Raw genomic sequence first — 72089 nt, forward strand, 5'->3', positions numbered from 1 at the left:
CATAACATGGCCAAAAGGCAGAAGGGAGAGAGAGAAAGAGAGAGAGAGAGAGAGAGAGAGAGAGAGAGAGAGAGAGAGAGAGAGAGAGAGAGGAGATATTAAGAGATCATTTTTATAACCAAGCCATTCCTGAGATAACTAAACCACTTCCTTGATAATGGCATTAATCTATTCATGAAGGTGGAGCTCCCAGAGCTAATCACTTCTTTTAAAGACCCCACCTCTTAACACCATCATATCAGCAATTAAATTTCAACATGAGTTTTGGAAGGGACAGTTAAACCATAGCCATAGGACCTGTGACATTTGGCTAGAAATTTTGAAATAATGTACAGCGTGTATGTGGGTATAGCATCCTGTTTATAAGTTCCACGTCCTTATTCAAATAATTTACTACTAACAAAGAGGTAGGTGTTATGTAATCATATTGTTTCTAGAACAAGGTATAAGTTACATTGGAACAGTATTTTCTCTAAGGCAGGCTGGCTACACAGCAGTCAGCACAAGCAACCTTACCTAATTAAGACTTTAGAAAAACCATAAACATTTAAATGTAATGGGATTATACCTGGGTTGAGGCATTAAGGATATTTATCTCCCCCAGTGACTCTCAGAGTTAGAGAGGGTGGTTAAGATTCAATTTTCATTTCTTCAAAAAGAGATCAAGCGAATCTTTCCAAGAAGGAACAAGAGAATTCATGTGCATCCAGCCTTCCCACTGCCCCACTCAACTATTAATAGTTAAGCAGACAATGCACAAAAAATATCCCTCTGTCTTATGTTTAAATTGTGTCAGAAACACTAACAGAATTTTTGTTACGTGCTGTCTTTTAAAGAATGGACCAATATTATTAATGTGAATCCTGTTGGGTAAAAGTTTGGTTTCCCTCCCTCTAAACAACAAAAACAATAAAGCAAAAAATATAAAGCAAATAACATAATTAATTCTACAAAACATAGTGTGGTCATAATCCCACATTGAGGCTGCTATTCTAGTTCCTTCTTTTTCCAAGTTTCAGTGCCGCTACAACTCATTGTAGGAAAATTAGGCAGAAGAAAAACATCTTTTCTTCCCCTGAGAAGATTAAAGGGAGGGAAAAGGAGAGGGGAAAATAAGTGAGTAAATATGGTCAGCCTAAGAGTTAATATAGCTCCATATTTAAAATTACCTACCCAGACTGCTTTTTTGATGAGAAACTTCAATAATTATCAGTATTTGGCAACAAGGATTACAGATTGCTTTGTGTGAGGTTAATATTTAATTTTAATTTTCCTTAGAATTGACTTTCAAACAGAAAATTTCTATTTGTGTGTTTTTTTGTGGGTGCTGTGCTGGCTCATCTCTTTGTTATAAACTCTTTGAGGGGGGAGGGCTGGAATTTTCATATTTACTTTCCTTTCTTTGCTTGGTGAAGTTGATTGTGCTGGATTTTGTAATTCCATTGTTTTGTTACAATAACAATAATAATGAGCAGATTTTTCCCTATGGAAACCCTTCTGAATTCAGTGGGAGGCATTGTTTGGGCTAATTCTCTTTACTTGGAGGGATATTCTGAAAGCCAGCTATGGTGAACACAAAAATAAGGGATATACAGGTCATGGAAATGTATCAAACTCCAGTGACTTGGGGACAATAGAATTTAACAGATTTAATAATCTTTATAATCAAGTTCTAGTGGTTAATTTCAATCTCTTGACAATATGTGTTGACCAATTAAATAATTTCAGGTTTTTCATAGTGAAATGGATTTGCATTTTTAAGACAGTGGGGTGCTTGGGTTAATAACAAAAATGTTTTCTTACCTTCTACCCTATTATCTGATTCTTACCTGAGAGACAGTGTTTTCAAGCTCCATTTTTTCTCATTCATTCTACCCCCAGCTCCCTGGGATCATAGCAGTTACGGTAATTCTTCTTTCTGTCGTTTGTTCACAAGACCTTTGGCATTTATGAGGCCGGTCTCATCAGCTCTCAAAGTTATCTGGGATTTCCTGATCATAATCTCAGATCCTACACGGCTCTGTCTCTGTCTTGGTTCTTTGAGGGATTGCCAACTTTCACCAAGACATCAAGAAATGGATTGGTACATGGCAGATGTGTTGTTTAACTTTTTAAAGTAATTAATACATTTACATGGTTTAGAAATAAAAAGGTATAAAAAGATTTACAATGAAAAGTCCCCTTCCTGTTCTTCTGTTCCAGCATCCTCATCTGTTGCTCTTCCATTTCTCACAGATAATCCCTGGTCCAATTTTTTTTTTCCTGGAGCTTCTTTATGTATATTCAAGTACCATCATAGATCAATTGAGAGGTTTCCAACTTTTAACACTCAAATTTCATATAATTCTATATATGTTTACTATTTCCACCTTGTATCTCATTACTTTTTTAAAAAACTTTATTTTTTAGAATATTTTAAGTTCACAGCAAAATTAAGCAAAAAGTACAGAGATTTCCCATATATCCCCTACCCACCCACTTCTGTATAGCCTTCTTCACTACCAAATCCTGCACCAGAGTGGTACATTTGTTACAATTAATGAACCTACATTAACATATCATTATCACCCCAACTCCATATGGTTCATTCTTGCTGTTGTACATTCTATGGGTTTTGACAAATGTATGACATATATCCACCATTATAGTATCGTACAGAATAGTCTCACTGCCCTAAAACTCCTCTGGGCTCTGCCTATTCATCCCTTTCCACCCCCTCACCCCAGGTAGCCACTGATTTTTTTTTTCTATTTCCATAGTTTTTGCTTTTTCCAGAGTGTCATATGCTTGGAATCATACAGTATGTAGCCTTTTCAGATTGGCTTCTTTCACTTAGAAACATGCTATTAAGGTTTCTCCATTTCCTTTTACGGCTTGATAGCTCGTTTCTTTTTAGTGCAGAATACTATTTCATTGTCTGTATGTACCACAGTTTATCTATTTGTTCACCTACCAAAGGACATCTTGGATCTTGGTTGCTTCCAAGTTTTGATGATTATAAATAAAGCTGTTATACACATTCATATGCAGGTTTTTATGTAGACATAAATTTTAAATTCATTTGTGCAAAATAAAAAAAAGCACAAAAAAAAAAAGCAAAAAAAAGCATGATTACTGGATTGTATGGTAAGAGCAAGTTTCGTGCCCTAAGAAATTGGCAAACTATCTTCCAAAGTGGCTGTACCAGTTGGTACCCCACCAGTAATGAATGAGACTTTCCTGTGTACTGTTTTAACAAACTGCTGGCACTTTCTGGCTTTCACCACCCACCAAAATTTCTCTTACTAAGATCATCAATGGCTTCCTGGTTGCTGTCAATGTGTCCTTTTTAGCTCTGATTTTTCCAGACCTCTGTGTTGACCACTCACATCCACTTACCTCTCTCATCTCTTGACCTCTGATGCTGGCCTTTCTTGGTTTCCCCCTTCCCGTTTAGATGGTTCCTTCTCCTTTTCTGTCTCTTTTGTGGGCTTCTTTTGTCTCAGTTTATCCCTCAATTGTTGGCATTTTCGAATTTTCTCCTTCACTTGCTTCTTTTCTAACTCTGCACTCTCTTCAGGGATAATTTCCACAGTCTCTAACAGCAATCCAAAGAATCTTAACTGAATTTCAGATACTCATTCCATCTGCTTGTTGGTAATCTCTACCTGGTTGTCTCTTAGACCACTATAATTCAGCATGTTACTCCATTCCTGGCCACTGAAGATAAGCACATCTCTGCTCCTCTTCCTTTATTTTTGATCCTAGTTCACAGCACTGCTGTCGGTCTTAAACTGCTCACACTTGAAACCTGAAGTCTTCTTAGATGCCTCATCCTTGCCTGAATCTCCACGTTCACATTTAAGGAAATTGATTTTAGTTCCTAGACATCTTTCCAGTCTGCCTGTCTTTACATTGTCGCAGCCACTGCCCTGGATTAAACCCGCTTCATTCTTTTTCTGTACAGATGCAATAGCATCGTGACTGTCTTCCTTCTTCCGGTCTCACTCTATGCCCTTCCATCATCCACACCAGTGTCTGGGCGATCTTTTTCTAAAGTAACCTTCGACTGTGTCATTCCTCCGCGGGTCTCATGGCCTTGACGAAGAAGTCTGCGCTCCTGAGTGTGGTGTGCAAGGTCCTTCAGGATCTGACCCTGCCTGTTCCTTTGACTCCATTTCCCACCGAAGTTCCCAAGACCTTCCCACGTTCTCAGGCCTCCAGTCCCCCTCTCTTGTCTGCGTAGGTGCAGTCTTTATCCAAGGGACCTTTTTATTTGGAACTTCTCCCGCTTCTAGTCCAACCCCCACTCCAGCTAAGTTCTTTCTTTTTGTACCTTCATCCCTTATAAACATCTCAGCAACACTGCCAGTCACCCATTTCATGTCTCTCTTCTTTCTTTCTTTCTTTCTTTCTTTCTTTCTTTCTTTCTTTCTTTCTTTCTTTCTTTCTTTCTTTCTTTCTTTCTTTCTTTCTTTCTTTCTTTCTTTCTTTCTTTCTTTCTTTCTTTCTTTCTTTCTTTCTTTCTTTCTTTCTTTCTTTCTTTCTTTCTTTCTTTCTTTCTTTCTTTCTTTCTTTCTTTCTTTCTTTCTTTCTTTCTTTCTTTCCTTTTTTTTTTTTTTTTGAGACAGAGTCTTACTCTGCTGCCAGGCTAAGAGTGCCGTGGCATCAGCCTAGCTCACAGCAACCTCCAACTCCTGGGCTTAAGCAATCCTCCTGCCTCAGCCTCCTGAGTAGCTGGGACTACAGGCATGCGCCACCATGCCCGGCTAATTTTTTTTTCTATGTATTTTTAGTTGTCCAATTAATTTCTTTCTGTTTTTAGTAGAGACAGGCTCTCACTCTTGCTCAGGCTGCTTTCAAACTCCTGTCCTTGAGTGATCCTCCTGCCTCGGCCTCCCCGAGTGCTAGGATTACAGGCGTGAGCCACCGTGCCCTGGCCTTTCTCTCCTTTCTTGTTCAAGATCCCGTGGACTTTTTATGAGCGTAACGTTTACCTTAACACTTACAAATGGCATTCTTGCACTCTGTTCCATGTGATCTTCATGGCGCTCTTTTGTCTTTGAATTTTGTAAAAAACACAGAGCCTGAGACAAAGTTTATGTGTGAATGCTTCATCTGGAGTGGAATTCCAGGGTACCAGAGTGAGGGAAGAAGGGAAGTCAAGTAGGGAGGGAGGGAGGGCAGGCAAATATTAATACAAAGTGGCCACACTTCAGAGAGGGACGTAGCTAGTTGTTCACCCTGTGGGGCTTCACCTGAGAGGCGTGCAGATGCCCCGTGCCTCAGAACAGACTGCCAGGTGTGGGAAGGAGGAAGAGTAAGCCATTTGTTTGTCAGAGGCTAATTTCTTATTTTTCTTTTTTCTTTCTTTTTTCCCCCCTAGATCAAAAGCTGTGATGGAGATTCCCTGCTTTTCATTGGCAAAATCCATTCAATTATTTTTATTTATTTATTTATTTATTTTTTGAGACAGAGTCTCACTCTGTTGCCCAGGCTAGAGTGAGTGTCGTGGCATCAGCCTAGCTCACAGCAACCTCACACTCCTGGGCTCAAGCAATCCTCCTGCCTCAGCCTTCCGAGTAGCTGGGACTACAGGCATGCGCCACCATGCCCGGCTAATTTTTTCTATATATATATTAGTTGGCCAATTAATTTCTTTCTATTTATAGTAGAGACGGGGTCTCGCTCTTGCTCAGGCTGGTTTTGAACTCCTGACCTTGAGCAATCCGCCTGCCTCGGCCTCCCCGAGTGCTAGGATTACAGGCGTGAGCCACCGTGCCCGACCTGTTCAGTTATTTTTAAATTCCCCTAACTTCCAGGGCCTTACCTGGGCCCTCTGGGCAGCTGTTGGGGAGCGGACAGCTGAGTCTGATCAGGAAGGGCGTGGGCGCTGGAGCTGCTGAGGCTTCTGCTGGGGCAGATGTGAGGGCAGCTGTGCGCAAGCGCAGGCCTCGTAGGAAGCTGGGCTCCCACTGTGGCAAGCAGCCAGGCGATGGCGCAGGTTGCATCAAGCAAACGTGATGCAGCACATGAACTGGGTGGAATTCATCTGTGACGTTAGGAAAACCCACTTTCCCTCACATTGCAGATGAGGAAACTGAGATTAAAGAAACAAAGTAAATCGTCCAGAGTTACACAGCCATTACAGTCGAGCTAGAAGGTATTTCAATGTGCTTTTCCCTGTACTACATTCTATGATGCTTTGCATTGAACAAATGTACTTGTCAAGTCTCTATCCTGTCTCCTCCTTTCTCTCCTTCCTCAAATGCTGATGACTTTTGAATTAGCCAGCTAATTACCTGCCCAGCCTGATCTGTCCCTTTTCAAAACTCTTGCTTGTACCCTAATTTCCTGAGCCCACCTGTTTTCTGCAGAGGCCTCTGGAGGGGAACTTACGGTAGAGGAGGTTCCTCCAGACTTTGGGTCATTCTTGCCTAACCCACCTGGGAAGCAGCTGCAGGTTTAGGCAGTGATGATACGCCCAGAGACATCAAATTCTGGACTGGTTTGTGGCCTATTTGGTTAGTAATCATCACCTAGTCTACAAGTCCTCACTTAGGTCTGTAAAAAGTCCATTTAGGGCCGGGCGCAGTGGCTCACGCCTGTAATCCTAGCACTCTGGGAGGCTGAGGCAGGTGGATCGCTTAAGGTCAGGAATTCGAAAACAGCCTGAGCAAGAGCGAGACCCTGCCTCTACTAAAAATAGAAATAAATTAATTGGCCAACTAAAAATATATAGAAAAAATTAGCCGGGCACGGTGGCTCATGCCTTTAGTCCCAGCTACTCGGGAGGCTGAGGCAGGAGGATTGCTTGACCCCAGGAGTTTGAGGTTGCTGTGAGCCAGGCTGATGCCACGGCACTCTAGCCCGGACAACAGAGTGAGAGTTTGTCAAAAAATAAAAAGTCCATTTAGGGCAAAAAGGATGCTATTGCTTCATCTTGACTTGCTGTTTTTTTTTTTTTTTTTTTTTTTTTTTTACGTAATACTGATATATTTTTATTACCAATGTTAATTTAATGTTAGAAACTATGGTAATTTCTGACACCATCTGTAACAGCAATATGATACTGTGTAATCTCATAGACTCCATGAGTTCAGCATGCCTAAACTACTGCGCACCGTGCAAGGATCCAGTCCCTGCCCTAGTGTTTTCTTTCTTTTTCCATCACGTCAGTTAGCCTTCACCCAGCATTATTTTACTATGCACCATTTCTGTATCGTATTCATTTTTTTCTGTTCTCAATAGTTCATCACAATGACAGCAGTAATTTGTAGTGCCAACATGATTTGACTTGCTCTTTGGACGTGATTCCGTTTTACAGGTGGAAAGGAGGCTCTGTCAAAGGAAAGTTGGACAAAGGTCAGGTGAATTCTATTCTAACTGAGGGCAAGAGCTCACGTTAATCGGCAACAGCTGAACAAGACCAAGTCCATAGACCCTATTACCTTTGTGACTGCCCTGTCTTTGTTTTCTCCCTTCACAAAGGATCTGCTGCTTGTGTTTATGGGTAGACAGAGGGGGCTATCTGCAGCAGCTGTGTCTCTCATGAGCATGGAGGTTCCAAGTGGTGGCAGCTGTGAAGTGGTACAAAAACCCAGAACCCTGGCGTCGGAGGTGAAGAAAGAAGGGCAGCAAGGGGAGCTAGCTGTCCTGAAAGGGGGTGAGCAATGGTTGGTCTCCTGCAGGGTTTCTTGATGCCACTCTACCCTCTTCATTGTTCCCCTCTTTTCTTCTTTCCCCCAAAGTAACAGCGCTAAATATAAATACTATTCCATTAAACCAGGTCTAGTTCTAAGCCCTGGAGAGTTGGAACCTTCCCCCATTCTATTACACATGTTTTTCTTACTTACTCCCTTTTCCTTGAGGCCAGAAAGCCTATATACTACCAAGAATGAAATAATAGAAACCAGTCTTGGCCGCTGCCTCCTTGCACGTGGCCAGGTGATTATTTGCAAGAGCGCTGTTAGGATGCTGGTGGGGGACCCTGAAGGCGTCTGCCAATAACATAATTTTACAGGGTGAATTAGGGAGACTGTAACAATGCAAGGCTCTCCCCAGTGCGGAAAGCAATTCCACTCCTCTTTGGGGCTGACCTTCTTGTCTTACCTTCTTCTCACCTGAGTCCTGACATCCCACTTCGTGTTTTCATAAAGAAACACTTTTAGGCCAGGCGAGGTGGCTCACGCCTGTAATCCTAGCACTCTGGGAGGCCAAGGCGGGCGGATTGCTACAAGTTAGGAGTTCGAAACCAGCCTGAGCAAGAGCGAGAATCCGTCTCTACTATAAATAGAAAGAAATTAATTGGCCAACTAATATATATAGAAAAAATTAGCCGGGCATGGTGGCGCATGCCTGTAGTCCCAGCTACTTGGGAGGCTGAGGCAGGAGGATCGCTTGAGCCCAGGAGATTGAGGTTGCTGTGAGCTAGGCTGACGCCACGGCACTCACTCTAGCCTGGGCAACAAAGTGAGACTCGGTCTCAAAAAAAAAAAAAAAAAAAAAGAAAGAAATACTTTTAGATAATGACATATAGAGATGACCTGCTTGGCCGATTAACACATGTGGGTACCAGAGAGCCACCCTGGAAGGGGCAGGAACTCTGTGGGACTCTCATGCCTTTTAAAAGCTGAACTCCATCTTTTGACATGGTCTGGTTGAAGCGTTTGAAACTTTTACAATTTGATAGTTATTTTATATCTGCTGAATCGAATAAAAAACTTAGGCTTGCATTCCTTGTCTTATTTGTTTTTAATTTCCTTTTCCTGTTGACTTATTTTTAGTGTATTTTGTTAGGGTACTAGGGCTGATTGGAAAAAAACAACAATAAAAAGCGTGGTGCACGGGCATTTCGAGAAGCAACGCTGCCTGTCACGCTGGTGCCTGCCCCACCCCCCCATGTAGGGCAGGGTGCCCCCGCTGAGGTCTCCTCCCAGAGGCCCACGTAAGGGGTGGAGTGAGGACCCTGCAGTGTGCAGTGTTCCTCTCAGCCTACCCTATCACTCTGGGGAAGCTGGGGACATGCTGGGGGCCGCCAGGCCACCTCGGCCTCCTCTCTTCCTCTCTTTCTGCGTCCCACCCTCCCTTGCACCAGGAAAGGGAGGATGTTTCTGTAGCTTCCAACCTACCTAAATAGGATGTAGTCCAGCAGGTCTAGCCCTCGATCTATTTCAATACGTATTAGAAATTTAGAGAATCCTTTCTTTCTTGACTGTGCCCGCTCTCTAATCTATTGTTCACGCCGTACCTTTCTCGTGAGTGTTATTCAGTTGTAATAACAGCTCCTCTCTTCTTTCACAGTCCTGATCTAATCCACACCTCCTTCTCCCCCCGGGATACTTTGGGTGTTGACAAAGACTCTTTGCTTGGCCAAACTTTAGTCAGCCTTCTGAGTCTTTTGCTAGGCCTATCTGTGCACTTTCTTGTAAAATCCAGTTTAGCAAAGAACCACTCCCTCTCATATCTGATCACCTCCAGTATCTGATCAGTTTCCTTGTCCTTCACCATCTCCCAGGTGATGTCTGGTCACCTGGCCTGTCTTCAGCCAGAATCCCCCTCAGCATTGGTGTTTCCTCTTAGTAATTTTCCACCCACTGGCCCTCCCCTCCCCCCTACCTGCTCCTTCCCTATAAATTCCTGCTTGCCCACACTGTGTTTGGAGTTGGCCCAATTTCTCTCCCCAACTGCAAGACCTTGTTGTCCTGGTCCCTATAGCTGTTGCAATGGTCCTGAATGGCCAATGGTCCTTACCATGCTTTAACAAGTTAGCATTGAATGATTTTTCTTTAGCAGTTAACTAGGGAGAAAGTCCTGTTTCCAAAAAGGCAAAAGAGGAAATCACATTTGTAGTTTCTCAAAATATTGTCTTCCTTTGCACAGCTTTATGCATTAAATTATGGCAACAGCGTCCCTACTGCCATTGCCCCTGCGCCATGCCCTAATAAAATGCGGAGATCCAAACGTACAGCATGCTTGTTTCTACTGGGTCACATGTGGTGAGCACACGGCAGGCCCATTTTCACCCTTTAAGGCTCGGCCTAAATGCCATCTCCTCAGAATTGTCTCTTTTGGTGAGTGTCCTCTCCTAGTTAATTTCTCCTTTTCTTTTCTTTTCTCTTTTCTTTTCTTTTCTTTTCTTTTCTTTTCTTTTCTTTTCTTTTCTTTTCTTTTCTTTTCTTTTCTTTTCTTTTTTTTGAGACAGAGTCTCACTCTGTTGCCTGGGCTAGAGTGCCATGGCATCAGCTTAGCTCACAGCAACCTCAAACTCCTGCCTCAGTCTTCCAAGTAGCTGGGACTACAGGCACGCACCACAATACCTGGCTAATTTTTTCTATATGTTTTTAGTTGTCCAGCTAATTTCTTTCTACTTTTAGTAGAGACGGGTTCTTGCTCTTGTTCAGGCTGGTCTCAAACTCCTGAGCTCAAACGATCCACCCACCTAGGCCTCCCAGAGTGTTAGGTTTACAGGCGTGAGCCACCATGCCCTGCCCTCCTAGTTAGTGTCTGTTTCATCATTCATCATTCTATTTTATTCATAATTTTATCACAGTGCATTATGTTGCTTATTCATTTGTTTACTTATTTACTTATTATCCTCCCTATAGAAACGTAAGATCCACAAGGCCAACACCTTTTATTTTTATTCATTATTGTACCTGACTAGCATAAATGCTGGCACATAGGTGGTTTCAAACCTTTGCTGAGCAAGTGAAAAGGCAGCAGAGATCTCCTCCCCATGGACGCTTGCTCGGCTGGAGCTGCAACATTACTCCTGCCCTTGGCTTTTTGCATTTGGAAGGTGTGGAGTCCTGTACAGGTGACTGCATTTTATTGTTCAGGAAGGGTGGCCAGTTTCAGCTTGAGATGTGCAAGTTTCATAAAAAGAAGCTGACAGGTGGTGGGGTGTAAGAGAAATGCATTTGTGTAGGCAACAGGTTTCTCAGGCCAAACTAAAATGATTGCCAGCGTGTCTTTCTGGGGAGGCGTGAGTCAGCACGCTTATGCAACCAAGGTGTTATCTCCTGTGTGAACCCATGTGATCATGCTTTCCCATGGCGTGTTGCCACTATTGTTCTGAGACATATAAAAGCACTTGTTCTTCCTGCTGCTGCGAGCCCCCCGACCCCCGACAGTAAAGAGCACGTCTCATCTGCCCATGGTCTCACATCTCTTCTTTCAACTCGCTGGCCACAGAGCCCACTACCCACGTCGGTTTCCTCGGGAGAATTCAGAGAACTAATGGGGCCCTGGGAGAAGACAGGGGAAGGGAAAACGGGCATGGCTCAGACAGAGGTCCTCATTGTCTCTATCGTGTCAGTTGCCTAATTCGAGGCTGATTTTTGCGGCCCAGGAGGTGTCTGGGCAAGCGATCAAGGGAGACCGATTGTTGCAAATGAGCACGATGCCGGTGCCCAGGGCAGTGGCTGGAGAGGAGGACACAGTGAGCGCCACATTCCAGGGTCAACTGGCCCAGGCAGGTTGCCACTCTGCACAGCATGCCACTTAATGGTCACAGCTGAAGATGACACCTGCTCTTTCCCTGGGGTATGTTGTGAGTCAGAGACGCAAGTTGGCACAGCTGCTCCTCTGCAGGGCGTTATCATTCCCCGCTGCAGCCAGATATATCCCCCCTGCCCCTCCACACTTGTCAATAGCCAAAGGTATTAATATTAATTCCGTCTCCAAACTCTCTTTCGACTGCGGCTTTCTTTTCTCCTTCTCTTTTGCTCGAGACCAGGCTCTCATCTTTTTTTGCCTAAATGATTGCAAGAGCCTCCTGAGGGTTTATTCCAAATCAGATTTGATTGCTTCTATCTTATTTTTCACGTTTCAGTCAGCGTGATCTCAATCAAATCCGTCCCCAGATTAAATTCTTCAGTGGATATTCCACCACAGTGCCATTGTTCAAAGAGCCCCATCTTTCTCTTTCCTTAACCCCATCTTATTACGAATACTTTCTCCCCTTCTCTCAACTCTTAAGATTTTTCCTTATTTTTTCCAGTTCCTAGAACTTATAGTGCTTTGTTTTTTTACATTAGTGCTTTTGCATTGCAGTTCAATTTGCCTAGAACACAATTAATTTATGTATATTGTTTTTCTATTTTGAGAGCTTGTTAAGCTCACTTTTATTTCTATTAGCTTTTTCTAATTTTTATTTATTTTTTATTTTTTTGAGACAGAGTCTCACTCTGTTGTCTGGGCTAGAGTGCCGTGGCATCAGCCTAGCTCACAGCAACCTCAAACTCCTGGGTTCAAACGATCCTGCTGACTCAGCCTCCCGAGTAGCTGGGACTACAGGCATGCACCACCAGGCCTGGCTAATTTTTTCTATATATTTTTAGTTGTCCAGCTAATTTCTTTCTATTTTTAGTAGAGGCGGGTTCTCACTCTTGCTCAGGCTGGTTTCGAACTCCCGACCTTGAGTGATCCACCCGCCTCAGCCTTCCAGAGTGCTAGGGTTACAGGTGTGAGTCAACACGCCCGGCTCTATTAGCTTTTTTAAAAAAAGATTCAACAGTAATTTCCATATAGTTAACCATGTTGCCTGCAAAAAAGGACAGTTTTACTTCTTGCTTTCTAAACTGTATGTCTTTACTTCTTTTCCTTGCCTTGTTGTTCTAGGTAGAATCTCCAGGGCATTGCTTAATAAAGGTGGGGAGGGTAGACATTCTTCCTGATCTTAGGGGAAAAGGATTCAGTCTTTCACCTTTAAGTGATATTTGACTGTATGTTTTTTATAGATGCCCTTTATTAGGTTGAGAAAATTGCATTCTATTCTTAGCTTGTTAAAAATTGTTATCCTGAGTGGATATTGAATTTTTTCAAATTTTTTTAATGCAACTATTAGGATAATCATATGATTCTACCTTTTACATGGACTGATTTTTCAAAGGCTGAACGAACTTTAGATTCCAGGATAAACTTTACTTGGTTATTCTTTTCATACATTTCCAGATTTGATTTATTAATATATGAGTAAGGATTTTGCATCTGTGTTGATGACGGATAATGATATGTACTTTTACTGTAATATCTTTGTCTGGTTTTACTATCAGGTTAATTTTGGCTTGATAAATTAAGTTGTGAAGTGTTTCATCTTCTATCTTCTGTAAAATTTTGTGTAGAATTGATATTATTTCTTGTTTAAATGTTTCATTGCTTTTACCATTGAAGTCATCTGGGCCTAGACATTTTTCTTTGGGAAGGTTTGCAGCTATAAATTTAATATCTTTAGTGGGTATAGGGACATTCAGGTTATCAACTTCTTTTTTTTTTTTTTTTTTTATGTAACCAAGATGTTTGTAAGGTTATCAACTTCTTGAATGAGTTTTGGCAGTTTTAATTTTTAAAGGAATTTGTCCATTTCAAGTAAGTTATTAAATTTATTAGAATAAAGTTATTCCCAATATTTCTTTATCATGTCACTAGGATCTATAGTGATGTCTCCCTCTTTCATTTCTGATATTTGTAAGGTGTGTAATTTTGTCCCTCTCTTAAGTCTGACTAGATGTCTATAGATTTTATTAAACTTGAAAGAAACAGCTTTTGGTTTTATTAGTTTTCTGTATTGTTTTTATGTTTTCTATTTCATTGATTTCTACACTATTATTATTTCCTTTCTTCTATTTGCCTTGGGTTTAATTTCCTCTTCTTTTCCTATGTAGTTTTTTTTTTTTTTTTTTTTTGAGACAGAGTCTTGCTCTGTTGTGTGGACTCGAGTGCCGTGGCATCAGCCTAGCTCACAGCAACCTCAAACTCCTGGGCTCAAGCAATCCTACTGCCTCAGCCTCCTGAGTAGCTGGGACTACGAGCATGTGCCACCATGCCTGGCTAATATTTTCTTTATATTTTTAGTTGGCCAATTAATTTGTTTCTATTTTTAGTAGAGACGAGGTCCTGCTCTTGCTCAGGCTAGTTTTATTTTTTTTATTTATTTTTTTTTTTTTTTTGGCTATCCCTACGCATTGTATCAGGCTAGTTTTAAACTCCTGACCTTGAGCGATCCACCTGACTCGACCTCCCAGAGTGCTAGGGTTACAGGCGTGAGCTACCTCGCCCGGCCTCTGTGTAGTTTCTTATAGTCAAAATTTGGACTCTTCTTTGTTCATATAAGCGTTTAATGCTACATACTTTTTTTTCTAAGAACTGCTTTAGCTGTATTCCATAATTTTGGAATGTTGTGTTTTCATTTTTATTTACTTCAAAATATTTTCTGATTTCTTTTGTGATTTATTCTTTGATCATTGGATTATTTAAAATTATGTTGTTTAATATCCCAGTATTTGGAAATTTTCCAGATATCATTTTGACATTGATATTAGTTTTATTGAGTTGTGGCCAAAGAACATACTGTGTATGATTTAATTTCCCCTAAATTTATTAAAATTTGTTTTATAGCTAAAAATATAGTCCATCTTGGTGAATGTTCCATGTGTACTTGAAAGGAATGTGCTTTCTGCTGTTGTTGAATGTTGTGTTCCACAGAAAGCGATAGGTCAATCTGGCTACTAGTGTTGTTTATATCTATATCTATTTCTGTTGACTTGTGCTACTTCTTACTAAAAGAGGAACATTTAAATCTCCAGTATGTAGGTTTTTCAATTTCTTATATCGATCAGGCTCTGTAATTAGGTACATATATATTTAGAATTTGTATTTTCTTAATGAATTGGCTTCTCTATCTTTACGAAATGTTCCTTTTTATTCCCGATATTTCTTGTTCTAAAATGTACTTAATCTGATATTAATCAACTTTCTTTTTATTAGCATTTGCATTTTATATCTCTTTTTTCTCTGTTTTATTTTAACCTTCTATGTCTTTATTTTATTTATTATTTAGTTTTTTTTTTTTTTTTTTTGAGACAGAGTCTCGCTTTGTTGCCCAGGCTAGGGTGAGTGCCATGGCATCAGCCTAGCTCACAGCAACCTCAAACTCCTGGGCTCAAGTGATCCTACTGCCTCAGCCTCCTGAGTACCTGGGACTACAGGCATGTGCCACCATGCCTGGCTCATTTTTTCTATATATATTAGTTGGCCAATTAATTTCTTTCTATTTATAGTAGAGATGGGGTCTTGCTTTTGCTTAGGCTGGTTTTGAACTCCTGACCTCGAGCTATCTGCCTGCCTCAGCCTCCCAGAGTGCTAAGATTACAGGTGTGAGCCACCGTGCCTGGCCTCAAAGATCTTTTACTTATACTAATTTATTATATTCACCATAACTCTGTAGGGTAGGATAGGATAGGCCTAACCTTCTGTGTCTTTATATTTAAAGTGAGTTTCTTCTTGTAGACAGTATGTAGTGAATTGTTTTAAAAATTCAATCTGACAATCTCTACCTTTTAACCATTTAAACCATTTACATTTAACATAATTATATCATTTGACTTGAATGCATTGTCTTGCTACTTGTTTTCTATTTGTGTCAACTGCTCATTTTTCCTTTTTTTCTTTTCTGACTTCCTTTGCATTGAGTATTTTTTCTGGTTTCATTTTGTCTTCATTAGGCTTATAGTACTTAATTTTCCTTTTTATTTTAGTGATTACTCTAGGGTGATTTTCTTTTTATCTTTTAACAGTCTTTTTTCAAATATTATACTATTTCATATACTGTATGAAAATGTTACAATAATATATTCACTTTAACTCCCTTTCCTTTGTGCTACTGTTATATATTTTATATGTTTTATATTTGCTTCTATATATGCTATAAATTCCACAATAATTTTTATTATCAATAGTCAATTATGTTTTTTAAAACAACTTTGTTGAAATATAATTGACACAAAATAAAATACTGATATTTAAAGCATATGATTTACCTACTAAGTTTTGACATAAATATATACCTGTGAAACCAACACCACTTAAGATAATGAACACATTCATCCCTCCTATAAGTTTTCTTTTGCTCCTTTGTAATCTCTTCCTTCTCCCCTGGGAACCCCCATTGAGATCATATGATTTTTTTAATAGCCTGTTTATATGATGAATGACAACTTAAATTCTCTAGTTTTTTGTTGTGGTTATTTCCCTGGCCTTGGGTAGTTTTCTCACATGCTTGTGCCTATCAGTATTCAACCGAATACTTGATAGGATCTTCTAGAGATATATGGAATTCTTTTTTTACTTTGGTTATTTTTTGCTGTCCAGGATTCTGCCCTGCAAACTCTAACGACCTTGGCCTTCCTGGACACCCGGCACCATCTCCCCATTTCAGCGACATTACTAGGCTCTGCTTGGATTTTCCCTCCCTACACTGTAACCTGTGAACTGAAGGTTCTCAGTGTACCGGTAGCAAGGTTCACATTCACATAAAGTTGGGAGAGTTTTCTGGTAGACGCGATGAGGATAGCTGGGACACACAGGCATCCGAGAGAGGTGGGACAGTGGATTGGGAAGGGGCGGTTGTTACAAGGTCATATGATAGTTATTTGGGAAAGGGAGATCAAGTCATATGTATAAACTTTAGTGAAGCAGGCAAATAATGAGAAGCTGAATTAAGGAAAGGAAATTAACATTTATTGAGTATGATCCTGGCTGCACAGGCTGACACACGAGCAGTCCTTCAGCCAGCCCTAAATCCACTCTAGGCAATTTGTGAACTTGGTGTCTTCAATATTCTTTCTCCTCATGAAACTAAGTGCAACTGTTAGAAGTCCCGTAAATATCACTATACTATTGTCTAGGAGGGAGACAAGTGTTAAGGCTTCCATGGGGCCCAGATCCATTTTGGATTGAAGCTCCTTTAAGAATCCCAGGACCCTCTGGACTGATTAGGATCTCACACTCCACATCTTTGGCCACCATATGTCATTAGCCTGGCTCCTTTTTGCTTTGACTTCTCTAGGGAACCCTGCTTTTGTACTAGAATATTGACAGTCTGCTTTTCTCCTAGCAGAGCGGGCACTTGAGGGCAGATTCCATTACTGGGGAGAGGAAAAAGGCTAACCTGATAAGCAAAGCAGTCTCTGGTAGATGGTGCAGATGGGGTGTAGGAGGTTTGCAGGTGGCCGTGCCATGGAGGTCCAACAAGAAGTAACAAGTGGAACACTGGCAACAGGTGGGGCTCCAGAGGGCAATCGGGAAGCCTGACAGATCCGGGCAGGCAGGCAGCAGCCTGCATCAAGGATTGCTGACAACACAGAGGAAATAAAGATTAATCACACTCCTGGGCACCACATTATCTGTCCCAGGTGCTTTGCCCATCATTGGCTCCTGGGATCCAGAGTTTTGGAACACAGGATCATTGGCAGTTGGTGGAGTCTAAATTATGCATGCATTCTTTGACTTATAGCTTGTAGACATCACAATCCCATTCTTTACACTTTTTACAGGAGCTTTGTTTACATTTGAATGGGAGATCTCACTGATTAAGGTGAAAGCTAGGAATAGTGAGAAGAATTTAGAGAGAGGACATAGGGAGTCTTCTCCCTTATGCATTATAAATCTTAAAACATTATGTTCAGGGATAAATAATGAGGCAAGAAATAGATACCTAAACAGATTGGTTTTTCTTGAGTAAGCATGTGTGTCTTCTAGTGTCAGCATTTGATTGCTTTGGGGGTTGTGCAGAATGCTCCGTGTACATCATCATCACTGTCTTTCCACATTATCTAATAATCGTCTATTCATGGATCTGTCCCCCACACCAGACTGAACTCTTTGTGGATAGAAACTGAGTCTTATTAATCTTCGTCACTTAGCAGTGATGAATAGTAAAGGTTCATCCTTTCTCTAACAAGCATGTGCTATTCTAGAAGTTCTTTGAATTAGAAATTTCTCTGTAGCAAACATTATGTCTTTCTTTTCTAGTGTAAGTAGGAAGTAACTCAAAACGGTACTAACAGGCATTTAGTGACTGTTGATGATGCTAATAATGACATCTAGTTTCTATGGCAACATGCACTTATCCTTACAGTGTTTCCTGGATTATGTGAAATTTGGGGAAAAAATACACACATCTTCCCACATTGTGAGAAGATCTTTTGTATTACAGTATTTTTGTTCACCTCATCTTTTTTCTAAATATGTTTATTCTAAGTAGTTGAATCAATTATCTATATACTGTAGACTATAATGATGTCAAGGTTAAGAATGGTACTGGGGTTTAAGAATGGCACTGAAGCAGAGAATAAGAGAGGTGACTTGGTAAAAACATATGGATGAAAACCCTATTTTTAGCACATATTTCCTTTTTTTTTTCCATCTTCTTCCTCTGATTCTCACCAACTCAACTAAATCCAACTTTCTTTAAACCTTGAAATCACTTCAATTTCTGTATGGACCATCCTGAAAACTGCGAAAGGGAGATCTAAGCTATTTCTAGAATGTGTCCGTCCAGGATGGCTTCTCAGCTGGTATGTACCAATGCAGCTGCACTGGTTGTTAAATACTGAAATACTCCCGAACTGGTTGGTCACTCTCACTTCCATTCCTCAGCCAGCCACTGCTCTTCTCTGGGGACAGTCTCAGCTAACAAACTTTTATACATTCTTCTAAGGACAGAAAGACAGTCTAACATTATTTAGACAAACAAAGAAATATATGTTCTTTTTCTTCCCCACACCTGAGAGCATATTATGCATACTGCTCTGCACCTTGCTATTTTTACTTAACAGTATATCCTAGAACTCCTTCTATAGCAATTCACGGAGATCTGCCACATTTAATAGCTAGAGAATATTCCATTATATGGATGACTCATGTATCAGTCAGCTTTTGCTGGGTAACAAACAATCACAAAATATCAGCAGCATATAAAAATAAGCATCTATTTGTCTCTCATGCATCTTACAGGCAGACTGGGGGTTCTCTGCTTCAGATTGCAAGTTGATAGATCAGCCGAGACAGTGTTGCCCCACATGGAGGGCAGTAGGTACGAGGGTATGTTAATCTCATGGTGATGACAGGTGCATAAATAAATTAGGTTAATCATTTAAGCTCATTTCAAGCCTCTGCTCACATTACACATGCTAACATCTCATTAGCCAAAGCAATTTACATGGCTAAGAGCGTAGTTAAGAAGTGAGGAAGTTTACCTTGCCCACCTTGAGGCCATGGCAAGGACATGGATATGTGATATTACTACAGGTGAAAGAATTGGAACAGATAGTCCTGTCCATCATAAATCCTATTTTATTTTACCAGCTCTCTATTGATTGACATTTCATTTGTTTCCACCTTTTGCTTCTTTAAATGCCAACTCTGAGCTCCCATTCCACCAAGACGATGAGGATTTACTCTACCTTTATTAAGACTTACCCTAGCCTCAGCATGGTTCCCTGGCACCAGGATCATGTGCAAGTCAGAATTTGGAGAAGTCCCTCTGACTCTCCATTACTGGTCCCTACTGGTTACCAATGGAGGTACGGTCCAGGGAACATCTTTTTAGGACCTATGCCATTATTTTGTGTCATAGGACTCTTTGGCAAGGCTTGGACCCTGTGCTTCAAGTTCAATATCCAATAGCAGTCACTTTTCCCACAAATGCTTTGATATTAATAGATGTGAGTTAGCAAAAGTGGAATCTTTTTGAACACATGTTTTTCAGAAAAGAAAATACAATCAAATATTTGAGTTCCTTTTTCCGTTTTGCAACAGAGCATGTTAGGTAGTTTTAGGGCTGCAAAGATATTCAGATAGGATCATAGGAAAAGAAAGTAAGGTCTTATAAGTTTGCTGTGGGTATACAAGCATCTGTACACTGGGTGAGTTTCTCCGTGTCTGAGAGAGAGATTACTGCAGAGCATACGTCCATCCATGCATTTCCAAGACTGTACAGTCTCTATAAAAGAGAAATTGGGAGGCAGAATATAAAGAAATTGTTACTGTAGCAGAATGCTATAACCAAACATAACTTCAGACTTTTTCAAGTACATGGCTACCTGCTTAGAGTTCAGGAAATTATTCTGCAATAACAGAATAATTTCTCTAAGAAGGAACGTTCACTCATTGATTTAACCCTTTACTAATTCTTTCTTTTTTTTAATTATTTAAGACCTTTATTAACAGGTGCTTGCAGCTTGTTGACTTTTTTGAAAAATTCAAGTTGTAAACTTTTATTACACATTAAAAATGAAGTTCTTAAAAATCTCAGCTTGACCAGATATGAAACAATTTTAAAACCTTTAAAGGCGCATTGAGAGAAAGCAGGCTTTAAAAAAAAAAAAAACAACACGTTTATTATTACCAAAAAAGACATCTTTTTTTTTTTTTTTTTTTGAGACAGAGTCTCACTTTGTTGTCCAGGCTAGAGTGAGTGCCGTGACGTCAGCCTAGCTCACTGCAACCTCAAACTCCTGGGCTCGAGCGATCCTTCTGCCTCAGCCTCCCGGGTAGCTGGGACTACAGGCATGCGCCACCATGCCCGGCTAATTTTATATATATATATCAGTTGGCCAATTAATTTCTTTCTATTTATAGTAGAGACGGGGTCTCGCTCTTGCTCAGGCTGGTTTTGAACTCCTGACCTTGAGCAATCCGCCCGCCTCGGCCTCCCAAGAGCTAGGATTACAGGCGTGAGCCACAGCGCCCGGCCCAAAAAAGACATCTTTAGGCAAAAATAATAAAAACCCCATGCTGCTCAGGTAATGCAAATAGTTCTAGTTATCTGGCCAACGGGCAAAAAACAACCAAACACTTACCCTCTTCAGCTCCGATCTTTTCTTCGTTTCTTGTTGCTGGCATTTCACATTCATTTCTTCTTCTTGGACAAACTAAACCAGACAGGGGTAGCAATGGGTAAGCCGGAGTTTGCTCAGCCCTGCCCTGCTCAGCCTCGGAGTTGCTGGATCCGCTGCTCGTCTCTTTGCCATCTTGTGGTTTAGGGTTTTCTGGGCGTCTAACTGAAGTTGCTGGGTACCAAAATCGAGGCGGCTCTGACCTTGGGTCTCGTCTCCTTGATTCTGTTTGTCCTCTTCACTGCCGTCCTCTCTGGGCCGCCTTTGGCAGGAGGGCCCTTGCGGAATCCCGGTCCCTAATCCGCATACATACTCCGTCCTACCTGCCTGCCCTGTTCTCCTGCGGCCAGGTTGTCAGCGCCCTCCCCCACCCCTCCCTGCACAGGAGGGTGGAGTGCTGCGGCCCGCGCCCCCAGGGTCTCCGCACGTCGCAAGGTGGGGACCTTCGCCTGCGCTGGGCGGCCTTGCTGGCCTGGCCCCACTCTCGCGTTCCTTTCCCCCCTCTCCACCCTGGTCATTCTGCTGAGCAATGGCGCGGAGGGCCTCGCCACGTGGATCGCGTCTATAACGGTCACGGCCTGCCACTGCCTCGACCTGGAACTCCGCCAGGGCCTGCGACCTTCACCGCCCCCACCCTTTCCTCCTCCTCCAACTCAAACTCCACGGCCTCCCCCTCTCCCACCCTGCGGAGGCACTTGCTGGGGTTATTCTTTGTGGCTGGCTGGCGTACAAAGACATCTTCCTTGCTGTCATTCCTGCTGATGAAACCATATCTGTTTCTTACGTGGAACCATTTCACTGTTCCCCAAACCTTCCTTGCGATGACCTTCTTGTCCCGGTAGGCAGGTGCCCCAGATGCGAGGCCGCCCGGGACACCGCTCCCTGCGCCCCTGCAGGTGTGCTGGGCTTGGCGTCCGCAGTGCCAATGGCGGGGGCGGCTGCTGGTCTGGCCTCCTGCTCCTGGTGGCCGGGAAGGTGACAGGGGAGGGCTGTGACAGCTGGAGCTCCTCGCGATGTGTGATGGTGACTCGGCCAGTGGCGGCGGTGGGGCTGCACAGGGCTCTCTGGGCCCGCTCCAGCCATCCCTTTACTAATTCTGTGGTTTTTTTTTTTTTTTTTTTTTTTTATTTCGGCATATTATGGGGGTACAGATTTTAAGGTTTCAATAAATGCCCATTTCCCCCCTCCTCCCAAAAGTCTGAGTCTCCATCATGACCATCCTCGATGGTGCACATCTCACTCATTATGTTTGTATATACCCGCCCCCCTCCCCCCTCCCACCTGCCCAATACCAATACTGTAGTACCTATGTGTCCACTTAGGTGCTACTCAGTTAATACCAGTTTGCTGGAGAATATATCTGGTGCTTGTTTTTCCATTCTTGGGATACTTCACTTAGTAGTATGGGGTTTTTTTGTTTGTTTGTTTGTTTTTTGGTTTTTTTTTGAGACAGAGTCTCACTCTGTTGCCCAGGCTAGAGTGAGTGCTGTGGCCTCAGCCCAGCTCACAGCAACCTCAAACTCCTGGGCTCAAGCGATCCTCCTGCCTCAGCCTTCCAAGTAGCTGCGACTACAGGCATGCACCACCATGCCTGGCTAATTTTTTGTATATATATTTTTAGTTGGTCAATTAATTTGTCTCTATTTATAGTAGAGATGGGGTCTCGCTTTTGCTCAGGCTGGTTTCGAACTCCTGACCTCGAGCAATCCGCCCGCCTCGGCCTCCCAGAGTGCTAGGATTACAGGCATGAGCCACCACGACCGGCCCTTTTACTAATTCTGTGTTGAGCATTTAAGGAAGCCCCAGCACTGGGGCTGCAAAGGCGAGAAGGAGGCCTCTCTCCCTCAGAGAGCTCAGCGTGCAAAGGGGGGAGTGAACAAGCAGGCAGAGCTCGGTCCCACAGGGCGAGGACAAATGCAGTGACAGGACTGGCGCTGGGCATGAAGTTGGGACAGAGGAGGGGTACTGAGGCAGGTGAGGGCAGAATTCACATAAAAGGGAGACGTCGGAACTGGGTTTTGGAAGATAAGCAGGAATCCATCAGTGGGACAGTGGAGGAAGGGTGCCCCAGGCATTCATGCTAGGAGGATGATGATGGAAGGACCTCGGAACAGCAGGGCAGGTTGGGGAGCAAGACATAGTGAGGTTGGCCGGAGATTAAGATATGAGGAGGGTGACTGGGGGCAACATGAGTGTGAAAACATGAGTGTGGATTCCATCTTAGAGCTTAGAGCAGGGGAATAACATGAATGAGCGTGTTTGGGGAAGACCACACTGGAAAGTGTGCAGGATGGGTTGGCAGGAGGCCTGGAGAAGGAACAGGAGATTACGGTAACATCCCAATGGAAGTTAAGAGGTTTGAGGGGAATGTGGATCCCAAAATGACTGAACTTGACATTTTTTAGCAAACCCCATCATGTTGCTTTCCTACTTGCAATCCTCTAGTAGCTCCCATTGCCTTTAGGACCCAGTATAGGCTCATCAGCTGGTCATAACACATCTTTCCTTTAAGTGCCTTCAACTAGTCTTCCTACTATCTCCCAGTTTGCATCTATGCTCAAGGTGTATTTAAGTGTCTAAACCTTTTTGGTTTACCTGGAGTAAGTGACTCCTTCCTCACCTGATGAGCTTATGTTTTGTTTTGGTTTTTTTTGAGACAGAGTCTTACTCTGTTGCCCAGGCTAGAGTGCCCTGGCATCAGCCTAGCTCACAGCAACCTCAAACTCCTGGGCTCAAGCAATCCTTGTGCCTCAGCCTCCCAAGTAGCTAGGACTACAGGCATGCACCACCATGCCTGGCTAATTTTTCTATTTTTAGTTGTTTGGCTAATTTCTTTCTATTTATAGTAGAGATGGAGTCTCGCTCTTGCTCAGGCTGGTTTCGAACTCCTGACCTCGAGCAATCTGCCCGCCTCGGCCTCCCAGAGTGCTAGGATTACAGGCATGAGCCACCACGCCTGACCAAGCTTATGTTTATATTTCAAATCTTACTTTAGACATCTCTGTCCCTGGAAAGTCACCTCTGGCCTAGGTGATGGCCCATGTGCTCCAGGACACCTTGGGTTCCTCTTACCATTGCATTTAGGTCACTGTATTGTAAACTGAATTGCCAGAGTAGACAGCGAGCACTTTGAGGACAGGAGCTATGTCTTTTATCTCTACCTCTCCAGCCCTAGAACAATTCAGGGCTAATTGAGTAGGCTCTCAATTAATCCTTCTGAGTGGAGGATTGAAGTAGTTCAGTCATGCCTGGGGCTCCTTCTGTTCAAGTTCTACCTTTACTGGAATTGTTTCAATACCTTGGAGAAATGTGATGTTGAAACTTAGAAACTTGGATCTGAGGAAAAGAGTCGGTACATGTAGCATTGCTAATAGGTCCAAATCTAAGAGGAAGCATCTGCCTCAGGTCTTGGCAGATCTTCTTGCCTCCCTCTAATCTGTTCTTTTATCCAGCAGATGTCTGGGTACTGCAACGTCAAGATGATTAATAACTCGAGGATTGGGGAGGGGAGTATTTTGTACTTCTTACCAGTACTTTGGACTTGAATCTTTCCATCCCCACGTGTGGCATCAATTTTGTTTTCTTCTGTTGAGGTGTATGTTTATGTAGCTTTAACTATGAGTAACTGTCAAGAATATATAGCCAGTAGTTATAGAAGAAATGATAGGTGGGCTAGTATCCCAGAAACCAGCAGAGAAGAAGGGAAACCAGGAGTCAGATCAAGTGAGAGGACATTTAGAACATGAAAGTTTGTTGGCTTAGGTGGGATCTGAAAACAAGAAGAAAGCAGCCCAATGTGTTGAGGTTGCCTTTGGTTAATCTCCTTATTGGTTTGGGCAGTGATTCCAAATGTATGACCATGATGGTCTGTGAGACCTTGGAATGACTGCAAAGGAATTGAAATCCAAATGAAAACTTGTATCTTCTCAATCAATACGAGTAAAAATACAATTACTGGCATATGAGGGTTTCCATAGTTAAAAGATTGGGAATAGATCTTGATGAACCAGTAGTGTTCATCCTGGGGTGGGAGGTCTAATTTTATATTTATATAGTACCATATGATATTCAAAGATCTTTTTTTGTTTGTTTTGTTTTGAGACCGAGGCTCGCTTTGTTGCCCAGGCTAGAGTGAGTGCCCTGGCGTCAGCCTAGCTCACAGCAACCTCCAACTCCTGGGCTCAAGCAATCCTCCTGCCTCAGCCTCCCGAGTAGCTGGGACTACAGGCATGAGCCACCATGCCCGGCTGATTTTTTCTATATGTATTAGTTGGCCAATTAATTTCTTTCTATTTATAGTAGAGACAGGTCTCCTCTTGCTCAGGCTGGTTTCGAACTCCTGACCTCAAGCAATCTGCCCGCCTTGGCCTCCCAGAGTGCTAGGATTACAGGCGTGAGCCACCGCACCCGGCCTAGAAATAAGATCTTTTATTCAAAGATCTTTTACTTATACTAATTTATTATATTCACCATATATTCACTATAACTCTGTAGGGTAGGATAGGGAAGTGTTCCCATTTTTCAAAAGCAAAAACTGAGACTTAGGCTATAGCTTGTATTTAATATATGGTCTCATGAGTTGAATTGATTCAGTTGAGATGAGCTAGCAAATTCTTAATCCAGTACTTTCTTCTCTATATCACAAGTACTTTTTTTTCCCCACCAAAAAATATCCAGAATGAAGAATAGAGAGATATGGGACTAGAAATAAAATGCATCCTTCTTAGGAACCAAAGAAAAGGAAGAACAAGGCTGAGAGCAAGGGTGGGTTCTTTTGTTGAACAGTGGCATCCCAAAATAAGGGATTCTAGAAGTAAGACTTAGTTATGAAATTGAGCAAAGGTACTTTATGGCCAACCAAAATCAATTGTGCTTTAACATTTAACAAATGCTCCTCATTCTTTAAGAACTGTTTTTTTTTTTTTTTTTTTTTTTTGAGACAGAGTCTCGCTTTGTTGCCTAGGCTAGAGTGAGTGCCGTGGCGTCAGCCTGGTTCACAGCAACCTCAAACTCCTGGGCTCAAGCAATCCTGCTGCCTCAGCCTCCCAAGTAGCTGGGACTACAGGCATGTGCCACCATGCCTGGCTAATTTTTTCCATATATATATATATTAGTTGACCAATTAGTTTCTTTCTATTTATAGTAGAGACGGGGTCTTGCTCTTGCTCAGGCTGGTTTCGAACTCCTGACTTCGAGCAATCCGCCCGCCTCGGCCTCCCAGAGAGCTAGGATTACAGGCGTGAGCCACCGCGCCCGGCCAAGAACTGTTTTTTTTCCCTGCATTATGACAGACTTAAAATTGTGTTATTGAAAATTTATTTTGAGAACAGATACAGGGGATAATTGAAAAGGTTACATTCCTAAGGTCGTTGGTTTAAGAATGAACTTCAAACTTCCACTCAAGTACGAAAGAAGAGAGTGGATGTGACACACGTTTAATAAAAAATTTATTGCCTTTCTTTATTCATTAGAATATTTATGCTAGGCAGTAGCATACTAAAGAATGCGTAATTCCCACAGGGAAATTTTTATCTATCGGACCCAAATTGTGTTAAAGTAAGCAATTAAAAATTGACCATCATCCTCTGTTTAGCTCAGTTAGAAGAGCAGGGAGAACCACCCCGCAGAGAAATGGACATTCTATGGAAGTCTCCTAAGTAGCTTATAATAGAAATAACTATGATTTATTGATTGTTTATTGTCAGCTAAGTAGTCTATTAAGGACTCTTTTATCTATCTATATTAATTATTAGAAAATTCACAAATAACTCCAGTTTTAGAAATAAGTGCCTTAAAACTTAAATAAGGTAAATGACTTATCCAAAGTGACACAGGTGAAATGTGGTAGGATGTTGAACGAGATTTTGTACTTAGAAATGCCTAAACCCAAAACCCCTTATCTTTATGCTAGGTACTCCTAAGATGGGAAATGTACAATGTTCCCTGAAAGTCTCCGGAATTCAAATCTGGCTGCTATGAATACCTAGTCAGATTTTTAGCTGTCAATTCTGTAAACTCAATCCCAATCAAGAAGGTTTGGGCGCATTCTCTCCATCAGTCACTAGGTGGCGCCAATGCACTAAAAGCCATTAGTCTTTTTGGAAACCAGGCAGGATTTATTCTAGGAAGTCAGGGAAAGTCAGCAAAGGCTGGTTTTGATTGGAAAAGTGCTAAAAAGATCACTCCCTCTGACAGCTGGCTTTTTTTCTTTTCTGGATAATGTAGATGAAGAGGAAGATGAGAGGTCTCTGGAGGTGTAAAGAATTGCCAGAGCCAAGAGCTATGTGGGATGAATGCATAATCAATGAATTCTGTTCTTTCCCAGGAATGGTTTTAATACTCCGATGTGTGGCTGGGCTGTGGGTTGTGGAAGCAGAGCACAGTATCATCCTGCCCTGTGTGGTCTGCCTTCCCTTAGAGATTCCAGCCTTTCACATTATATAACACTGAGCAGACCCTGTTGGCCCCAGATCTAGTATCTCAAATGGAATGACAACAGTGCTAATAATGATGATGATAATTATTATTATGTCAGCATACAAGAGCATGGCACTTGATAGTTTATTGAGCCCTTTCACTTGCATTCATTATTGAGGTGAATCCTTCCCCCTAAGGATAGAGCTTCCTGAATCAGACGATATGGGATAAAGGCAGGGGATAAGGGCAGGATGAAGTAGAGTGCCTCTTTTCCTAGTCTGGGAAAGTACTGTAGGAGTCAGGGTTCTGCAGAGAAACAGAACTAAAAGGATGTATCTGTCTCCCCATCTCTGTCTCTCTCTTTCTATCTATGGCTGTATCTATGTATAATTGGTTCACATGATTGTAGAGGCTGGCAAGTCCAAATCTGTAGGGCAGGCTGGAGATCTATGAAAGAGTTGATGTTGCAGCTTGAGTCTGGAGCTAGCTTGCTGGCAGAATTCCCTCTCCCTAGGGGGATCTCAGTCTTTCCCTTAAGGCTTTCAACTGGATTAGGCGAGGCTCACTTCATTAAGGAGAGTAATCTGGTTTACTCACAGTCTACTGATGTAAATATTAATCTCATCTAAAAACATCCAGACATGTGTGACCAAATATCTGGGTACTGTGGCCTAGTCAAGTTGACACACAAAATTAACCATCACAGGTAGGTAACAAATCAATGCTGGACTTGAGGGGGAAATGGAGTTCCTTTTGCTGTCTTTGCTATGGTTCAGAGCTGCAAATTTCAACTCCATCAGAAGCAATCTACCCATCCTCTTTCCTGCCCCTGAAATCTTGATGACTTGGCAATGCTTTCTGGATAATTATACAAGATGTTTTTATATAAATATATTAAAAAATCAAGAATTCCATAAAGCGTGGCTTCCAACCGTATCATTCTATGTTATGATTATAGGGTGGCTCTGAGATTTTTTAATAGAAGTACCTAGGAAAGGCATGTAATGAATAACGTGCATTTCAAGTAAAGTATAGGGGCATCAAATGCTATTTCTGACCATGTCCCTAGAGAAGATATGTTTGAGTTTTCTCATTTTACAGAGAAATGGAGACAAAAGAGTGAAATGACTTATTCAAGGAAACAGGGATATCTAATGAGAAAACCGGGACGAGAGCCTAGGTTTTCTGCCTGCAGTTCCCTTCCTTTTCCTATTGCGCCATGCTGCCGCCATTTTAAAGTACAATAATAATCCCTTGGACTGCAAATGCCCAACCAGTTGTTCTGTGAAACATGTCTAAACAGGCTCAATAAAAATAGGAAATGTCAGTCTTGAGTGGGGGAATGGTTAACGGAAGAGAAAAATATGAAAATGTTGAAACCCATCCCTTCTCAGTGAAGTAGAGATGCTAGACTGTATGGCCAAGGTTGGAAAGAAAACAATGGAGGCTTAGGTTTCTCTGAGCCTTAGCATAGGACTGTTTCTGTGTTATCTGAGCAGAGTCCTATCACATCTTGGCAAGGGGCTTTGTGACCTCTCTAAGCTGAGATATCCCAGGTATACACCACTACAAAAATAATGCATATAAAATAATATAATAATTTCTGTAATTAATTCTACAAATAAATCTAAGTGAGGGCTACAGATTGGAGGAAAGGAGTCCTGATCAGTTCATTCATCCAGAGAATTTTGTCATTTTATGCTCACCACCAGGAACCCTATTTAGCCTGTTGTGTCAGTTGGAGAAAATAATAAAGAAGACTTTGGAACTAGTATTTGGGCTCTTGGAGACAATGTGGTGCTATGCCAGTATTCTACAATTTAGCCCCAAGGGAACTTGTTTAAAAAATGTTATAAGTGAGAAACCTGAAGGGAACAGAGAAAAAAGAGACACCTCTAACAGAGTTGTAATAGTAGTGGGGATAGAGTAGTTCTCCATATTTAATCAAATATCTTTGGTTGGATGGAAGGGAGACATTGTTCTGACTACTAAGTGGAGCCATGAGGTCAATGCAAGAGTCGTGGGGTGGAGCAACAGGATTAGTGGCAGTGGTGATGGTAAGGCCATCACCCAGCAGGACTGGTTAACTACAGCACTTGCAGCAGATTTTTGTTCACCAGTGAAATTCAATTCAGTTTAGTTGGGAAACATTCACCGAGCTCTTGGTGTATGCCAGGTATAGAATGCAATATTTTCAATGTACTTCTAGAAAGAGATATTTAAGATACACAGGATATCCTTAATGGTGCCTTGTCTAAAAAAAAAAAAAAAGATACACAGGAGCTATGCAGATAAAGAAGATAAGTTTTGGGCTGGGTGTGGTGGCTCACGCCTGTAATCCCAGCACTTTGGGAGGCCAAGGCGGGAGGATTGCTCAAGGTCAGGAGTTCGAGACCAGTCTGAGCAAGAGCAAGACCCCGTCTCTACTAAAAATAGAAAGAAATTAATTGGCCAACTAATATATATAGAAAATTATCCAGGCAACTAAATTATCCAGGCATGGTGGTGCATGCCTGTAGTCCCAGCTACTCGGGAGGCTGAGGCAGGAGGATCGCTTGAGCCCAGGAGCTTGAGGTTGCTGTGAGCCAGGCTGATGTCACTCTAGCCTGGGCAACAAAGTGAGACTCTGTCTCAAAAAAAAAATAAAATAAAATAAACAAAAGAAGATAAGTTTTATTTTATAGCAGATGGAAAAAAAAGGAGATTTAACATCCAAAGGACCAGAACCAGTGAGGGAGACCAGTTTGGGCCATAAGTCACGTGCTGGTGGTGCACAGCAGGGGGACCTGACATGTCTTTAGGTAGGAATGTTTGGAGGAGGTGATAGCCTCTGAGAAATATAATAATGCTACTATATGAATTTTTAAAAATATAATACTAGCATGTAATTGCTATAATGTGCATTTTTGAGGCAACTGTGAAACTGGTCTGTGATTGTTGGTGTACTCTGTTGTAAATTCAAAAAGAGCTTGTTGAACTTATTATTTTTTTTACCTATTGTTTTCAGAATGTCTATTTTGAATTAAAATTTGTCATATCACTAAACAAAAAGAAGATATGTTTATGAGGGAGTACAAGAGAAGACAGTCTAGAAAAGGTGTTATTGATCTGGGTTTTGAAGAATGAGTAGGAGTTTCCAAGGACAAGGGAAAGAACATTTGAAATAGTGGAAACGATAAAGATACATTTTCGTAGATATGTGTTGTTGTATAACAAACCACCTAGAACTTAATGGCCTAAGACAAGGGCAATAATTTATTTTGCTTGTGAAGCTGTAATTTGAGCAGAGCTAGGCAGGGATGGCTTACTTCAGCTGAGGCAGCTGCACTTGGAGCTGGGGAACCCACTTTTGTAATGATTTATTCACAAGTTGTCCCTGGCTGTTGTTGGGAGCTCAGCCAAACTGGGGGCTGTGGGAGTTGTTTATGGCATGACAGCCTGGTAGCTGGTTTCAAGAGCGAGTGTTCCAAGCACTTCAAGCAGAAGCTATGTCACCTTTTATGATCTAGAAATTACGTATTTCACTTCTACTCTAGTTTTAAACTAATCCAGATTCAAGGGTTGAGAACATACTGACTCCACATCTCAATGGAAAGTGTTAAGTCACATTATAAGAAGTTATTGCTGCGACCATCTTTGGAAGACACAATCTGCTATGGACATGGATGAGTGAACATCATGACTCGTTCAAGGAATCCTTCATAACACAGATATTTCTTCTTCTTCCCTGGAACAGAAAGCAAGAACAGATTTTCTTGTGTTTATGGGGGCTAAGGATTCCTATAGTAAGTCTATCTAGGTAACTCTTTCAAAATCTTTGAATCTCTATGTTTAGTTTTTTAAATAAGTATAATCACTTTTCCTTTACCTACTATCATGTGGCTTTTGAGGATCAAGTGAGATAATTCCTGTAAAAATTATTTGAAACGGTAAAGCACTATTCATATTAATTTATTAAACCATTCATCCATTCACCTACCTAAGCACCATCAATACAACTCTATTCATCTGTTCTTTCATTTACCAAACATTTATTAAACAGGTACAATATGTGAAGCCCTGTACGGTGGAATGGATCTGATACTATTGGTTCTCTGAAGAGTATCCCTAAATACCATTTTGAAGCGATGCCAGTGAATTAGAATCTCTATCCTCTCAAAAAGGTTTACATGGTACATGCAAACTAATTGGTCACTAAAGATAACTGTCTTATTTTAATGTTCAAATTTTATGTTTGTTTCAGATTCTCTATTAAATTTAAAAACTCTCTAATACATTCTCAGAGCAATTCTACTTTCTACAATGGCAACAAAAATAAGCCGAAATAACCTGCTTTATTAAATTTATCTCAAATAACAACTTATCTGTTCTATTTGGCCAGAATTGTGGGTTTGTTATCACAGCATTTTCTCAATGTTACATATTTTTCAATGGATGTTTTCCAACATATTCTTGGGTTCATTTTATAGTACAGCATTACTCAATTTATAAGCACATTGAGAATTAATTATTTACATTTTATTTAAACAACAGTTTTGTAGACCTGTAGTATGAGTTATAGTAGCCAAGATAGCAAATCCTACAACGGTCTGTTGTCTTATTAATTATGAAATATCATCTATACCCAACACTAAACAAATCCCTCCTTTATATATTATTAAAATTCTAAGAGATTTTTTATCATAGTTCATTCTGTCCCATATCTTCACACACATAGATCTTTGCAAGAGAACTTTTGGGCAGGTATGATGCAGGTAGTGGCCAAGAGCATGACTTTGAAGACAGAGTAGGCTTGTATTGAGGCTCGGCAAATACTGGCTGTGTTACTTTGGACAAGTTAATTTCTTTGAGTCTTAGCTTTTTCATCTCTAAGATGGTATATACAATGATTTCTATTTATAATGCTTGTTTTTTTAAATTTCAGAATATCACAGGGGTACAAACGTTTAGGTTATATATATTGCCTTTGCACTGCCCAAGTCAATGCTACAAGAGTGCCTATCTCCCAGATAGTGCACACCACACTCATTAGGAGTGAATTTACCCATCCCTTCCTCTCCATTCCCACATGCCCGACACCTGATGCATGTTACTTTCATATGTGCACATAAATGTTGATCAGTTAATACCAACTTGATAGTGAGTACATGTGGAGCTTGTTTTTCCATTCTTGTGATACTTCACTTGGTAGAATGGGCTCCAGCTCTATCCGGGATAATACAAGAGGTGCTAGATCACCGCTGTTTTTTGTGGCTGAGTAGAACTCCATGATATACATATACCACATTTTATCAATCCACTCATGTATTGATGGGCACTTTGGTTGTTTCCACATCTTTGCAATTGTGAATTGTGCTGCTATAAACATTTGCATGCAGATGTCTTCATTATAGAATTATAGTGCTGTTTCTGAGGAAACAAAAGAAATAACACGTATGAAGCCCTTGGTTAAAGTAAGTTCCTTGCAGAAGGTCTCTATAAATGTTGGTTTTTAGTATCTATGTTGTTTTGACTAAGATGAGGTGAAGAAGTACCACATAATTTTTTTTCTATGTTTGAACTTACAGATTATTTGTGATAATATAATTTATATATGTTTCATATAAAATTAGGTTTAGCTGTGAGTTACAGACCCTAAAATAACAGTGGCCTTAAAAATATAGATGTTTTTCCTTTTTTGTATAAGGAGGTAGGCTGACCAGGGTTGGTGTGACTTTTCTACTCCAAAAAGTTTCCAGGAATCCATAATCCTTGCAGTTTGTCCTTCTGTCATCTTGATGCTGTGGCCATTATCCTCACGATCCAGAACATCAACTGTAGCTCTGGACACTAAGTTTATAGCTTAAGAATACAATGGAGAAATGCTTGAGAGGGAGGTGTATGGGGGAAGAAAACAGTGTCAGACAGTAGCCCCTAAAGGAGGTCTCCAAAAGCTGCCATATGATACCTCCATGTATATTCCATTGTCTAGAAGTTAGGCACGTTCAAACCTAGCTGCGATGCAAGATAGAAAGTGCATTCTTCATTTGGAGTGCACACGTGCTCAGCTGAGAATTGCAAACCTTATTACTATGAAAGAATAGGAAGAATGGATGCTGGGGACATTGACACACATCTCCCACAACACGCCACTTGTTTCTTAAACTGACTGAATCCATTCTGGTGCAAATATGAGTGATTGATTTGCCCAATAACTTCCACCAACTTTTCCCTGCCAGACCACCATTTTCCTTTGGGAACCAGCTCTCCTGATGATAGTTGAGTCGGATTCCTTGTACTGTGGCCACTATGGGCCATTCAGAACAGTATTGCTCCAGTTTATGAGCTCTGGTCCTCTTTATTTTGAAACATTATCTTAGTCTGTTCTTGCTGCTATGACAAAATACCTGGGACCAGGTAATTTACAGAGAACAGAAATTTATTTCTAGGCCAGGCTCGGTGGCTCACACCTGTAATCTTAGCACTCTGGGAGGCCGAGGCAGGTAGACTGCTCGAGGTCAGGAGTTCAAAACCAGCCTGAGCAAGAGTGAGACCCCGTCTCTACTATAAATAGAAAGAAATTAATTGGCAAACTAATATACACAGAAAAAATTAGCTGGGCATGGTGGCGCATGCCTGTAGTCTCAGCTACTTGAGAGGCTGAGGCAGTAGGATTGCTTGAGCCCAGGAGTTTGAGGTTGCTGTGAGCTAGGCTGACACCAGGGCACTCACTCTAGCCTGGGCAACAAAGCAGGACTCTGTCTCAAAAAAAAAAAAAAAAATTTATTTCTTGCCGTTCTAGAGGCTGGAAAGTCCACAATCAGGGTGCTGGTCCACTCGGTGTCTGATAAGAGCTCTCTCTGTTTCCCTGAGGGTGCCTTGTTGCTGTATCCTCTGGAGGGGACTAGCACTGTGTCCTCAAATGGCCAAAGAGACAGAAGGGGCGACTTTTTGTAAGCCTATAATCTCCTTCACAAGAGTGGAGTCCCTGTGACCTAATCACCCTCCAAAGGCCCCAGGGATTTGATCAACATTTCCCTGATGACTAGTGGTGTTGAGAACCTTTTCAAGTACATATTGGCCATTTGTATGTCTTTGAAGAAATGTCTATTCAATTCCTGTGTCCATTTTTGAATTGAGTTTTTTATCACCCCCCTCCCCCATCTTTTCAGCTATCACAGAGAGAGAAGAAAGGGGAGAAACTTCTCTTCCCCTTCTCCCTATGGCTGCTTGTCAGTGAATCAGTTCAGGCTCTCTTGCCCCTGGGGGTAGAGGGTCATGGTGTGAAGTTCACAGCAAGAAACAGGCTTTAAAAACTATCTTTTTGGTAATCTCCCCTAGAGGTTCAAAAAGATCTTTGTTTTTTGTTTTGTTTGTTTGTTTGCTTGTTTGTTTTTTGAGACAGAGTCTCACTCTGTTGCCCGGGCTAGAGTGAGTGCCGTGGTGTCAGCCTAGCTCACAGCAACCTCAAACTCCTGGGCTCAAGCAATCCTGCTGCCTCAGCCTCCCAAGTAGCTGAGACTACAGGCATGCGCCACCATGCCCAGCTAATTTTTTTTCTATTTATTTTTAGTTGGCCAAATAATTTCTTTCTCTTTTTTTAGTAGAGACGGGGTCTCGCTCTTGCTCAGGCTGGTTTTGAACTCCTGACCTCGAGCGATCCGCCCGCCTCGATCCGCCTGCCTCGGCCTCCCAGAGTTCTAGGATTACAGGCATGAGCCACCACGCCCTGCCTCAAAAAGATCTTAATCAGATCTTACATAAACCTATTTCATTTATTCATAGAATAATTCGGTCTTGGAGGAGGAAGGGACCCTCGAGTTCATCAGGTCCCAGTGCATTGTTTGACAGATAAGACCTCTCAGGTCCTGGGAGGTGAAAGAACTTTGCCTACTAGTTTTCCAGCTTAAAACTGATTTTTTTTTAAAATGCCTGGTTTATATGTCACTATGACTGACTGCAAAAGTATGCCTGCAATTTTTTTTTATTATTATTATTCTGGAAGAGGGACACATTACAGATATGACCTATTTCTGGTTTCCCTTCTCCATCTGATAGTGGCAAATACCAGGTAAAAATATTTTGTCAGCTCCAATATATGGATGGGTTCTAGACTTTTGGGGATCAGATTATTATACTAAATGCATATAGATGAGCATTATGCTTGTCTAGTACTCCGCACTTTGCAAAGCGGTATCATATTCTTACAAGATCCTGACCGCCGGTGAGCAGGTGTGATTATTCCTATTAGATGGATGAGGACATGCCCAAGGTCATCAGGAAACTGGTGGCAGCTTTTGGTGGCGCAGAGCATAGTCCCTTGTCTCTGTGAAGGTGATCTGGCTGTGACACCTGTCACCCTACTAATTACCAGCAGCATACAATGGAAAGAACATCAGAATATGGAGTTAGAGAACTAAGGTTCAATTCTCAACTCTCTGTCTGACTGGCTGTTACCTTAGGCAAGTCGCTTTACCTTTCCAAGTCTCAGTTTTCTCATCTGTAAAATGGAGACAAACAGCATTCATCTATCAAGTTTTTGTGGTGCTCAAAGGAGAAAATGGAATAAAAGTCCCTTGTGAATATAGAGTTACACAAATGTCAGTGATTACTATTATCTGGCTGTCTAGGTAGGGGGTCACTGTGTATTATCAATAAGACTTTGTATGGTTTAATAGGTTTAGGAGCTTACACAGATCTTCAAAGGGCTCCTGCGGAGGAAAAGATGACGTGCCCTTCATCCTTAGGTCTTATCCTAACCCACAGCCATTGTTACTCAGAATTCGACAGACATAACAAGCTAAGTCTTCTCGAAATATTCCTCACTTTGTAAATACAGCTTAGCTGTTGCAGTTCTTCCACCCGTGGAAAGATGCAGCGTTTGCTCAGTTCGCCTAGCATTTGAAGGGTCAGTCATGAAAATCTGAAAAGCCTTGCGACACACAAATTCAGTCACGACGCTCCTGTTATTAAAACCTTTTTACTCCCTGCGGCTGACAGGATAAAGTCCAAATGCCACAGCTGCAAATCTTTTTCCTATCCAACTGGACCATAAATATGTAAATGGCTGTACTAATCGAACCCCTGTCATTGGTGTACCAGCTCTCTCCTGCATGTCCAGCCCCAGTCTGACCTCTCACCCTCCTACTGCCTCCCTTCCCCAGCAGGCCCCGTGCGCCACAGCACCTTTCGACCTCTCACCCGGAAATGAAAGCGCAAACGCCCTGTTGGTCATGGCCGCTTTCTGTTTGCGCGTGCTGCCTCCTGTCTGCCCGTTTCCCGAGTTCACGTTGACCCTTTAAGACCCCGCTCAAAGCTGCCTACTCTGTGAGACCATCTCCGACCTCTTCTTCCTCATAGGGAGGGTTAATCATTCCTTCTCCGTGCAGGGAGAAACAGCATTTTTCATGTGATTCTGTCTTTTGTTCTGTTTCATTTGAGATTTTGTCTAGCATTAGTCCAGAAGTGTTTTGAGGGCTGGATCAGAATCGTATTTTTCTCAGCATCTTGGCACCTTGGTGCCCAATGCCGGATGTGGAAACAGCAGGCGCTAAATACACGTTTGCTACATGAATATTTGTTGAAGACCACAGGGCAAGATACAATGATAAGGGGAACAGGAACCTGTTTGTACTGTCTGGTTTAAAACTCATTTATAATCCCTTTAACCTAGAACCTAGAATAATGCCCATTATTGCCTTGAGTCTTCCATTGTTGTAAACCAGTGGATCGAGGGGACTCGGACACCAGAATCCAATCAGCCAAATTAGTTTATTGATACCTGGGCAGGGGCTGTCACCACTCCATACAAGGAGGGAGAAGCAGCCCCCAACAAAGCCTTTGCGATTTTCTTATACCCTAGGGGCTGGCAGCTATGCATGAGAGCATCACAGAAACAGAACTTCGCGGTTAGTAGTTAATCAAGCGAACAATGGAAAGGTACATTGAGGGACAAGGGACTTTTCCTGGAACAGGACCTCTCTATTCTTTTTGAGAACAGGCCTCCTTGACTCCCTTCTCTCTCTTCTGGGAACTTTCTCTGGGAACTTTTTACACAGTCGGGACCTTTTACTAATGGTTAGAGCATGACTGACTCCATTTTAGATCTACAGGAGCCATCTTTAGTCTATCTACTTACTTCACCATCCCCTTGCTCCAAGATTAAAAATAGTTCACCATCCTCTGGACATAAAGTAGACATGAATTAGACAATAAAGCAAGGCCTTGCTTCGAAGTTTCCACCCTCTAGGACTCTCTTTTAGCTGACCACTCCATGGGCTGAAGAGCCAGAGCCTGTGATGCTGGGTCCTTCTCTCCTCCCAACACCAACAAGCTGTGTGACTTTAGCCAACCTGTCCTAGTCTCTGGGCTTCAGGTTTTTGGAATGTCTCTGAGTTAGAGCAGATATTCTCAGGGATCTCCCTCAGTTGTGAACATTTCAACATAGTTGACGGTGGGAAAACTTAGCGAGGCAAATGCAAGGCAAATACATTTCAGCCGGGGCAAAAGACAGACGTAGAAATAGGGACAGGAGATGGGGTGGAGGGCTGGGTAGGACATGCCTCAGCACAGAAGCCCTCGTGCTCCCTTTGAAATGAGAGCACCATGTTGTTATTGTCTAATCATTTCTCCCAGCACAGAGAAAATCCTCTGAGCTCAAAACACAATATCTTGTTCAGAATCCTATCCCTCCCCCATGATGCCCCCTAACCCTGGAACATCTTCCTCAAATATGGTCATATAATTCTTTAGAATATACCCCTTTGCATTCTTGTGCAGTTTTTTTTTCTGCATCTCCCCAGAATTTCAACAAGTTACTGCCAGTGAGATCAGAATGGGAGACGATAGACGGGTCAGGTGAATTCAAGCACGTACTATGATAAGAGCAGAAGAGCCAGAGGAGAGGAATAGAAAAGGAGGAACTGGTGAGAGCTGTGGATTGAAAAGGGGACATGGACAAACAGGAGGATTTAGGGACAAGACACATGTAGGAGTTTTGCTGCAAACATTTTAAAGGAAGGAGTGTATTGAAAGAAAGTATGAAGATTGCATACCAGCACACAAGTGAGGACAAGAGTAACTGAAGAGTGTAAAGTTAAATATTTTACAGAAGGCATTTATTTGCATTAACTTTGACATGTTTTTAGTTAAGTGAAAAGTAGAGATGTTTATTGGATGGACTAGCTATTAATAACATTTTTAGATAAATCCTAATACTGTTGCTTCAAAAAGGGCAAAGTCCAACACCCAACCAAAGCTGAGAAGGCAACCATCAAGAAAACAATATTTTCTCTTATGAAAGTGAAGATGAAAGGAAAACAGATTAAGAAAAAGAATAAAAAATGGAAAGAGGACCCAGAAAGTCTGATGTTGAGGTGGCCATGCGTGGACCAGCCATTATCCAGTGGGTCTCAGGACAGGACTTCCTTCCTGAATTTTTATCTCAACTGTTTCTTTACGTAATGAGAACAGGAGAACGCTGGTAGTCAGAAAAATGTTGCTCAAAATTCAACTAAAGATAAGTAACAGCAGAGATATATCCAGTCCCTCGGCAAACTACTGATGTTGCATAGCAACAACTGCCTAGTTTTATTTCTGTCACACTATTGCCATAAGGAAGCTTTGAAATTAAGTTGTTTTTTTTTTAAATTTAAACAAACAAGGTAGCATACCTCACTGTGCCCATCCAAGTCACCTGCCTCCTTCTAAAATTAGAAAGGCAATCTGTCAAAGGAAGAGATAATTAAGGTAGTAGAAATGGAAACAAAAATTTATTGGATTTCTACTAATCTCTTTCCATGTTAGCTCATTTAATCCTGGCAATAGCCACGTGAGGTAGGTTTTGCTCCCATTTTGCAGATGGGGAAACAAAATTAGAGGTATTGAGCAACTTGGCCAACGTCACCAGGCTGATAAGTGATTAGTTAGGATTTGAAGCATTCCCCCAATGCTTCCTTTCCTTTCCTTTCCTTTCCTTTCCTTTCCTTTCCTTTCCTTTCCTTTCCTTTCCTTTCCTTTCCTTTCCTTTCCTTTCCTTTCCTTTCCTTTCCTTTCCTTCCTTTTCCTTTTCCTTTTCCTTTTCCTTTTCCTTTTCCTTTTCCTTTTACTTTTCCTTTCCTTCTTTTCTTTTCTTTTCTTTTCTTTTCTTTTCTTTTCTTTTCTTTTCTTTTCTTTTCTTTTCTTTTCTTTTCTTTTCTTTTCTTTTCTTTTCTTTTCTTTTCTTTTCTTTTCTTTTCTGTCTGATTTGTAATCCAGTGCTCTTCCTATTGCTCTACACTACAGTGAGATCTTAGCCGGCTGGAGTACATACTCTCACCCCTTGTGAAGGTGTCTGGGATTGTGTTTGTAACAGGCTAGTCACACTTCCAGAAAAGCATCTGGAAGAATTTGAATCCATGTCTTACCCTATGGGCCAGTTGTTTTATTGGACAGATCTGCTTGGGAGAATCTGAGCTTGTGGTTAATCTACTGCAAGTAACTCAAAGGCCAAGGGCAAAACACAATCGCTCTTCAGGGCACGTGTGTTCTGACCTATTCTAGAGGAGTCCCTGCCACAATGCCCAGGATTGGTGTTTGCAAGCAAGTATCTAGAAGTTATTCAGGAAGTAAGTTCTTTGTGAATTGGGACATTTAGTTTAATCTTAATGTCTCTTCTTAGCGGTCGCTTAGGCATCTGTAAGTAGGAATAATAGAAGCAAACACATGGAGCCCAAGTTGCAGACATTTTTGGTATCCCCTCTGCTCATGACTCAGGGGTATGTTATGGAAAGAGCCCACCTCTGATTGCTCACTGTCCATATGGTTCTTACACAGAGGAAGAATTCAATTCTACTGATTCCCTGAGCATCTATTGTTTGCCGGTTGTTGAGCTGAGTACCAGGGAAACGGAGTTGTACTACCCATGACCCCTAACCTCAACTTCTTCAGCCTAATTGAGGAGACAAATATCAAACAAAGAGCTCATTCTGTGTGATAGACAAGTGCAGGCCTAAAGAATAGCAGGGTCGCAACAACCCATGTCATCCAGTCTGGCTTATCAGAAAAGGTTTTGGTGCAGGGGACCTGCTTGATCACAGTAACACAGGCCTTGGGATCACTGGGGCATTCCAGGTAGAAGGACAGTGTGGGATCATGAAGCAGGGAGCCATAAGCAGCTCAGTGAGCCTGGAGTACAAATTGCTGGGAGGAAGGGGAGGGGGATGAAGTTGGAGAGACAGGCAGGAGTGAGTGACGGTGCGGGGCGTGGGCGTGCCGGGTGGGTGTGTGGTGTGAGGGTCAGGGAGAGGCGTTCATGCGATGGGTGATGGGAACCATAGACAGATTTGTAAGCAGGGGAGTCACTTGCTAAGATCTGTGCTTTAAGAAGTCATATCTAGCGGTAATTAGGAAGTAGATACAGCTGGGCAAGATTAAATTCAGAAAGATCAGGAAAAACACTGAATGAAACAAATTTGAAGAGCTTGCTTTGCCAGAGGGCTCTTAAAAATGTTTTAATGGGCAAATGATCATGGTGCAATGCCTTTGCTGGGCATATTCTCCCTTTGCCACTCAGATCCACTCCCCACCCTTCTCCACCCTGACTCCAGGAGGTTGACCTTCTGGAAACATCCCAACTTGACTTCTTAGCCCTCTGGCTTCCTGTTGGGTTCCACTCGTGATGGGCACTAGCAGGAGCTCAGAGGATGGGAAGAGAGAGGACAGGAAATTTACAACCCCCTGTAATTTACAACTCCAGTGGCTCTACCTGAGGGTACAGTTCTTGCTGGGAGGCCCCTTCTCTCTTTCGTTTGTGAATTTATTATTATTTTTATCTTTTTAATTGACAAATAAAAATTGTATATATTGTGTGCAACAAATTGTTTTGAAAAATGAATACATTGTGGGGTGGCTAAATTGAGCTATTGATAATTAATGTATGTATCACCTCATCCATTTTTTTTGTAGTGAAAATGGGAGGTCCCCTTTCTATAGCGACAGCTCAGTCTGGGTTCTACAATATAGTTCTCTCCTTCCTCTGACTTTTCAGACCTAGCAGTGACAATAACTTCCTGCTGTTGCTAATTTAGGGGAGCGTTGCCATCCCTTGCTAGTTCCCTTAGCCTGTCCGCACCTTTGTAAATAGTTCCTTTATTCAAGTGTCTTCAGCTACCACCTTGCAGTGTGTATACGGTTTCCTGACCGATGCAATTGTGGAATGTTTTCTTCGAGAAACACCTGTCAGTTTCAAGGAACGCGCTCGATCTGGGGCAGAGATAATGAGAGTTTGCACCAAGACTGGCACAGTGCATGTGACGGTGGGGACACAGATCGGAGAGATGCTCAGGAAGCAGAATTGACAGTATAGTGACCGATTGGAGGATGGGGAGGGCAAAGAGAAAGATGGAATCTAGAATGGCTCTTTGGCTTTGGGCCGAAATGGGTAGTTGGTGGTGTCACTCACCGAATCACAGAGTGCAGAGGGAAGGGCAGGTACTAAGGAGCAAACAAGTCATATATAACACTTTGGGACACAGGACATTCAAGGTGCCTGTGGGACCCCTAGGAGCAAAGAGGGGTCCTTGCAGACTTAAAGAACCTGCATAGCTCAAATATTTTTCCATTACTGCTTGGAATTTGCCCTATTTATTTTAGCCAGCCCTTTCCTCACAGTCCTCTGTGAAAATAAACGTATGCATGGGTAGGGACGTAGTTTATGATGTCTTTGTTGTGACTTTGTAACCAGAGAGCCAGATAGCTGAAAATGTTGGGAACCTAGGGCCAAATTGATCGTCTTAAAACACCCACATTTGTCTCTACTCTCCGCCACGCTAAAACAGGGTCCCTTTAAGCCGGAAATGAAAAAGCCCCCAGCTGCCAGCCAGTCCAGCACTGCTGAGCTGCCACTCGGAGGGCATGCTGTCCATCCTTGTCACAAGGTGGCAGTCCTGCCCAGCTGACCCTGTGTGAATCCCCCTGCCTCTGACACCTCAGTTCTCATCCCCAATGCGACCTTAGCTCAAAAGTAATACATTCTTTAACCTGAGGACTAGGTCACACCCAAAACAATAATGGAAAAGGCAGTGCCTCATGGGGGCTGGTGGCCTCCGCAGTGGTAATTAATGGGATATCCCCAGGAGAGAAAGTAACTTTTAGGGAATAAGAGTCAGGGGGTTCTGGGTCTAGATTTCATTGCCTGAGGGTGTGTGTGTGATTTTTACCAGGAAACACTGAATTTCCCTTATTCTTTATTTTTTTTGGATTCTTTTAAAATGTCTGTTGCCTATACCGTTCCTACCATTCATTCGGTAGGCAGACATATACTGATTTTATTGTTAAGTTTTCATCATATTTGTCATTTATTGCTGATTAGATTACTAAATCCCAGTGTTTTGTATTTCCCACAACTCACAGATTATACTATGCTTGAATAGGTGTCAAAAAAATGCTTGTTGAGTCAATGGATGAATATATTGGTAGGTACAAATCACCAACATAGAGCTCACCTTGAGTTGGAAGACGTGAGGCAAACACCCCAGCTAAACCTTTAAGGACAGCTTTGGTTTCTTTTAATCTTCATTCAGCTAATTATCTCAAGGTCAGTGAAGCTTGAGAGTAGGAAAAAGATTATTATAAAGAATGAGGTCGTGTTCAATAGGTTAGTGCAGAGGATCAGCTACTTTGTTTGTTGTGGACTCTTGAGCAAATTACTTAATCCACTCAAACTTTATTTCTTTATCTATGAAATGAATCCATTATGGGAGTCAGCAGAGTATAGTGCAAAGAGCATCAAACATAAGTCAAAAGATGGTTCTGGTTCCTGCTCTATTGTCAGTGGTACCATCTTAATCTCCTTACACCTCGGTTCTGAAATTCTAGGAATATTAACTCTTAACTCAAACAAAAACCATGCATGTATGTATGTGTGAGTGTGTATGTGTAGGGTACTTGGATTAGTTATTTATCAATGCATAATAGATTGCCCCAGGATTTAGCAGCTTAAAAGAACAGTTTATGGTCTCACATAGTTTCTAAAAGTCAGGAGTTGGAATGGCTTAGCTGGGAGGTCCTGGTTCAGGGTTTCTTACAAAGTTGAGCCAGGGCTACAGTCATATCAAGGTTCCACTGGGGGCTGGAAAATCTTGAGTTCCAAAGCTCACTCATGTGATTGTTGGCAGGCCTAGGTTCCCCAGTTCTTCCCCATAAGGCTTCTTACAACATAGCAGTTGCCTTCCCCCAAAGCAAGAGGTCCAATCCTGATCCCATAGGTGGGGTGGGCGAGGGTCCTCAAGACTGAGACTGCAGTCTTTTATAATCTAATACTCTTGGAAGTGACCTGTCATCATCTCTGCCATATACTGTTGGTCACATAGACCAACCCTGGCACAGTGTGTGAGCAAATTACACAAGGATGTGAATACCCAAGACAGAAATCACTGGGCCATCTTGGAGGTGCCCACCACAGTGCTCACTAGCCAAAGTGACAATATTCTTAGGTACTATTCCTACCCTTTCTCATCTCATCTGACTGTCTTCCCTGGCAGGGTATAAACTCCTTATTCTCTGATATATCCCCACGTGTCTGGCACATGCTATGTATGTGTTCAATATTTGTTGAAATGGAATGAATGAATGAGAACTATACTTTATCCATGTTTCAGCCCTACCATATTTTCTTAAAGAACCTCCAGTATACCTCATCTCTTCACAGATACAGAAACCAAGGTCCAAAGAAGTTATCTTATTTGCTAACAGTGCAGCTAAGTCTAGAATCTGGTCTCTAAACTCCCCATTCTCTGTGTTTCCTATTTTATTCTTTCTTAACTTCAGACTTTGTAACTTGGAATTATCCTTGACACAGAATTTAGTAGCTCTCTTAATAAATCATCTAACTCTGCAGCTCTGCTTTTTGTGCTATTGCCTTAGTTCCACTTCTATTGAAATATTCAGTAATGCTTTCATCTGATTTTCCTTCTATATTACAATTTTCCCTTTCTGTCCACCTTCCGGTTTCTTGGCTCTAACCCTAAATATACTGAATGGCCAAGATCTCATGGGTGTTAAGTTCTAATATCAGTGTGTACTATCATTTTCCATGCTCTGTTTATTTTTCATTCTTGTGATACAGTTAATAATTAGGTATCCAAAATGGCTTGTAGTTTAAAAGGAAAAAACAAAAATCCTTTTGCAATAGGTCTTGAATTTGCAGCCCTCATTTTCGCTTCATTTCTCCATTTCTTTCCCTTATCTATTACTAGCCTCATTAAAAGAAATTTATATGCGACCTCAGCATTTGTGGAGTGAAGATGTCTCTTCCATACTCACTGATTTGAAGAGGCCTCCTTCACTTTTCCCTCTCTTGATGATAGCACTTTGCACGTGAAGCTATTACAGCATGGACCTCATTGCACTATTGTTTATGTGTCTGTCTCCTGTACTAGACTGAGCACTTTGAGGAGGGTAGGCATTGTGTCTTACTCATTTTTTGTATGCTCTGGTATCTCACAGTACAGCTCCTAGGAGGGTCTCCATGCATGTTAGCCAAGTTGCATCAACCAACTCTTCGTGTCATTTCAGATACAGTAAACGAAACTATTCTCTTCCCCATAGTGCTAGTTCTAGTTCTAACCTGTGAGCAGCAGCTGGTGCAAAGTGGAGAGAAGCAGAAAAATGCCTTTTATTCTCTCTCATTTGCTCTGGATTTTTGGTCTTCTCTTATTCTATTTCGTGAGCTCATATTCAAAGCTGGAAATTAGCTGTAAGGCTGCCGCTAGCTGCTCTGCTTTGGTGACCAGAGAAACCAGGAGGGTCACCCTACTGCACGCACGCAGCTACAGCAATGCTAGAAAGGGCCGTAGAGACCTTCTCCCAGCAGAGGGCGCTGTCCCTGCAGCCTCCCTCACTGTAAGGGTGGTCATTTCTCAACCATTCTAAAGTGAGCTGCTGGTTTTTAAATTTTGTTTTGTTTTTCTGGTTTGCAACACAGTGCAACCCATATATTGGATGTTGAATATTTGCTATTTAAATTAAAGATTAAAATTATTAAAATCATTTTTGAGAATTTAATTTTTTTCCCTAAACACTTAGGTAGAACTAAATACTCAGGAGATGTCAGGAAACGGGCCTGAATGACTGCTCTCCTTTCTTTTGTTGCAAGGTGATGTGTTTGCTGCTTTTTATTTTGATGGCTGAGTCTTCTTCCACATTCAGGCCACCCACAGAGCAGGGGTGGATCTGGGGTTCTAGGAAGAGGTTGTATGTCTTTGAGGATTTTGGTGTTCTCTGATTGAGCACAGTCGTGATAGCGCATCTCTCTGGTCTTCAGGATGAAGCTTGTTCAAGGCTGAGTCCAGATGAGAAGTACCGGGCTGGATGTGGTCCTCCAAAGGGGCCTTCGTGACTCCTGCCAGTAGTTCCAGGCACGTGCTAGGCCTTTCCACAATGACAAGTGTGTCTGTGTAATGACCCACCTACGACTAACCTATTATCACTGACGCCTCTTGGGCAAACCCAGCAACCAGCAGAATGACTCTCAGTCTTTCACCTGTACCTTGGAAATTCTGTCTCGCTATTCCTGGGAATCGCCCTGGGGTGGACACCAGATCCTGACCCCCTTGGCGTCTCAGAAATTGCTCTCCGGTGTCATTGAGACCTTAGGAAGCAGGAACTGATGGAGCTGCCTAATGCTTCTTAGCGTGCAGTGTTATTGCATTTATAATGTTATTCAATTTAAAAATAAATGTATTTTCTACTTTGCAACCCTTCTGTTCTCTTTCATTCAGCTGTTTAATAATGTCAAATGCTGAGAACCCAGATTAGAAATTCTTACAATGGTCTCTGATTAAACCCCAATAAAAGCACAGTCAGGAAAATTCGTAATATAAGGCATGCTAACTAACTCTTGGAAGAGTTCAATTTATATTTTGTAAGGCTAAAACTAATTTGAGGATTGTGTCTTAAACTCAAAAAGCTTTTTGGGTACTTTGGCAAAACATTAATAATAATAATGAATAAAATGAAAAACCCAAACTTGGATAGTTTTCATTCATTTATTACTTTGAGTACTTTCAAAACCTGATTTGAGAGACTGTATCATAATTCTTTAAGAGCCCTGAAATAAATATGCAAAGATAAGGAACAAGCAATGAAGGACATTGAATTATTCCAGAAAGCTCAGGTTAAGGGAAATGTCTACTTTTTTTTTTTTTTTTTTTTTGAGACAGGGTCTTGCTCTGTTGCCTGGGCTAGAGTGCAGTGGCGTCGTTATAGCTCACTGCAGCCTCCAACTCCTGGGCTCAAGTGATCCTCCTGACAGCCTCTCGAATAGCTGGGGCTATCCAGGCACACGCCACCACACCTGGCTAATTTTTCTATTTTTTGTAGAGATATGGTCTCACTCTTGCTCAGGCTGGTCTCAAACTCATGACCTCAAGAAATCATCCTGGCCTGATCTCCCAAAGTAAAGCTAGCATTACAGGCATGAGCCACTGCTCGTGGTTGGCAATGTCTACTTTTTTTTTTTTTTTAAGTGAAAGTAAGATTTACTCAGAAACTATAGAAAGTTAGAAAGTCTACTCCACAGACGGCAGAGACAAGTTATCCCTGCAAAAGAGAACGGGCCCCCTGCAGAAACTGTGTAAAGTCTACTTCACAGGCAGAGTAGAAGGTGGCCTTCCCTGCAGAAGAGAGCCAGCCCCTTGCAGACAAGGATCAACCGTGTGCAGAGGAGAACCAGCCTGGAAATGTCTACTTTTAAGTCCAAGACTTAGTTCTGGGTTTTCTCATAGCTGGGGGAAAGAAAAGTAAGCATGCTGGATTATGTAGCTCTCATATCTAATATGAGTTAGCATATCGGACAAATGTCTTCCTGAAGTTGAACTCCAAAAAAAATTTATGTTGCGAATCTTTGGGAATGTCAGTCAACATAGTGGACATACCTTCAACAAAATAAGATGTTTATTTAGCATTATCTGTACAAATTTTTGGTAGAAAAATGAGGGCATAGTATTAAATCACAGTTTCTGAAGCCACTTCTGTAAAGAACTGGAGCATGTATGTAACTTTCTAGTGAGGTGACCTGACATAGCTTAGAAATATTAAAAGAAAAACAAGAAGAATAAAAAGTTAAAATTCCTATAATTTATCTTTCTTAAGCATCCATGGTCAAAACTCGGTTTTTGTTAGGAACTTACACAAGACACTTCAGAATTGAGGTTACCTGAACTCCAGGTATCTTGTATTGCTTGAAATAATATTCATAAGCTTTGGAGATGTGGTGAGTTGATGTTTTATGATTTGTTTTAAAGACCCAGACTTCATATCCTGATGATGGAGCACTCAACTTTGGATAAGTGAAAAAAAAAATACCTGCAAAAATGTTAATAAAGCACCTAGCAGACTGCTTGGGACTTAGAAGGCACTCAGGAAGGGTGAGTGCCCTGTGTTAGGGTGGCCGTTTGCTATGGACCCAAAAACCTTCCTGCACGTTCTTGCTGAGTGTGCCATTTTGCAAGGCTTATCCATCTCCTGATAACAGTTTCGCAGCTAGTCACAGCCAACTAAGTAGGTTTAGATGACTACAGTGTGACTTAGCTGTAACAGCTTGTCTCCCTAGGGGGGAGGGGACTGATTTATTTTCTGCTTGCTACAATGTTTGTTGCTTGATCAAAAATTTCTGAGCTCTAGGACTTGGGTTTCTCTCCTGTAAAGTAACCCTTTTTTGTGTGCAGATACCATTGGGTCCTGTCATGTCACCCCTGTTGGACTTGGGGACAAGGGGAACTGATCTAAATATCCTGATGCTCACGTTACCCACTGAGTAATAAAGTCCTTTGTCCCTGACCCATAAATCATTTGTCTTTTGTGCGTGAAACTGCAGGAGACTACCCTGTTAGCTTTCAAGTGGGGTAAAATCTCTGGCTCTGCAGCTTTTGATAGCCCTCCCCCCAAGTCATCGCACCCCAATCTTCCTTCCTCTGTAGGCTGCCTCTTTGAGGTAGATCTACTGTCATCATTAGCTCTAAGAGTGTTTCCCTCTAACTAGTGAGCTTATTTTCTGTTTACTTTCTTTGCAGTCCCAATGATCAGGAACCATATTCTTCAGCCTAAATAAGAATTGTCACTCGCAGCACAATTCACAATTGCAAAGAGAAGGAATCAATCTAAGTGCCCATCTACCGATGAGTGGCTAAAGAAAATATGATGTAGACACACACACACACCCCCCCACACCATAGAGTACTACTCAGCCATGAGAAAGAATGAAACTGTGTCTTTTGCAGCAACATGGATGGAACTGGAGGCCGTTATCCTAAGTGAAGTTACCCAGGAACAGAAAAATAAAGGCCACATGTTCCCACTTATCAGTGGAAGCTAAGCTATGGCTCTGCAAGACATACAGAGTGGGATAATGGACACTGGACACTCAAAAGGGAGGTTGGAAAAAAGGGGCAAGGGATGAAAAATCACCTGTGGGGTACACTGTACAGTACTCGGGTGACGGGTACACTAAAAGCCCGGATTCCACCACTATGCAATATATACATGTAACAGAATTCAACTCATACCCCCTAAATGTGTTGAAATAAAACACAAGGAATTTCTATGTACAGGGAAAGAAATAATAGCACACAATTAACTTCCGACAACGACAATTCTCTCTTTGACATGCCATGAGAGGTCACCAAAGCCAAAATAAACATCGAACTGTCCAAAAAGCACCTGTGCCAGGTTTTCTATTTTATTTTATTTTATTTTATTTTATTTTATTTTATTTTTTATTTAAAAATTAATTTTCTCTCTTTTTTTTTTTTTCGTGGTAGAAGCAATCTACTTTGTTAACCTATGCCAGGTTTTGGGACGAAATACCAACTCAGTTTCTGGCCCAGAGAGAACACTCAGTAATTTTTTGTTTTAAACAAAAAAAAGAAATTTCTCAGTGGTCAAGAATTGTGACAGTATGAGAATCCCTGGGTGGGACATATAATCTATAAATATTCCTGTCAAAATAATAATAGTAATGATAAAATATTACCATCATGAAAAAACTGATGCTCAGAGAGACTGCACAGTTTCTCCAAGGTCACACAGCCCATGAACGGCAGAAACATAGTTAAAACCTTGGCCTACTAACTCTTAGTCATTATTTTGTATTATTTCCACAATTGTAGTTTCCACTTCAATTTCATAAATATGTGTTATATATGTGTGTGTGTGTATATACATATATATCTCAGGAGTTCTTACTCTGACTTTTTATCTGTTTTTGCTAGGGATTAGCAACTTAAAAAAATGTAGGACCAGTTTAAGATTGCATTTCTATTCCTGTGTCTTCTTTCTTCTTCAGTACTATCATCATCCAAATTGGTCCAAGTCCTCTTGGATTTGTTTTAGCCTGATGATTTGGGCAAGGAATGATGGAGCCAAGGAAGTTACAGAGATACAGCAGCCCAGGGAATCCTAAGCATTTACTGGTAATGACCAGTGAAGGTTAAAATATTTTTTTTTCAGAAGTGGGGTCTTGCTATGTTGCCGAGGTTGGCCTCGAACTCCTGGGCTCAAGGGATTCTCCTGCCTCAGCCTCTCAAGTAGCTTGGATGACAGGCATGTACCACTGTGCCTGGCCATGTTTAAAATATTCTTAATCTTAACTTCACAACCCTCATTCTTCTCCCTTTATTTTTAATTTCTCTTAATTATCTTCATCTGATTTTTTGGTTTACTTGTCTTTGTGTCTGCACATCCTGCATAATGTTAAAACTGTTTTGCTGATGGTTGAGAGATGAGCCCCTTCATCTGGGATATTGGGAAAAGTCACCAAGCTGTCCACATGCTAGATCTGATGTTTGTGGTAGGAAGGACTGGCTTCTTGATGCCCCATCTGGAAGAGTCCCTCTGACTCTAAATAGAAACAGAACTTTTCTTCATTGTCCTCCAGATTTTCTACTTTGAAATACTTCATGGCTGCAACTTGACCACACACTCATTTCCCCAGGGCTGCAGGTGTCCTAGCAGATTCCTCAGGACTGTTACATGCAATACTTTCTTATGCCCTGGTCATAGATTATAAAACTAGCACATGAATAATAATATTGATAATAATTATGACTACTACTACCACCACCATTTATTGAATATTGATTATTGACAAGGCTCAATGCTAGGGTTTACATGTATTATCTCATTTACTCCTTTCACCACCATATCCAAGGTGGGTAGTATTATCAATATTATCAACCCCATTTTAGAAATGAGGAAACAGGCTCAGAGAGGTTATGTGGTGTCCCAGGACTATTCATCTGGCACGTGGCAAAACCAGAATTTCACCTTAGGTATTCGGATATCAGAGCCTTCCTTAGATATCAGAACCACTGTGTTCTCAAGCAGAGAAAGTGTGGTTCTAAGAACAGCAGCATCAGCACCACTTAGGAGCTTGTTTTTTTTTTTTGAGACAGAGTCTCACTTTCTTGCCTAGGCTAGAGTGAGTGCCGTGGCGTCAGCCTAGCTCACAGCAACCTCAAACTCCTGGGCTCAAGCGATCCTCCTGCCTCAGCCTCCCGAGTAGCTGGGACTACAGGCACGAGCCACCATGCCCGGCTGATTTATATTAGTTGGCCAATTAATTTCTTTCTATTTTTATGGTAGAGACGGGGTCTCGCTCAGGCTGGTTTTGAACTCCTGACCTTGAGCAATCCACCCGCCTTGGCCTCCCAGAGTGCTAGGATTACAGGCGTGAGCCACCACGCCCGGCTTAGGAGCTTGTTTTTAATACAAATTCTTGGGCCTTATCTCACTCACTTTTATCCGCTGAATCAAAAACTCTTGGGGTGGGGCTCAGCAATCTATCTAAATAATTCTTCCCAATTGATTCTCATGTAAGTTAGAGTTCTACTCTCACAGCTCTAAAGCTTTCTCCTCTCCAGATAAATGTTTAATGTGAATTTCATGAATAATTTTCTTTTAGGAATTTCCTTTTTATTTATTTTTTAGAGATGGGGTCTTGCTCTGTCACCCAGGCTGGAGTGCAGTGGCACCATCATAGCTCACAGTAGCCTCAAACTCCTGGGCTTAAGCAATCCACTCACCTCAGTCTCCCATGTAACTGGGACTACAGGCACATGCTATCACATCTTGCTAATTTTTCTTATTTTTTTGTAGGGTCTAGATATGTTGCCCAGGCTAGTCTTGAACTCCTGGCCTCAAGCAATCCTATCACCGTGGCCCCCAAAGTACTGGGATGATGGGCGTGAGCCACTGTGCCTGGCCCAATTCCATGAATATTGGTAATAAGAAATACCTTACTTAAAAAGAGCGTATTTGTTAAATACAAATTTGTTAAAATGCAGATTGTCATACACATACATCTATGAAATATTCTTGGCAACAACAACAACAACAATAATAATAAATCCTCCATGAAGCCTGAGTCAGATGATGCCTCTGGCTCAGCAGGGGACAGAGGAACTTGTTAAATGACACCAGGCAAATGCAATCAGCAAAATCCAGTCCGTGAGAAATTCTGCAGGATTAATGACCTGTTTCTTCAACAGACAAATTACAATGAAAACAGATATAAATGAGAAACTTATAGGTCAAATGAAACTTAAGAGACATTAACAAAATGCAGTGTTTGGACCTTGTTTGGATCATGATTCAAAATAAATAATATAAAAATTTTATAGGACAATGAAGTATTGAGGGATGTTCAAATGCTGATTGGATATTTGATGATGATAAGGAATTCATGTTACTTTTTAAAGCTATGACAATAGTATTGTGGTTATGTGTTTTTAAAAGTCCTTATTCCTTCAGACAAACCTACTATTTACTGAAATAGAAGATTATGGGATCAAGTTATTGGATTTAGTGAACATTGTGTTGTGGTTGTCTCCCTAACGCATTCTCCCTTCTCCTGGTATCTACCCAGATTTTTATTTGAGTGTTTATACCCCTCAACCCTGCATAGCCCAAATGGTGGGTTATATAACTCAGACTTAATTTAGCTCAATCCCAAACCCTATCTACAATGTCTAGTTTGAAGATGGGCCAATTAGGCAGGAAGAAAGTTTTCTGGAGACCTCTGGGAAAGGAGTTTCCTTGCTTTTCTGAGAAAACTCCAGGATACAACCCCAAACTTGCTTTTCTAGAACGTGAATGTGGTAGCCAGTATCTACCATGGTTCTTGGTATCCATGGCATTTTGTAGTCACCTCCTAATATTGCATCAGGGCTGACTGTGTAAACAATAGAACACTGTGGGAGTGATGCCATGTGATTTTTGCAGCTAAAAGGCATTACAGGTTTCTCTGGGCTTTCTTAGATTTCTAGCTCTGGGGAAAGCCGGCCACCACATTGTGACAATCCTTGCAGAAGGAGAAGCCCACATGGACAAGAACCAGCTTGCCAGCATCAGCCTATCCGCCACGTGAGTAAACCAACTTAGAAGCAGATCCTCCAGCTCTAGAAAGGTCTTCGGTGTCTGCAACTTCAACTGACATCTGATTGCAAACTCCTGAGAGGGGTACCTAACTAGAACCCCACAGCTAAGCCAGTCCAGAATTCCATACCCACATTCACTGCAAGAGGTAATAGATGATCATCGTTGTTTTGAGGTACCAGGTTTGGTGTAATTCATTGCACAGAAATAAATAATAGTCTACGGCCATACCACCCTGAGTGCACCCAATCTCATCTGATCTTGGATGAAAAGCAGGGTTGGGCATGACTAGTACTTGGTTGGGAGAAGTAACTAATGAACACAGAAGATGAAAAAACTGTAGCCCAGAGAGTTGTGAGTAGGTGTTTTGTGACCATGGGAGGGAGCCAAGTTGGGATGAATCTTACATTTTGTGAAGCAAGGCAGAGAGGCTGGAAAGAAATTGATTCCTCTTTGCCATCAATGAAGCCCATCTCACTTCCGTACTTTCCAGGTCATGAGCAAGAAATCTCTTTTATTATTAAAGCTATTTTGGGTTTCTGTTACTTTCAACTGTCTGATTGGAGTAGGAAATGTGAGAATTTTGGTGGTATGAGTAGATTACAGGGAGAGTAGGTAGGCTATTGTATTAGTTTCCCAGGGCTGCTCTAACAAATTACCACAAACTGGGAGACTGAATTTTATACTCTCATAGTTCTGGAAGCCAGAAGTCCAAAATCAAGATGTCAGCACATTCGTTCCTCCTGGAGACTGTGAAGGAGAGTCTGGTCCTTACCTCCCTCCTCACTTCTGGGGGCTGCCAGCAATGCTTGGAGTTCCTTTGCATAAATGCATCACTCCAGTCACTCCCTCTGTCATTGGCATGGCCTTCCTCCCTGTGTGTCTTCGCATGGCTTTCCTATAAGGACTCCAGTCACTAGTTTTAGGATCTGTCCTAATCTAGTATGACTTCATCTTAACTAACGACATCTGCAAAGACCCTATTTCCAAGTAAGGTCACATTCTGAGTTCTGGGTGGACAAGAATTTGGGGGGGACACTCTTCAATCCAGCATAGCTATGTCATATAGCATTCATTCACTCAACAAATACTTATTGAGTGCCTACTGTGTGCTAGACCCTGTGTGAGTCATTAGGGGTATAGTGGTAACAGATGTGACACATGTCCTTTATGGAGCTTACAGACCTTACAGTCCAGTATAGAAGACAGATATTAAGCAAATGGTTGCAAGTGCAATAAAAATTACAAAAGAGGGAGGAGCCCTGGATGCAATGGTGTCACATGAGAAGAGACCTATCACATCTGAGGTGAGGGTGGTGGTGGTGGTAAAAAAAAAGCCTCCATCTGAGCTCAAACCAAGAAGCAAATAGGCTTAGCTAGGTGAAGAGTATAAGAGCAGATTATTCCAAACCAGTGCCGTGCATGAGAATTTGCATTTTTAACAAGCACTTTGGCAATGCTCTTGCATGCTGGACTTTGAGAATCCCCACTCTGGGACTTCGTCTGACCCAAAGTGTCACCCAGTCTCCCTGTCAACCATGTGTGGGGAAGACCACTCACCCCCTGCTCTCTCAGCCCCGCTCTCTGGTGCAGGCTCTTAGAACTGAGCCCCATTATCCACCAGGACACATGGGCCCCCTTGCCACCACTGTGCTGAATCAACTAAGTGAAACACATGGCTTATATCTGGTTTAGGTTTTTCTCCTCCTCCTGTGAGCATTTTCCAACTTTTCCCTGCCTCCAACTCTGTTCTATTTTCTGCTACATAGCAAGCCTATTGCTTTGCATTTCAGTTGATAATTTATTTGTCATTGAATTGCAGAAGGTCACCTTTCTCTTAAAAACATCTTAATTGTATGTTGTACTCATTCAAAGTTTTATAGGAGGAAAGGTGTTGACATTTTCTTCATTTTCGATCTTCATCAGCAGAGGAAGTTTTAAAACATAGTATCTTTCCTTTAGAATAAAAGATGGAGACAGTCTACAGTAACATTTCCCAAATATCAGAACTGGAAAAAAAAATTGTAAGAAGATTTGAGGCTGTTTCTCAGGAAAACTGGAGTCGATTCTTACCAGTTGGCTCCGTTGCAAGCTTGCTGAAACCGACATTTAAAGTGATCTGACCAGAGATTTTAGAACTTTAAAGAGTCTTGCAGGCCATTGAAATTCTGAAAGACCATCATCCCCTTTATTTTACAGTTGAAGAAAATTAAAGCTGAAGGAGGTGAGGTGGTAGGTCCCTCTTATCAGATAACTCAAAACTCCTGTTCTTCAGAACTGTTACCTAATTTATTTTTAATGACTGTGGTTCTCCACCTCACTTTGTATGTGTAGCTACGCTACTTATGCCTGGTCCAGCCTCGGGGCTTTTCTTTATTTGTTGCCACTTAACTTGCAGAAAGCCCAGCACCCTCCTCCCCCAGGGGTCCCCTCCCCCAGGGGTCCAGGTCTCAGAGAAGGAGGGTCACCCGAGTACCAGGGCTAGGGAATTAGCCCCTACACCGGTGCTCTGGTTTCTGAGTCTTTTTCAAAGGTTGTGCATGTCTTAGACATACAGAAAAGAAAAAAAAAATATTTAAAGCCATTTTCATTCGTTGTCTCCAGTCTAAAAATAGGGTGACAGAGGGATCGTGGGATAAGCAGCCGGAGCAGGGAAGAGTCGGTTGCCACAGTAACCAATGAGCCATTTCGCTGCATTTGTCTTGACTGTGTGATTTCTGGGAGGTTTTTTCCCCTTTCCTTCTCTTGTGCGTGGGGGTGGGGGTAGGTGGTGGGGGCATTTTTAGATTATATAATGTGGAACCAGATTCCTTACTTCCGGAGTCAACCAGTCTTCATGAAATTGCTATTCCCTTTTATTTCCCCCCACCCCCCCACGCCGACTGCAAGCAGCCTGGGTTCCGTTGGCTTTGCTGGGGACCGAAAGACAAGATTAGGATCACACCCGTCTCTACCTACAGTAGTACTTCTCTTGAACACTCCTCCAATTTTTGACAAACTAGCTCCGTAGAAATATTTCCTGCCCCCTCCAACCGGGTGCTCAAATGCCCCAGGCTCCAGACCTGGTTCTGTGCCTTCGCCCCAAGCTCCACCCTCTGGCGACTTACAGACCCTGGGGACACTCTGGCATGGGGTGGGGACCCATACTAAAGTGTGAACGACACCGGCTTTGAGGCAAACAGATTTATTTGAACCCTGAACCCACTGCCACGTTGGGTTAAGAGTTATTTAGTATTTCTGAGCCAGCAGTGTGGTTGCAAGAGATAACACGTGCAGAGCAGCCAGTGCAGTGTCTGGCATGTATGAGGCACTGGATAATGTTAACCTTGTCCAGTTCTTCCCCAGTTTCCCTGTCACCCCCTTCTTTAGCTCCTCCCTGCTATCATAGGCCTCTGGTTTACCCCTGCAGGCTTACTGCTAGACAGCGCTTTGAAAGACCCGACATATACATTAGGGGTCACCCTCTCCTGTATCTCTCTTAATCTCTTTTTCTCTCCACCATCCTCATTCTCCTCATTGGCTGTGTCAGGTCCTCACGTGGCATCTCTCTGCACTTCAGACCTTTCCTGGCTCGTTTTCATCAAAACACATCTTATTCTATCCCATTCATGAAGAGCCCAGTATGTGTCTGGATAGCTAATCAGATTTACATCAAAATGTATAAATGTGTTCAATGGCTCCAAATGGGCTAAAATGACTCATGACAAGCTCCAATCATTACTGCTTATTAGAGTGATGAGGTATGAGTGAGAAGCGGAATGGGAGTGTGTTAGTTTTAGTTGCAGTGGTGGGAGTCCACCCTGAACTCACCTAAGCAAAAAAGGGAATACATTAGCTAAAGTAAGTGGGAAGACCAGGAGTGGAGCTATCCACAGGGATCTAAGAAATTCAACAGCTGGCGTCTACACTCTTTCTGTTTGCTGTCTTTTGGATATTTGACCTTCCAAATCTTACCTTGAAATCTGATTCCCAAAGCTGGAGGTAGGGCCTCATGGGAAGTGCTTGGGCCATGGGGGTGGATCACTCATGAATGGCTTAGTGCCAGCCTCATGGTAATGAGTGAGTTCTAGCTCTATTAGCTCCCATGTGAGCTGGTTGTTAAAAAGAGCCTGGCACCTCCACACCCTCTCTTGCTTCTTCTCTCTGCTGTGTCTGCACAGGCAGGCAGACATTCATCCTTTCTCTTCTGCTGTGAATGGAAGCATCCTAAAGCCTGCACCAGAAGCAGATGCTGGTGCCATGCTTCTGGTATGGTTTATAAAACCGTGGCCAGATAAACCTCTTTTCTTTATAAGTTACTCAGCCTCAGGTATTCCTTTATAGCAACACGAATGGACTAAGACACTAATCCTTAATTCAATTTTCTTAATAGTTATAGGTCTATTCACATTATTTTATTTTGTATGAGTTGTGGTAGTTTGTGCTTTTTTAAAAAAAGAAATTGGTCCAGTTTATCTAAGTTGTCAAATTTGCATGTAGAATTGTCAGTAGCATTCCCTTATTGTCCTTTTGATGTCTGTAGAGTCAGTAGTGTCAGTAGTAATATCTTCTGTTTCATTCCTAATACTGCTAATTTATGTTTTCTCTCTTTTTCAGTCTTGTTAGGGCCTTGCCAATTTTATTTTCTTGATTTTTCAAAAACTAAGTCTTTTTTTCATTCAATTTCTTTATTGTTTTTCTATTTCAAATTTCACCGGCTTCTGCTCTTACCTTTATTATTTCTCTCCTACTAGCTTTTGAGTTTGTTTTGCTTTTAATTTTCTAGGTTCTACAGGTGAGAACTTAGATTATTGATTTGAAAATTTCTTCTTTTCTAATAAATTACCCTCTCATCTCAGCATTAGCTGTGTCCCACAAATTTTAGTATGTTATGTTTTCATTTTCATTCAGTTCTGTATATCTATATATCTATCTATCTATTATGTAAATTGCCCTTGAGATTTCCTTTTTGACTGATTTGATTGATTGATTGGTTGACAGGGTCTTGCTCTGTCATCCAGGCTGGAGTGCAGGGGTACCATCATAGCTCATTGCAGCCTCAAACTCCTGGGCACAAGCAATCCTCCTGCCTCAGCCTCCCAAGTAGCTAGGACTGTAGGCATAAACCACCATGCCTACCTAATTAAAAACATTTTTTTTGTAGAGATAGGGTGTCACTATATTGGTCAAGCTAGTCTTGAATTCCTGGCATCAAGCAATCCTCCTACCTTGGCCTTCCAGGATGCTGGGATTATAGGTGTGAACCACCATGTCCAGTCTGATATATTATTTAGAAATGTGTTATTTGGGTTGTATTTGGGGTTTTTTTTAAATCTCTGTAATCTCTATTATTGATATCTAGTCTGATTCCATTTTGGTTGAAGAAAATGCTCTGATTTTAATTCTTTGACATTTATTGAGGTTTGTTTTATTGCCCAAGATTTGTTTTATATTAGTATATGTTTCATGGACATTTGAAAATAATATACATTCTGTTGCTGGGCAGAATGTTCTATAAATATTGATCGATTCTGTTGGTTGATGGTGTTGTTGAGTTCTTCTACATCCTTGCTGATTTTCTGTGTCATAATTGTTCTATCAATTATTAACACAGGGTTGTTGAAGTCTCCAACTATAATTGTGGATTTGTCCTTACTCTTTTCAGATCAGTTTTTGCTTCAAACATTTTTCAGTTCTGTTATTTGGTGTATACATTAGGACATTAGGATTATTATGTCTTCATGGTAGAATGTCTCTTTTATTATTATTTAATGTTCTTCTCTGCCTCTTTTACATTTAATGTAATTATCAATAAATTAGGGCATGTCGTGTTATTTTTTTGTTTTCCATTTGTCTCTCTGTCGTTTTCTGTTTCTCTGTTTCCTTTATTCTTTCTGTGAGTTACTTCAAAATTTTTTGGAATTTCAGCTTGATTTATTTGTAATGCTTTTGAATATACATACTTATCATTGTCTACTAGTATCATCGTATTATCAGTTTGAGTGAAGTAAAGATACCTTACTTCCTATCATGTTCTTTTACCCTAATCCATTTATAATATAATTTTCTTAAATATGTCCTCTACATACATTCAGATCTACATCAGGCAATGGTATAATTTTTGTTTCAACTATCAAACATAATTTACAAAACACAAAAGGAAAAGTTTATTGTATTTACCTATTTTTTTTAAAAGTACTGTATTTACACAAATGTTTAAATACATCACCTGAAGAAATTACAAAGACTACAAAGGCTACAACTGTTGTAGTAGATACAAATGTTCTATTTAAAATGAATGAAAGAGACAATTATCAAAAGTAAATGACATGAAAGACAATATAAAGTTTGCATTTAATCTTCTTCATGTTCGTATACATTTTCGAAATATATGCTTCCATCTATTGTTTTTTATCCTCAAAGGCGCTGAAGAAAACTGGCTTCCTTACACTGTTGAAACTATGCATGCTCATTGCTATGAGATTCATCATGTCTAAAACAAGAAAAAGCACAGAAAAGTAAAACTTTTCATAAGCTAATGAATTTAATCTTACTGAAAAAGCAATATTGGTTGTAACTTCATGTAGTACAATTAAAAGTTTAACAAGGTAAAAAGATAAAAAGGATGGAACTAAGGTAAAATGATAAAAATGCAAATTTGTCTTCACAAACTCATGGAAATTAAACAATCTATTGCCAAATTACTATTTTGGAGGGGTGGTGGGAGAGAATACTATTTTATTTATTTATTTCCCTTTTTATTATTATTATTTTTTATTACCTCATATTAGGGGGGTACAAATATTGTTAGAGTCACATATCTTGCCCCTGTCCCCTCCCCACCCCGCTACGCCAGAGCTTCAAGCGTGCCCAGCCTCCATCCAAGTGGTGCGCCCTGCACCCACCATGTAAGTGCATACCCTTCCCCTCCTCCTCCCTTGTATTTACCTATTTTTTTAATGCATACTTTCTTCTTTCCTGATGTTCTCAGGTTTATAGTTTTAATAACTTCTTTTCTGCTTAGAGAACTTCTTTTGATCACTTTTCTAGGGTATACCAAATTCTCTCAGTTTTCCCTCATCCAACAATGTCTTGCTTTCCCCTTCATTCCTAAAAGATATTTTTGCTGGATACAGGATTCTAGATTTACAGATTTTTCTTTCAACACTTGAGAAACGTTGTGCCACTTTTTTCCTGGCCTCCATAGTTTCACTGAAAAATCCACTGTCTTTTGAATTGTATTTCCCCTGTAAGTAAGGTGTTATTTTTCTTTAGCTGTTTTCTAAAGATTTTTTCTTTGTTTTTAGTTTTCACAAGATTGACTATAATGTATCTTTGCGTGGATTTTTTTGAGTGTGTTCTATTTGAGGTTTATTCAGTTTTTTTTTAATCTGTAGGTTTATGTCTTTTGCCAAATTTGATGAGTTTTTAGTGAAACTCCTTTGCATGCTTCTTCAGTACCACCCTCTTTCCCTTCTCCTTTGAGGACTCTGGTGACAGGACTGTTCCAACTTTTCTTATCGTCCCACAGGTCCCTGGGACTCTGTTCATTTTTATTCTAGTCTATTTTCTCTCTTTTATTTGTATGGGATAATTAGTTCCCTCCCTCTCTCCCTGCCTCCCTCCTTTCTTACCCCCTTCCCTCCTTCCTCCCTTCCTTCCTTCCTCTCTCTCTTTTTCTTTCTTTCTTGACAGTCTCACTCTGTCACTCAGGCTAGAGTGCAGTGGCGTCATCATAGCTTACAGCAACCTCAAACTCCTGTCTCACACCATCCTCCTGCCTCACCCCCTGAGTAGCTGGGACTACAGGCATGTGCCACTACCCTCTGATAATTTTTTCTATTTTTAGTAGAAATGGGATCTCACTCTTGCTCAGGCTGGACTCAAACTCCTGGCCTCAAGCGATTCTCCCACCTTGGCTTCCCAGAGTGCTAGAATTACAGGAATGACCCACTGTGCCTAGACTGTATTAGATAATTTCTATTTTCTATATTTGAGTCTGTCCATTGAGTTTTTTTTTTTTTCTGAGACAGGGTTTTGCTTTGTCCCCCAAGCCAGAATGCCATGGCATCAGCCTAGCTCATAGCAACCTCAGATTCCTGGGCTCAAGCAAACCTCCTGCCTTAGACTCTCGAGTAGCTGGGATTACAGGTGCGAGCCACCACACCCATATCTGTTGAGTTTCTTTTTTTTTAATTTTGGTTATTGTATTTTTTATTTCCAAAATATCCATTTGGTTCTTCCTTACATCTTTTATTTCTTTGCTGACACTTTATTTCTTTACAGATGATTATAACTTTAAAATTTATTTTAAACATATTTGTAATTGCTCATTCAAATATTTTTATAAAAGCTGGCTTTAAATCTTTTTCAGATAATTTTAGAATCTCTGTCATTGGTTGGCATCTACTGATTGTCTTTTCTCATTCAGTTTGAGATCTTCCTGGTCCTTTGTATGAGAAATACTTTTCAATTGAAATCTAGACATTTTGGGTATTATGTTATAAGACTCTGGACCTCATTTAAACATCCTGTTTTAGATGGCTGTGTCTGATACTGCTCTAGCAGGGGAAAGGAGAGGTTGCGACTTCATTACTGCGAGGTGGGGAAGAAGTCCAGGCTCCTGGTATAGACCAAGACGAAGGGTAAGTACCTTTTAGCAAAGATGAAAGGTACCTTTGCTACCTTCTAGCAAAGATGGAAGTGCTGGGTTTCCACTTGGCCTTCTCTGACATCTTCTCTGACACCCTGCTGGGATGTTGGGATGCCTCAATATAGCCCAGTGATGGGAGAACTCTAGGCTTCCCATGTAGCCTTAAGTGGCATGGGTATGAGGTAGCTACAGCTTTTTCTGGCGTGTTTGGTTAAAGTTGAGCAATGTTGTCTTAAAGTTTCATGTCTCGCCTGTCTGCTCTTTTCCGGGCCTTTTTGTTAAATAGAGCAGGCATTTGTTAGAGCTTATTTTGTCTGCATCTATTGGTGTTTCAAGCTTTTTTGGCTCCAAGTCTGGAATGTTTGAGGCGAACTGAAAACCCAGGGAACTCATCATTGTGATTTTCATTAAGTCCTGAAGTCCCTAGCTAACCTGTCTTTTTCTCTCCACCTTTCGGTGCCGTCTTATGTGTGTTTTATACACAATGTGCGGGGGTTTTAGTTGTACTTTGAAAGAGGAATAGGGAAAAGTATGTGTTCTCCATCTTCTCTGAAGCAGAAATCCTCAACATTCCTTTGATTGATGAGAAAATTGAGGTGAAGAGAGGTCAAGTGAATGAGCTAATATAGAACAGCCACATTCATACCTAAGATAGACTGAACACCCAACCTCCTGTTCCATTTGTTTGCTTGTTTTTACTTTCTGTGCCACCTGAATTCTCACCCAACAAAATGCAGGTGGAATTCTTCACTAACTCTGATGGTGCTCACCAAACTGAGAATTATTAAGGGGTCTGAATGACGAAATGATATGTAACTCATGATTCAATGCAACAGCGAATTCCCCTTGGATAAGAACAGTTTTTCACTTTTCTCATATTTCTGATTTCGCTGATCTCTGTGAAGCATAATTTCACCCCTCCTCTTTCTCTCTCACCCCACCCTCCCCACTACCCTATCTCCTCCTCCCCCTTTGCCAGGGTAGAACAGTAAGTCCCTTTGATATTTGGGTATTTTTAGAGCCAGGTCATTCAGGAAGGGAAACAGTGCTTTTTCTCTTTTTCCAAGTCAGGAGAACCCCTTCATTCATAGGATTGTTGGTCCATGCAACGGTGACTGCTGGTGTAAATATTTCTAGCAATTGCAGTCAGAAAAAAATTTGTCACTTAGTATCAGGGTCCATATTGATTTTTTAAAAAAAATATTGAGAAGAGCATCTAATAGTGGCCATCACCAACCTGATTTAGAAGTAACCTTTATGAACAAATACTCATCTGAGGAAGACTGCCCCAGCTGGGTGGCCTGAGCAAGCCTGCTTTTCTCCTTGACTCAGAATGTCTTTACCTTGGTCATTTGCATTCTCTTTGTCACAGCAGTTCACTGTTCTTGAAATTTAGCTGTAGAAGCTAGAGTGACCAAGAGCTTGATTCTAGGTTCTTGACTCTCTGCTGTTTACACTCTCTCCCTGTGTGATTTTATGTAGTTTGCTCGCTTTGTATTGCTTTAAACAATATCTATATGCCAATGACTCCCATATTTATGTCTTTAGGCCTAAAATCTTTCCTGCGCTCCATACTCACATACGTCAGTTCCTACCCCACCCCCCTCGCCATATCCCAAACATTAGCAAGTCTTGTCAGTTCTACCACCAAAGCACACCTGAACACATTTCCTTTTCCATTTTTACCATTATTGCAATAGTCAAATCCAGCATAATCTTTTGCCTCAACAACTTTAGTAGCTTTCTAAATCATCTCCTGGCTATTCTATTCTTGTGTGCTAATCAGTTCTCCACTGGCAATTGGAGCGGTCTTTAAAACAAATACCAGATGTCACTCTCCTTCTTATTGTTCTTAGAATAAAACACAATTTTAAAATAATGTACTACAAGGCCCTACATAATGTAGCCCCTGCCTGCTTCTCTTAATTCCCCTCTCCCTCTTCAGCCACTACACTCTGCTCACTTGGACCCTGCTCTTTGATATGCTAATACTGATCAGTCTGGAGCCTCAACATTGGCGCTTCCCCCTGCCTGCAGTGCCCCATCCCACCTCTTCGTGTGACTGGCTTTGCCTTGTCACCCAGATCTCAGCTTACTGTGCACTTCCCCAGTGCCACGACTAGTTTGTGTGTCAGCTTGGCTAGGTATCATGCTCATTTGACTTTATGTAAAAACAATAATGTGAGTGGACCTCATATAATTAGTTGAAAGTCTTTAAGAGCAAAACTGAGGTTTCCCTGAGGAAGAAGAAATTCTGCCTCAAGAGTTCCAGCCTGCTGCCCGCCCTGTAGATTTTGGACTTGCCAGCCCCTACAATCATACCAGCAATTCGTTGAAATAAATCTCTTTACATATAAATATTTATGTGTATATAATGTATAAACATGATGCACAAACACACATAATATATGTATATACATATATATACTATTTATGTGTACATATATAATATGTTACATAATATCATATATCCATCCTATTGGTCTCTTTCTCTGAGAACCCTGACCAACAAACTCAGTGATAGGGCATCTGACTTCCTGCTTTCCATTAGTCCCACCCTGTGTCATTTTCTAGCATATAGCCCTGTTTTTGTTTTCTTTATGTCACCCATCTCTCTCCAAACCTCTCTTGATAATTTGCTTGTTTATCTATCTTTTTTTTTCACAAGGAATATGAAAGCAGTGGAACTTTGTCTGCTGTGTTCACCTTTCTGTACCCAGCACCCTTTCCAATCAGTAGTCCTGAACCAGTAGATAAATGCTGGGCTGCTCTTCCCTGGCAGGTCTGGTCTCCTTTCTCCTACCTTGACCTAGTCCCATCCTAGGGGAGGGTACCCTGGACTATCCCGGTATCACAGGGTACAAAAATGGGACTCCTTTAATGTCTGTTTTACCTGAGACCTGAAAAAGTAGGCTGATAATAGGTCTGAAAATAATAGGTCAAAAGTATCTCCACGTTCTAAAATTAGGCGCTAAGTCCCCCAAGCAGGGGTTTAAGAACCAGTGGTCTGTACCTTAACAGGCCACCCCCTCCCCAGTGGGAGGGGTGAGGCTGCTTCCTCCCCACTCCAGTGTAGTTTGGGGGCTCTGGTGGAAACACTGTAGCTGCATCCGCCTCTTGCTTGTGAAACATAAAGGTAAGTGGCTGTGGCCGGTGTTGCTTGCGAAGCTGGCAGAGCAAGGAGAGGTGGCCCACAGGGAGGCTGGGGGAATGGGGAGCAGAGTTTGTCAGAGCACAAGAATGAGAGAGTGTATTTATGCGTCACTTGTGTACCAGATGTGGCCCCTGCCGAGAGAGAAAGCTGCCCAGAGGGCTTTGATTTATATTGCCTGGGAAGGCCACCCAAAAGGGGCGGGAAACTGCAGCAGAAAGTGTGACACTGGGTGTCCAAACACCGAAGGAGGAAACTGTAGTGACCAATCTGAGGGAGATGCATTTCTCACTTCAAGGGCACTGCAGGTAAGTGACCTCCAGTGGTGTTTGGGCGCATCTGTGATGTGCTCACCAAAATGTCACCGAGAAGTGTCTTAAACACCTGCCGGTCCCAGAGAGCATCACACCAACCCCAAGAAGCACCCGTCAAATCAGGCCTTCCCAGCCACCTGGGCTGGCTGTGGTAAGAGGTGAGCCCCTACATCTCAACGGCTTAACAAAGTATGGGCTCTGCTTGTGTTGACACAAAGTCTGGGTGGGTGAGGTCATCCTCCTCCATCCCATGGCAGGAGAAGGTGTGGGTGGAGGAGGCACGTGATGTCTTAACTGCTTGACCCAGAAGTGACGTGTCACTTCCACTGATGGTTACTGGCCAGGAAAAATCATCGGGCCCAAAGTGTTGGGGGGCTGGACACGAGGGGAGGGAGCATGTGGAATACGAGGGGAGCACCACCTCGGCCTCTCTGTCCACCTGCTCTTTCCTTCCACTCCCTACCCTTTAACCCAGGTGCAGGATCGATATTTAGGCTGGATGCAGCAGTGTGGCCATACTGGTTGTTCAATTCTTTTCCATCTAGGTGATGGATATAAGGTGGTCATTGTGCTATTCTTTCTACTTTTATATATGCTTGAGGTGTAGAATTTTGATAATTATGCAGGACTAGTTTTTTTTTTTAATTGTCTATTGAACACTCATTATGTTTTAAGGCCCTTACAAATATTTTCTTCTTAAATCTTCACAGGCCTGTGAAGTAAGCACCGTTAGGGTCCCCAGTATAGAGACAAGGACAATAAAACAGAGAGATAAAGTAGCTTGGTCCAGAATGTGGACCTGGTGCAATCAATTGCAATTGCCTATTAGTTATTCATCAATTAGGAGAACAGTTTTGCGGGTGACGGGATCATTTCTTATTCATTTGAATACTTCTAGCATCCAGCCCAGGGCTTGGCACAAAATTAGAATGCGATAAGTGGTAGGAATAGTCATTTTAATTACTGAACTGGGAGTATAGTGTGACTTGCCGTGGCTTAAGAGACTGAGGACATTTAATTATTTAGGTGAGACTGGAAAAGTCATGGGATGTGTCCTAGACTTCCCCAGGGGCAGGAAGGAACCAGGTCTCACTGGTTTGAGCAGAGTAAGAGCTTATGTTTCAGTTCACCCTTTAGGTCCCACTTGTTCCCCATACAGGTGACACTCATTTGGGGATAATTTTGTAGGACTCAGGGTGAATGCCACCTCCTCATGGGGGGCCTTTCCTGAGCATTAGAGCTCTAGTCCCCACCTGTGGCCCCAACCCCAGCCTTTGCTAGTCTCCTTTCTATTATAGCTTTTACTGCAATTTGCAGTTTTTTATTTACCTCAAAAAAACTTCTCCCCCACTAGAATGTGAACTACAGGAGGCAGGAACTATGTCTGTTTCCTTTACTGTTCTATCCCCAACCCATAATAATGGTCAACGCACATCATATACTCAAGAATATTTGTTTGGTGAATAAATGAACAAATGACTGAGGCCCAGCCCTCGTGCCATCTCCCCGTCCTGCACTCTGGGGCCTGTTAAGAGCATCTTGGATTTAGCAAAGTCCTGCATTTGCACTACTCAGATGGCGCTAGGGACAGGAAAGTAGCAGGATGCTTCTGATCCAAACGCCAATGGACAGAGATGTGAGTACTTGCATGGGCAAGCTTCGTGTTGCTATTTGTCCAAAACAAAGTTATGCTGCATTTACTTTAATGGTTCCTTTTTGGAGGTGGAGTGGGGAGTCTAACCTAGAAACATTATCCATTATTATTATAACTATTTTTGTGGGAAAATGTGTTCTGAGTTTTAAACCACAGACTTTAAACAGGGCTTTTAAAACAGCTAGGGCCTGTCACTATACAATATTAATCTCTCATTACAAACTCGAGTATTGTCTATGTGCTAGGCATTGTTGGAGACTGGAAATACAGAATAAAAGCAACAGTTTCCTTAAGGAGTGTACAGTGTAGGGGAGAAAGACTTTAGATTGGTCATCCCTCTTATGAAAAATTGAAAAGAAATTCTTTCTCACTTGCAACTTTATGTCATTCCATTATTGAGAGACTGAGACCCAAAAGTAATCATAATTTAGTTATTCTTAATGCTTTATATCTTTTATAGAGAACAAGATATACACAAGGGAACGAGGAATCAAGTACCATTTAAACAAAAGTTAACTTTCTTAATTTAAAATTTTATAATAGTTCCCCTCTTATTCCCCCCTTCTACAAGGGAAAAGTAATTCTTGAGCTACCTCAAATATTTTTCCACTCTACTGGAGGCTTTGTGTAATGATATCTGTATAATTTGGTTAGGTGTTCTATATCCTCCACAACTCTGTACGCTGGTGAACTTGACCTTGTGCTACTGTTGGTGGTTTCCATGTCTGTCTTCCCTCATAGCCTGCATTTTTGTGCTCTGGAATAATAGCTCGTGGATTGTCACGCCTCTCGGTCCCACACACAGTCTCCCGTGTGCTTGAGCTGCGGCAGACTTTCCATCACTGTTGATTAAAACACGAGGACTATGCTTTCTTTGCCCTGAGACACCTTTTGCACGCTCTGCCATTCTTCTTATCATCGTGAAAGAAGCAAAGTCTGTCCTGTGTGCACTCTGGCTGTCGTCACAGGTAGCAGTTGTCACAAAAACAGGAGACACTCCCACGTCTTTTCTTTGAGAACCTACTGATAATTCCATATGTAGTTATGGTAAAAAGGCAATTGCATGCAATTTTGGGCAAAAGATAATTTCTTTTCAGCTTTTTAGGATGAGACAGGAGTCTCAACCAAGGGGCTGATTTTTAGTGACAAAAGTGGATGCCAGTTCTGATACCATTTTTGTTACCCAAGGAAGTATTAGGGAGTGGGGAAGTGACATAGTTTTGTATATACTTTTCATGGAATTTTTATTGTTTTGATTTGCTTTAAGTTTAGAGTTTACATTTTCTTATTGTTTCCAAATTTGGCTGGGGACCCATTTTGTGTTCTGAGGGCCTCTGTTATGGACTGAATATTTGTGTGTCTCTCCTCCCCCCCATTTCATATGATGAAGGCCTGGCCCTGAGTGTGATGGTGCTTGGAGGTTGGTCCTTTGGGGGGGGGTAATTAGGTTGAGATGTGGTCACCAGGGTTAGGCTCTCATGATGGGATTAGTGCCCCTATAAGGAGAGAATGGGGAACTTGCTCTCTTTCCCCCCACCATGTGAGGATATAGCGAGAAGGAAGCTGTCTACAAACCAGGGAGATAGCCCTCACTAGAACCTGGCAATGTTGGCTGGCTGACCTCAGACTTGCCGGCCTCTAGAACTATGAGAAATAAATGTCTGCCGTTGAAGCCACCCAGTCTGTGGTATTTTGTGACAGCTGCCTGAGCTGACTAAGACAGCCTCTGTGTATTGGACAATGGGATAAGCCCAGGGTTAGTGTTGGTTTCCTCTCATTGTGACAGTCTGTCTGTATCCGTAGGCTGCTGCCACAGTCACAAACGACCCCCAAAGTCAGTGGCTTTAAACAATAGTCATTCACCATCCTCATGGGTCGTCAGGTCAGGGACTGCTTGCCTGGTCAGTTGTGCTCATCTCAGCTGGTTTCGCGCCCATGTCAGGTGGGCCATCAGACACTCACTCCCAGCAGGCAGGCTCTCACAGCAGGAGCACTGCTTCGACGTTCTGCGCACAGCGCATCTGCTGACCTCCCGTTAGCTGAAGCAGGTCACATGGCCGAACCTTGATCAAGGCAGAGTCACCTGGCAAAGTGGCATTGATGCAGGGCAGTGAAGAAAGATCAATGCAATTAATCCACCAAATTCTTCTCTGTCGTCATCACATCCCACACATTGAAGAAAAAACAAACCTATCAGAGCCTTGGCTGGACTCCACTGTGGTAGAAAATGGGGATCATTCTCTGTGGTCTGCTTAGAAATCCTGTGCAATGTGAATGAAAACAGAAGACTTGGGCTAGAATCCAGACTTTCCTGTATATTTGTAACTTTGGTCAACTTACTTCGCCTCTATAAATTCCTTGTAAAAGGGGGTTCATAATTCTTATGATGATTAATTTTATATATTAGTTGTGCCACAATGTGCCAGATTAAACATCATTTCTGGGTGTGTCTGTGAATGTTTCCAGATGAGATTAGCATTAGTGGACTCAGATGGCTCTCCCCAGTGTAGTCTGTCTAGGGCCTGAGTAAGAACAAAAACCTGGAGGAGGGGGGAATTTATCCCTTTTGTTTCCTGCCTTCCTGCTTGAGATGGGACATTGGGCTTCTTCTGTCATTAGACTGGGATTTACACTGTCATCTCCCCTGGTTCTTAGGCCTTTGGATTCAGACTTGGAATTAGACCACCTGCTTTCCTGGGACTGCAAATTGCAGATGGCAAATCTTATGACTTTTCAGTTGTCATAATCATGTGAACCATTTCCTCATTGTGTGTGTGTGTGTGTGTGTGTGTGTGTGTGTGTGTGTTTTCTGTTTCTCTGGAGAATCCTGACTAAAACTGATTTTGGTACCAAGAGTGATTCTGGAGGAACAAAATGTTAAGGATGAATATTCTGAATTGGTTCTGGGTTTTCTGGAATTGGCTCTCTAATTAAATTTAAAGATGGTAATGACTCTATTTCCAGTATGAAGAGAGCACTGATAGAACGTGGTGTGAACTGTTTATCGGAATATGCAAAATGTCTCCATTGGATGCTCCTAACCAACCACTTGTAAGAAGCAAGGAGCTAGGTGACTCTGTATATGATACTTTAAAACATTTTTGGAAAACTAAGGAATATAAAGATATTGGTTGGTTGCTTGTGATGTTCTTGAACAAAATGGTAAAAGGAGAGGATGAACTCGGGGATTCAAATTCTTTGACATTCCCTGTCCTACAGCATTTCAAGGATCAAATTTGATGATTACAACATGTAGTATTGGCTCAATAAGTGTCTTCCTTATGCCAAAGATTGGCTATTCTTTTATGTATATAAGATGTAGATCTTCTTGTTTGCTTTTACCTTTTATTGGCAAGAGGAAAATATTTCTAATTTTAATGAATTGCGTTCAATTCATTTGCCATTTGTAATATTAAGGAATATTTGTAATATTGTAAGGATTTTGTAATATTAAGGAATATTTGTAATATTGTAGTATTGTAAGGAATACTTGTAATATTAAGGAATATTCACAGCCATTTGTAATATTAAAGAATATACTATATTCACATTATGTCTGAAAGATGCCTCAGAAACAGGAATAAGTTCATATCATAGAGCATCCAATATTATTAGAATTAGTCCAATCCCCAAAGAAACAGTAGCTATGGATTAAAGTTTTTTTCCCCCAATTTAATATATTTAAAATTCCTTTCCTTATTTATACTATCTCAATATGATTCGTTCCAGCTGAGTTGATGTGTGGTGAGTCTTATTTATATTTGAAGGTCTGTATTAAGGACACAGATGGCAAATTCTTTTCCCTTCATAGGCAGGACCCAAGACTAATCATTAGAGAAATTTAAACTTCATTAATTGCCCAAATACGTAAGAGGCTGTATTAAGAACAAGTGTGTTGCGTAACAATACATTTTCCCCAACAATTTGCTTCAAATCCATTTAGAAAAAAGAATCAGGAATAGCTTTTTGAAGTTTTATTTTAATCTTAGTGAAAGTGTGGTGAGACCATTAAAAACATTTGGTTATAGAGCTTAAAGATGAGCATATTTTATCAGCCTCTTATAACAGGTTCTTTAATGTAGTCTTGTCTGTGTAATTTTAAAGCTAAAAGCAAAGTCTAAATTTAAGTTGGTTTTTACTAGCATTGCAAATCCATCTGTGACTAGTCTCAACAGCTGCCCTTCCTGTTCCTGCACAGATGTGTTAGTGAGGTCCATTAATCAGGTGGGGGGGGGCGTAAGGGCTGTATATTGTTATTACTGATTGTATATTGCAGCGAAACACGAATTTAATGTTATAGAGAAAGTCAGTTTATAATCAAGGTTTCATGTTAAATAGTTTGAGAAATAAGAAAGGAGTTCTTTCCATATTTTGTTCATTATGTGTTTAAAATTGACTATGATTTTTGAAAAATGTTGCCTTAAAATGGTATTTATCTTGATAACAGAGGTTTTAGGAATCCCCTTAAATTCTGCATGTGCACTCATGGCCTTGGAGTTGTGGCCTGCATCTTTTTTTTTTTTTTTTTTTTTTTGAGACAGAGTCTCGCTTGTTGCCCAGGCTAGAGTGAGTGCCGTGGCGTCAGCCTAGCTCACAGTAACCTCAAACTCCTGGGCTCAAGCAATCCTGCTGCCTCAGCCTCCCGAGTAGCTGGGACTACAGGCATGCGCCACCATGCCCGGCTAATTTTTTTTATATATATATATTAGTTGGCCAATTAATTTCTTTCTATTTATAGTAGAGACGGGGTCTCGCTCTTGCTCAGGCTGGTTTCGAACTCCTGACCTCGAGCAATCCGCCCGCCTCAGCCTCCCAGAGTGCTAGGATTACAGGAGTGAGCCACCGCGCCCGGCCTGGCCTGCATCTTTTTCAGGCCCTTCTTGTTGTGCTTGATGGCAAAGCGCATGTTCCTTGGGAACTTGGGATCCACCCCCTTAAGAGACTCACATCTTTGTGATAGGAGGTTTCTTGATTATTTTCCCCAGTGCATATTGTTGTCTGCTTTGTCAAAGATGAGTTGGTTGTATGTGGATGGTTTTATGTCTGGGTTTTATGTTCTATTAGTCTATATCTCTGTTTTTGTGCAATTACCATGCTGTTTTGGTTGCTATAGCCTTGTGGCATGGTTTGAAGTCTGGTAATGTGATGCTTCCAGATTTGTTCCTTTGCTTAAAATTGCTTTTGCTGAATCTATAAATTAATGAGAGAGGTTGTTATAATCTTCTAATATGATTGTGAATTTGTCTATTTCTCCTTAGAGTTCTATTACTTTTAGCTTTATATGTATTTGATGATTTTATCAGGTGTATGCACATTTAAAATTTTTATCTGATTAGTGAATTAAATCTTTTACCATTTGAAAATTTCCACTTTGTCTTTCTAAATTTTGCCTGCTGTTATTATCATTATACCAATTTTCTTTTGGCTGCAGGTTATTTAGTAAATTTATTTTACATCTCCTTATTTAAAAACTTTTAATCCTGTTTCAGTTGTCTACTAATCATAACATACCACTGAAAAACTTAGCAGCTTAAAACAACTATGTATACATCATAATTCTGTGGGTTGACTTGGTGGCTTAATGTTTTTCATTTGGAAGTGGGGATCCCTCTTACAGTTATAGTCATAAGGTAACTCATACTGATGTCAACAGGAGGCTTTATTTGGCTGGATGTCCAAAATATCTTTTCCCCTCATTTGTTTGACATCTCAGCTGGAATGGCTGAAGCAGCTGAGGGATGACCATTCATCTCTGTTTTTCCACAGGGCCTCCCCACGTGGCTATCTCAGGCTTCCCCATTGCATGACAGGCTCAGAGCGGCTGCTTATTTTGTGTGGTAACTGGCTTCTCCCAGAGTGCATTTCCCAAGAG

General features: G+C 41.5%; 1 long non-coding RNA gene across 2 annotated transcripts; it reads right to left on the reverse strand.

Moving 5' to 3' along the window:
* Positions 1 to 16490: 16490 nt before the first annotated feature.
* LOC105876684 (uncharacterized) lies at positions 16491 to 21194 on the reverse strand. 2 transcript variants are annotated; one of them, XR_012921344.1, is made up of 3 exons: positions 20625 to 21194; positions 19243 to 19765; positions 16491 to 17113 (listed from the first exon to the last, which is right to left on the reverse strand). It is a non-coding gene; the product is annotated as an uncharacterized LOC105876684 (long non-coding RNA). The 2 variants fall into 2 exon arrangements; XR_012921343.1 differs by lacking the exon at positions 16491 to 17113 and having other exon boundaries at positions 19099 to 19765.
* Between the last annotated feature and the right edge of the window lie 50895 nt (positions 21195 to 72089).

Source organism: Microcebus murinus, chromosome 10 (assembly GCF_040939455.1).
Source record: "Microcebus murinus isolate Inina chromosome 10, M.murinus_Inina_mat1.0, whole genome shotgun sequence".
In the NCBI taxonomy this organism is placed as follows: Eukaryota; Metazoa; Chordata; class Mammalia; order Primates; family Cheirogaleidae; genus Microcebus; species Microcebus murinus.